Raw genomic sequence first — 72089 nt, 5'->3', positions numbered from 1 at the left:
CAGTATATTATCACAACGAATTGTCCATTTTTTCCATAAATGAAATAATTTTTTTTTATAATTTTACTTTTTTTTTAATAATATTAATTAAAGAACAAATATGCAGTATATTTTCATTATTCTTGAAATTAAGTAATAATGTTCATCGAATTGAAATGCAATTTCGATCAAACATCAAAATGTTTACCTATCGAGTAATTATATTAGACGTAGTTAGTTAGCTATACTAGTATACTCTTTAATTAAAAAAAAAATAATAATAACAAATTTATCAAGAACTCCGTGTTTTGTAGTTTTCATAAGTACCTACATTATGTAAAATATTTCGAAATTTAATAACGTAAAGTGGTAAAAATTCAAGTACCTATCTAAATTCAAATCTATGTATATTATTGTATTTAGAAATGTATTGTAAATCTATTGAAAACGTTTTTAATCCTCCTCCCCCCCCCCCAAAAAAAAAAAAGAATATATATATAATTTATAATTGTAATATAATATATAATCATCAATATCTCTATCTTGAATTTTAATTATTTTCTGAAACACAATTTGGCATAAATAAAGGAAACAACATAAATGTAAACATTTTCACTCGGTGAGTTTTTTTAATTCAAAAGTTTTGTTTGCATGCATAGTTGACAAGCATGTCGCTTTGTGCGATTGTTTCACGCGCATGTGTGTGTTCAACTCGATTCGAGTATTAAAAACAGAAAGATTTTCTTTTATCGAAGAAATAAAAATAAAAACATACCGTTCCTCCGTCGAACGCCACCCGTTCCTTTCCGCCACGCCATCGCTTTTATGTCAGTTTCGCAATAAACACAATTCCAAACTGTGTGCGTTTGTCACATTGCGAGGACATCGCCCTGATGTATTATTTCAGCTCGGAGGGGCCCAGGTTCAGTCACCGTGAAAATGTCGCTCGCCCTGTATAGTATACACACCATACATAGACGAACTCCGTTTTTAATGAATCTCTCCTCCTTCCATCATCACCGCCACCACCACTGACGACGAACCCCTAACGTTTCTTCGCACCCCCTTCTGTTAATGCTCTTGCTATTACTGTTCGTATTTTCTTGGCGTCTGTCGTACAAATTATACACTGTTTGAAGACGAAATATACAATATGCAATTAAATAAATATCTATAGTATAATACACAATGACTGCTGATAACTGAGTACCGACTACTAACAGGCTACTTCGCCGAAGCGGTTATTTAACTCTAACATTTTGTACTCAATGTCTCTATATTACATGATTGTTAGCATATGATGATAAAAAATGTTTGAAGCGCTTGAATTTAGAAGTGTGTGAATTGTATTTTATGCAACTGCAAGTTAATATATAATTTACATTGTATATAAATCATATTTTTAATTATGACTAATATGTAAACATTTAAAAAATAAATAAAAATCGAGTGTTTATTATTACCTAATAGTATACCCATATTATACATACGACATACTCGTTTGTATGGTAGGTATAGCATATTATAGTAGAAATGTTATCAAAGTAACTCAAATTAAACTATTCAACAAGAAATACACTACGCTATAAACTGAAAAAATAAATTTAAAAAATACAAATTGATCATTCTGCATTTGTTAGGAAATTAACATTATAGTATATTAATATAACATCCTTTTTGAACTAAAACGTAAGCAAGAATAAGTTTTTCGAAAAAAAATCAAATCAATGTTTCAGTACATTTTTCAGTAAATAAAATTTAATTTAAATAGTTTGAACAACTATGTATGGACCAATAATATTGGTAATATATTATTATACATTTCTTCCAGAGCGATTCAATGTTTAGTTAATTCAAAAACTCAATAATTAATAGTTTATCGACCTCGAGAACTTCGAATTCAATCACTCGAAGAATCAAACTGCCTATTTAACTGGGTACCGTACTCAATATTAACTGACCATGTATTAACGGGTATAAAGAGCTAAAATGGATCAGTTACGACTTATCTTGTTTTTAGAAAACTTTTAAAAAATATATTATGTACTACGCTTTTACATTAATTTATTTTATAATTAATGCAAAATGCATTACTTGATTAAAATACTGATGCTATCCTCTTTATTTTAATGTCCTAACTGAACACACACACACACACACACACACATACAAACACATGCCATACGTGGTTAAATATTGATACTTTAATAAAACCAGAATACATTTTGTATTTTTAAAAATATCAGTTTTCATCATAGTTGAGTTGCGACAGTCAACATCCATAAAGCTAGACATGAATGAGTTAAAAGTTAAAATTTAAGTAAGAAGTTTATTTTAACATAACTTTTTACTTAACTAATTGTTTTTAAGATATACTACCTAATTAATTTAATAAATTATTAATGTTTATCACAATGTAACATCAACTTTTAGTCACAAACATGCAACACTTTCTAAGAAAAGTTTAGTTGACTATAAATACATTTTTTTCTATCTCTTTTTTACATTTAACTAATTATTATTTAACCGAAGTCTTGCACTTTTTAAAAATTATTAAAATAGTTTAAATGAACAATATCAGTAGATAGATTTTATCTAGGTTATCATTAATTTATGCTAGCCCTATTTTAACCATATAGTAGGTAATTGGTTTTTTTACGATAAGGAAAAATTGAGATTTACTTAACACGAGTTATGTAATATACTAATTTAAGTATTTCAACAACCGTAAGACTGTAGCAGTGTAGCACAGTCGTAGAATTTATGTAAATTAGATTATTATACGTACACGAGTACATACTAATTAAATATTATACTAATCGTTTTTGAGATTTGAGACTTGTTTAATATAATATAATATGATGGTTGACTACTGTTCGGAAAATTTCAACCTGGTGCCACGTTTTATACAGAGGCCTTTATTTTGTAAAATGTAAATATTACTATAATATGCATATTATTATTGCGTGCGACGAACGGTATAACCTATAAACATGTTTACGCACATCGGACGGGGTGGGCGGACAAGTATGTCTACATATACGCATTATACGTGTGGGGGCATATTATACACACACAACACACGCCGCCGCGGTATAGGTGTATAGGTAATACACGTGTTGAATTTCACGAGAGATTTAAAATCGAAACGCGCAAGCCTAATAAAAATAATAATAATATATTATTGTACACAGCCGCGGAGAATATTATTATATTATTATATTGTATCGAGTCATCGAGACGGGTAGAAAAAAAAAAAAACAACGCCAAACCTTGTAGAGGCGGTGGCGGAGGGTTACGCGACGCATTAGTCGCCGAGACCAAAGGATGCCGCTCGGGGGCCGATACACGATATATATATATACATATATAATGTGTATACACACATTATACTCGCGCGCGGTGTATGCGTACCCGCGACGACGTTATAACACACATACACGTGTATATATATATATATATTATATTGTTGCGCCCCAGAGAAAAATAAAAGAGTAGCGATCGCACACAGAAGGATTACCGACAACGGTGTGCGACTATAAATACATGTATAATACGCGTCTGTGAATGGTAGGGATAGGGGGAGGGGGAGGGGGGAGGGAAAGGGCCGTATTAAAAATAAAAAATAATACACACAACGAATACATAATGTAACATAATATATATGTATATATTGTATATATAACATAATATACACAACACCCGCCCGCGACAAAAGGCTCTCTCTGGAAACGTATTATCGCCCCGCGCTCGCGTATGTGTGTCGGTTCGTATATTATTATAATCGTTGTCGGCGCATCTTCCACCGCCACCGCCGCCGACAAAAAGGTACCATTAAATACTCGTACCGCAATACCCATACACACGCCGCAACATAATAAAATATAATGTACGCGTCGTCGGCGTTTTCGATCTATATAATATTATGTGTATTATAATAGGTGTATATAGTGTATCGCTTACAAATAATAATAATAATAATGACGACAAAGAACAAGCCGCCCCGGAGTGTTGTGCGCAAAACGGACGACCGCGACGGTGCGGAAAATGATGCCCCCCCTCGCCGCCGCCGCCGCCGCCGAGAGGGCCGAAGCGTGGTCGCACATTCTTCGCGCGTTTTCGACGCCTCTCGAAACGGGGTGGTGCGATCGGCGCGTCGTCGGTCGAGCAGACAGGTGTGTATGGCTAGTGTGCGCATCCGAAACAAAAAGCGCACTTAGCCCCGAAAGTCTGTACATATTACTTAAATATAATATATTACAACACGTATTGTCGTGGCACGGCGCACTCCTCCGGAATGCAATAAACGGCCGACACCGCTTTTGTACTGCGTATTATAATACGGTATTAGGTACCATACGTATGATTTAATATAGGGCGAACTACTCGGTCCGACACGCAGCTACAACACTGGTCCCAACTCGACGGTTGATTGGGTCGCGTGATTTACAGTCGATAAGAGACTAGTTTTGTATCGCGGCAAATGCGCCAAAACAATGTAATATTGAACAAAAACGCATTTTGAACGATTATTATTTTGGATATAATATAATAATATGTACCGATTTTTGTATAAGAAAAAAATAGACGAAATGTGTTAAATTAAAAACGTAACAATACACTATACTACATAGTCACTTAAATCGTTTAAAAAATACCTTACGTATTGTTGTCATAGAAACACCGTTTATTATATTATAATATGTTTTTTGTTTGTAATATTTAATTCAAAAGTTATAAATTGAAATTAGTTTCTGATCGTATTACGGTAGTAACTTATTATTACCTTCCCTTGTAACGTATCAATTAAATTACTATAATAAAACATAGTCTATTTATGGAAGTGAGTAACGTAAGGAAGAATCACAAAATCGACATTTTTTTGTCAGCTGCCAACTGCAGATATAAAACTGCAGGTAAGTTGTAATATCTTTGTTCCACTAGAAGCATTCTACATGAAATTGAAGTTGGATAAGATTATATTTCCTGTAAAATTTGATAACATTACCAATAAAGTTGAATTCAGTGAATTAAGCAGAAAACTTCATTATTCTCATTATAGTCAAAGTAATATTCGTTTTTTTTTATAACAATAATCAATAGTCATGTATAATGTATATTATTTCTGGATATTTCAGAAAAACTAATCATTTGTAGCCGATTATCAGTACTTAACATATATTATTTGTCTAATAAATTATAGTATTTAATACATAATATTATACAAAATATTTAACTAAATCAACAATATGGATGTCAATGTCGGAATCCAACATTTTGATAAGTATGAAATAAAATCTAAAATTAAATTCTGGAACGACTACAGTCAAAATGGTAATTTAAAAAAAATGTGGTCTAATAATAAAACAAGAATTAAATCACTTTATTTTTAGCTTCAGTTATAAAAGAAAAACCAGAATATTTTCAGCAAGGAAAAGTTAAGCAAAAAGTTGCTATTATAGAAAAGTTAGGAAAACAATTAGCCACTACCTGTACAAAAACTCATAACACTCAAAAACATAAAATAAATATGTCAAATATCATAAATTATCTATTAGATATACAGACACATTTAAGATATGATTTAAATTATATCAATTGGCCTTCAGCGATTATAGGAAGAACGACCCAAACAAATATCACATATGCAAATGTGATTATTCAGTCGGATGAATGAGATTGAAACTTATTATCCTTTACATCTAGTTATAAGATTCTCATAACTATTTTTAAGACTAAACTATTGTTAGTATAACAATAAAATTCATTTTCTACTTTAAATAATACTTTTGTAAAAGTGATAAATATATTAAGGTATATCTATTATATTTATGTATTCATTATTTATACATACCTTTCTATTTTATTACTTTATTTAGAAATAAATTACCTATACGTTTTACATCACTCAATATTGAGTAATAAGCTATTAAAAAGTGAATTCCAGTATTAAAACTTGTAACTGTCAACGACTTATAGTTTAAAAACGTATATAATATGTCTAAATATTTCAAGTACAAAAAAAGGTGGACAAATGAGTACCATTTGTACCACTCTGTTTACTATTGTACAGTTATATGTCGAGTGAGTCACTTTAATAGTAAACATTTTTTACTTCAAACACTCATAAAAAATTAATTTAACATTTAGGTAGATATTACTTTAATATTGGTTGCAGAACTTATAAATAATATTGTAGGCATATCATTTTATATGAAATGCTCAAACATAAGGTAAGAATTTTTAACTATAAAATATTTGCTAATTTTTGTGATTTAGACGATGTTTGTTAAAATTTAAACTTCAAACCCTTATAAACAATTTTTGTTTATTTACACTCAATTTTTTTAAATTTATATTAATTAAAACTTATGATGCATTGTGTATTAAATTTTCAGTTTATGATCGAGCAAAGATTTTTTTGTTGAAAATCCAAAAAAAAAAAACTAAACAAATCCACAATTAAAACTGTTTTTAAATAGTTCTCGACAACAAACTACTCTCAGAGTTGAAAATCGAAGCATTTATCCTACCCAAATCGCGATGACAGACAAACAAAAAAAAACTCATCACCGTTGTAAAATCAACGCATTCGTCGCTCGGAATATTCAACAGCACTAATTGTTTAAACATGTTTAATTTATCTAATCAAATAATTTTATAACAATCTACAATGCTATAAATAACATCTGATAACATATTAATACTACAGTATCAGTTGCATGAATCCTACAACACATCAAACATCGACAATATTGGCGATCTAGTGTAAAAAAAAAACAACAACGAAAGTCTTACAAAAAATCGATCACGCATGTGTTAACAGTGAATTGCGTAGTAACATATATTTTATAGACGCTCGTCACGTCAGGTTCCGAGCACGGTTATTCATCATCGCGTGTAATTTAATAATTGAAACAAAAGCTTCACCCGGGAAGACGTCTTTATCGCACCGACGGGGTAGTCGTGTAAAGTGCGTTTTCACGCGTCATACTACGGTATTGTTAATATTATATGATATTATATCATACATTGCATCAAAGCGACGAAATCATTAGGCGACGATCAAACGGTTTTAGTGTCGGCTCTCCTATGTGTGTAATGTGTATACAAATAATAACATACGCACGATGAATGGCGTTCATTAGAAGCTCGTGCATGTATATTGTATGTATATATATATATATGTATTAAACTGCACGTGATATATTATAATATTATATAATATTATGTATACTCGGGCTCGGGACACTATTCGTCATAATTACTTTAAGCGCGGTACTGCGACGGGGTAGCGCTAATATGAGAACACTTAAAAAACCCCTCCCACGCTGACTTGATCGTGTGTCGTGTGATATACGTGATAGGGTGGCGGGGTTGGGTATATATATATATATATATATAGGTGGGTGTTGCAGGGAGGAGATGTAACGTTTTAAAGTTATAACCGAAGGTCCCCAGTATGTTCAGTGTATGCGTGTGTGTATCATGCTCGGCAGCTATTGTATAATATGTGATAATATTGCATCGTCCCCGTACAGAAATAATATCATATACATTATTATATTATATTAACGCACATAATATTGCAGAGTATATATGTATATAGTGTTGAACTCTCTCTCTCTTCCTCTCCCCAAAAACAAATCTACGGCGATCATACGACCCTCGGAGACAGACGTTCGGTCCGTTTTATCCGCACGCGTCCGCGCAGGGTCGTCGTTTTACACTCGTAATATATATATATATAATAATAAATATACGCGAATACGATTGAACAACAGTTTAAATGGAAGCGTGTGTCGCGATAATACTAATCATATTTCGCAACTATAACACTATTTATATACATTATATTGTGTGTGTATATATAAATACTTTTGACGACAACTGTGACGACTCGTTTGTTTGCTTTTATAATAATATTATTATTATTTTGTGTATAGACGCCGCGCGTGTTGACTTATGATTGTATACACGACGAGGTGCTTGCGTACACACATACGAGTAGTATTACATGAATTGCGTACTGCTGCAGCCTGCAGGCAATGCGCAACTTGCCACAGATCAAAATACACGACTAAATAGCTCTCTTTATAATTCTAAATGGATTGCTCGTCGTCAGCCAACGGACCACCCGGTAGAATATACGTCTAAACGATATAATGTGAAAAATCAATATAAAATATACACTCCACACACACACACGCGCGCGCGCGCGCATTGCAATTATATGGTATATTGTCAAATTTTGTGTGCACACACTGTGTGCTGCACATTGATATGTTCGATTATATTAGTTACTATATAGAATACTTTTGAACATGATAATATTTTATTACAAGTCTTTTAGATACATTAGTTCATTACAGATGGGATAAGGTAGGTGATTCGGCCTAATTACAGATACAGTGGCTAGGTAAATCTCCCAGTTTTTCTTTTTCTGTCTAAAAAAATTATTTTAAGGTATACTTATGATGCAAATGTGAATTGCCAGTCATTTTATTTAATACTTGAAATATTCATATAATGTGATTTTGCCTAAGGCCTAACCTATAGATATTTACATACACAAATAAGCATTTGATTTAAGGTCTAAGATTTTTGATTAAGCAAAATAAATTTCATCGTCATGTACAGAAAAAAAACGTTTTTAAATAAAACAAAAAGGGTTAGAGTATTTTTTTTTTTTACACAAAATGCTAATATAATTATTTGGTATAATATATTTTAAGTATTTACGATTATTTATTTTAAAATACATAAAAAACCCAATTATATCTATTATTGATTTTTGCAATAGCTTAAAAATGTCTGTTTTTTAATTCTTTTCTTGATTATTTTTAAAAATTCTGAAAATATGTTCTATTGTATATGAAAAACAATTCTGAGCGAAAACGGTTTGTCAATTAAGACAAGTATAATTCGTGATAGGTTTTTGTTATACCTAGCTATTAAAGTAATTTATTTTACGTAATTTCAATATTAAAGTAGGTTAATAAAATGTTTTTGAAAAATATTTCATTTATTACATTATTAGTATTTAATTATTATAATAATATTATATATTTATATTTTATATCATATTATATCAACTTCTATAACTCACAATTTAATAACATTTTTCTGTAAATACTAATTATCGTAAAGCAGTAAAAATAAATTCATAGTATAAATAAATCATAATATCATGAAAGAAATCAAAAATGTAATTTCGTGTAGTAAAATTCATTACACGTTTACAGTTGCCATTACTACTGTCATAGCAGTAATATTAAAATTTTACGTTAGGTATAATTTTTATATATTACTGCTATAAGTAGCAGTAGTACAAATACCATTCAAAAATTTTCATTACTGTTAAAGGCTTTAACAGTGGAATTTTCAATTATCTCTTATGAAGAAGAAGTTGTTTTGACCCCGTACGATCTCATCAAACAATTGGGCGTTTTATTTTCAATTTGTTTATACACGTATTAATAATTGTAGGTACACGCTTATTTTCTATTTTTATGGGTGATTTTATAGAAAAATAATAAAATAAAGTGTTCATCAAAGTTTTAAGTTCCCACAAATAATATTTTTAAATTATATAAAAAGAGTTAAAAACATTTTTAAAAATCAAAATATTTTTACTGTCCCAAAAAGTGTGTGTTCAAAATCTGATAATATCATTGCAAAACCAATACATTTCTCGTTCCATTTAAAATCTAAAATAAATATTGTAAAATGAATAAGTATTTTCTGTCTATTTATAGTCACGCTTTTTACATTTTTGTTTTCAATATTTCTAATTAAACATTTCCGTTACGTTGAATAATAAACAAAAAAACGGTATAGTACACAATCAGCATCAAACTTGTTTGTTTACGGATGATTAGGGTCATGAGAAACTAAAATATCCTTTAATACCTAGTGAACTGTGGCCTTTTCAAAATCTAAGTTATTCTCTTTATGCTGACGTTATTTGTTTAAAGTTTTGTTTGCTTACGGTCTTGTCCGTTTTTGTTAATCTATTCAACTACATACCTATAGCATGGTTTTAAGCCTAAGGATATAAATATTTAGTCTCATCCATTAATAAAAAGCTAAAAAATAAATAAACCAAGAGCCCCAATAAGATACATTATTCCTTGTTCTGTAACACGTTATACAACGACGGTTGAGTGTCGAAATAATTTCTAAATCAATATTATGAAGAACACAATACGTATCCGCACAATACATTTACCGACTACACTACGTATTTTAGTGTTTACAAACGATTTAATTTTTAATTTTAAGGTATTAATTTATTCTTCACTCATTAAAATTATTATTGTCTATTAACTATATAAGTAGAATGCACTATCTGTACTTTATAGTTTATACTATTGTAAATAAACATACTGCGCTTTACATATTCTTGTCCCTATTATTCAGATTAATTTATTAATAAATGTTTTATTTTCAACTATACATCGACTAAAGATCATCTATAAAATTATTATTTGAAAAAAAAAATCCCATCATAAATATCCAAAAGAAACCCCAGGAACCCAAGTATCTCGAAATTATTAATAATAAAAATGTAAATCAATCACTACAAATTGTTTTGCTTGTTTGCCCCTTCCGGGCAACTGCAGCAGCAGTTGTGTGGCCGATGGGGCGCCGTCACCGCCGTCCACATCATGGCCATTGGTGGGGGGGGGGATCATAGATGATGAGAGATGCGTCGACGGTTGTGGTGGCAGTGTGGGTGGTGGTGAGGGGAAGTAAACACTAATCAGTTTACGAAACAATTTGCTTGGCCGTTGATGCGTGCACATCCCGTTAGATAATATACAATTTCCTCGTAATTGAGTTGTTCGAGGCTACCGGTTTATGGAGAGCCCTTCAAACGCAGCCCCTGGAGCACTCTTGAAAATATGGAATTATTACTGAAGAGAGAGAATGAGTGGCCTAGAGAGGGAAAAGGAGAGAGAGAGAGACAGCGACAGAGACAGACAGAAGGACTTTCACCATTATTGGAAAATTTGATTTTCAAAAAAGAAATTAGAAATCAAGAGGACAAGAAGGGAATGTGGTTATCGGTATTCATGTTATATATATATAAATGTATATTTTTATACTGCAGCTATAGGAGATATATTATGTAAGGTTATATAAACAGAATTTCCGTAACATTCAAGATTGCTAATTTAATGTATAATATATTGTTCTGACAACGTAACGATTTCGCAGTAGTTTCACGTACAATATATTATACATATCTATACGAATATACAAAATGTTCTATGGTGGAAAACATAGCAACCATGTATACAATATATACATGATTGGAAAACCGACCTTACATGTGATGTAATATAATACTGGCATATACACTGATAAAATATATTAATACGTCAATATACCATAATGTGTTATACCTATACTACTATACTAGCTACATACCAATCATTTGCAATCACCGGAGTTACTACATTTTTCACACGTACACATTTTTTGTTTTGATGAACACTGGAAATTACAATCGATAACTCACGAAATAAAAACATGTCGGTCAAATTTATTATATACTAGAATTAAACACATTTTACGGTTAACGGTTAGAGATTGAGATTATAAAACAAAAAATTAGCAAAATGTTGAATCATGTATCGCATTTCTGTGTACCATTTCTTTTTATTTTCATCAGTAACTTAATAAAAATGTATAATACACAATAAAAATATTATAGGCTTTTTGATATTGTATGTAGAGTAATGCGGGGGAATACAGTGTTGTTCCTCCGCTGGATATAACAACAATAACATATATAAGACGTGTATTTTTCTCTCTTGAAAAGTCGTTTATTGCCACACCGGAAAACCGTACTTAGGAGGGACCGGTCATTGTATACCGTTTGGGCACACTTTATATATTATTAATCTATATGTATATATGTTTTTTCATATGTACGCATACAATGGTTGTTTATGTGTGCTGTGTACACATTCACACGCACGCACGCAATTCGTCCACGCCGGGCCGCCTGATAGAGTGTTGCCATAATATAACACACCCGCGAGAGAAAAGATTAATAGCCATGTGGTTTTGTCGGAAATTTATGGTCGATAAGTCTGCCGCAAAAGGTGGCACGCGACTGCCGAAAATGTGTGCAAACGACGTCATTAGAACGAAAACGACGACGGGGAGACACATGCACGCACACATACATATAAAGAGTAAAAACTACTGAAAATAAAAGAAATACGCGGAAAACACGCGAATGTGTTAAGTCACGGTCGATTTGCCGGGCAAAAACTACAATAATTATTGTTATACGTGGCTTGTCATGGACCATTGCAACGGAGTAGTATATTTTGCCATGGTATACACACACATTTTTATTATAAAGGGCGGTTGGCAGAATTTCCGGGATCGAACGATGACTGGTGTATATACGTTTATGTATTAAAAATTATATGGAAAAATAATTTCAGCAATTTTATAGAGGAATAATTCAGTCTTATATGTACGTGTGCAATTAACATACTAATCATTTATTTACGTTTCACATATTAAATATTGATTGGTATTTGACAAGATAATTCATATCGTTTTGGTATAAAAATGTTACCTGCATATAATATTGAATTGTTTTTTATTTAAAGTTTCAAATGTGAAAAAAAAAAAATTAAAATTCCAGTATAGTGAGATCTAAGGAGTTGACCTTGATAAAAATATACTCAAAATTAATAAGACAATAAATGTATACGAATGCGAAATAGATATATGATAATGATATTATGTGATTTTTGTTTTCTATGCATAGGTATTAGATAGTAAAACTTTAGAAGTTGTATGGATTTGTAATAGGGCCGAAAATTTCCACTAGTAATAATATAAGTTCCGTTTATAATAAACTTACTATAATCGTATTATGAATTTAAAAATTGTATTTGTATTTGTTGAATTTTAATTGAGTGTATGGAGCAATTAAATTACTTAATCGGCTTGGTGTTCGGCCATGCAGTTTTCAAAATGCAATAAATTCTTAATTTGAATTATAAAAAGTGATTATTTATCAAATTGTAATATTATATTAACAAAACTCATAAAATTAAAAAAGATGATTCAATAAAGATAATTTATTCGTTACTGCGTGTGTGACAATAAAATGCATATATTTATTATTATTATTATTTATTTTCATATTATTATAGACGTCATTTTACGAAATATTTGTAGACTAGTACTGTATTATTTATGATATTGACATATTGTATCATTTAAACCTATATCGTGCATTTCAAAAAATAAAACATTATAAAAAAATATTATTTTTTATTACTGCATCTAAAATCAATTTTTTATTTCTCTAATTCCAGGAAAAGTAAATAAATATTTCCCTCCATCTGCGTATCATGCTACAACTATGCTTTTCAACAGTATTCGTACAACGAACAAAACAAGAAACGACGTATTCGATGAAGGGATTCATTTATTTCAGTCGATTTCCTAAACAATATCTGAAAATAAATTAGAGATTCAAGAGCTATGATATAAAATTGAGTGCCTATATACCTATACAATAATTAAGGTATAAGTATATACATTTGCAAAACATTTGATAACGGTTAGTAACCGTGTATATTATATAAGTATAAATCAGCGTGATTTATCAGAGTGATAAAAAAAAATATAAATTTCATTCGAAAAACCCTTCGATGAGATCAATTTTATTACACGCAAAAATGTGATTGCGTATATAATAGGAATAGTAGTGGTGATCGTCGTCGCCGTACACCAACGTCCGGCGTCCAGCCACTGTTCAGCGGAATTCCGGTCGTCGGTCTTTGAACGACGGATGTTTCACGTCCAGCAGCCCCGGGATAGGGAAGAAATTATGGCAGGATTGGTACGCGGAATGGCGGAATGTGGTGCTATGTGAGAAGTGCGCTGGCGACTCACATATAACGGTCTCTCTGCCGTAACACATACACACACACACGTCACTACCAAATTCCGTTCCGTCCAGCTACCGATCGCTCAAATTTAACACTAACGTACATTCATCACTCATCAACTATCCGGAACACTGTTAGGTTCGTAATACGGTGATTTCGGACGGTTCGACGCTTTAGACTTCGCGTCAATGCACTATCGCTTTACCGCAACAGTTTACACGTTCTATATCCAGCCGATTGGCCAAAAGTGTACAGGTCTCTAAAATATAATAAATTATATAATACTCGAGAACGTTTTCAATACACTATTTTTCGATAAATATGATTATTTAAATAAATAATAGTTATAATGCATAGTTTTTATTTATTCGTTTAAATAGAGTATAGACACTATACAGACATCGCATGTGTACCTATACGATTCAATTATCGTTGATTGTTTCGTGATTATGTTATATCCTAATTATATTTAAGAAGTATTTTCTATCATTTTTCCTTAAAAATAGCTTCCCTTAAAAATAAATAATAAAAGTAAATACTATAATACTGTTAAACTTTACAATTTAAAATTTAATAATTCAACTATGGTTTAATTTAAATAATAAAATTACTACAATATTGGAATTAATTTCATATAAGGTGGATTTTTTTTCTAACCTGACTAATGGCTGAGTTATATACGACGAATACTATACCCTAAGCAGTATTATAGCATATACACTATACAATACATTTATACAGCATACACATTATACATCTACGAGTATTGTTGACATTGCGTTTTCTCGCGTGCAACGTGTTGGAAGTAAATTGTGGTCTTAATTTTTTTCCTATATCGGTTTAAAAGTAAACAAGCGACCATACGATCAAAAAACCCTAAACCGCCTTTATTAAAAAAAATTAAAAAACTCAGATTTTTTTTTATAACGGCGTAAACTTATATCATATATATATATTTTAGTACGTTTTTCGAGCGTTCCCGATTCGGGATTAACCACCTGTCAACGTGTTCACGCCGTGAGCTTGTAAAAGAAACCGCCGCTTCCACAACACCATTGCCGCCACGATAAGCCTCGGGCCTCAGCACAATGAAAGATTACTGACTAGAATTATTGTTATTATTTTTTGCTTTCTTTTTTATTACTATTATATTGTGTAAAAGATTTCTGTGTATACGTAAACGCCGACAAAAGTGTCTCTTGGCGCAGATATTTTTCACCCTCTCTATACACACACACACACACACACACATATAATGTAGGTACAGCATCCCCGATGTGCGGCTTTCACGCTTGGCGGAACGTTCGCATTTTACGAAACCGTTTGCGCTCCACATCTGGAAAACACGCTTCGAATGCATCGGTTACACTACATATTGTATTTATATATATATTTCCAAAGTACCGGTGGGACAAAAAAGAATAAAATAAAAACACACTACAATGGAATTTTACTTTCCCTCGTGGTCGTGGAATTTTTCGAATCCGCTAAGTAATATCTTTTCCCTTTCCATCACCTTTCCTCACCACTCTCGGAAAATCCCAATGAACTACCCGTCGAATTTATACTCCACACATTAAAAACAATATCGCTCTTTTGCCCGAATAAAGCTTGAAAGTGTAATCCGAATCCGCGTATAATATATAATATATTATAATACCTATATATTTTTTATACTTACAGCAGTTGGTATTCAAATTCTACAATTCGATGTCACTGTTTACCGATTGCAGCAATATATTTATAAGTGTGTTTTATTATTACCATTAATATAACAGTATGATACAATACATTTTAAATTAATATTTTATATAGGTACTAAAATTAGTATTTGTGCATTTTACCTATACTGTTTTCATCTATGTTATATTATATAAATTATAGTTTTAATTATTATTTTTATGTAATATATCCCTATATAAGAATAAATAATAATTTAATAAAATATAATTTCAAAACAATTATAAACAATCAATATTACCTATGCAATAAAACATTTGATAAAATAGATACGAAAATAATAAAATTGAGGACATATGGAAAATAATTTAAATTCAACAGCTTACGGTGAAAAAATGCAAATTTCACAAACGTAAAATATTTATAATTGTAGTAACCTACAATCTAACTATAATAATAATAATAATAATAATCTAAAATATAAAAGTTAAAAGAAATATTATTTGCGATACAATAATTATATTTTTAATGAACATAAATTGGTGTGCGGTTCGAATTGTTCGAAGTACCAACAACCAAATGTGTTAAAATAAAAATGGGTTATAGGCCATGGCTAATAATTAAATTTTAAAACTGTGTACTATATATAGTACTATGTGCGTGAATTATTTAGAATAAAAAAGATTTTAACTATACGTAAACTATGGGACTAAGTTGTATAATATCTTATTGATGGAATAAAATGTGCATAAACAGTTGTTGTGGTATACTTTGTTTTCTATACCTACTCGTTTGATAAAATGTACAAAATAAATATTTTTCTGTCATATCAACTTTAGTACTAAAATATTAAAAAGATTAAATTGATATTAAGACATGTTCTTTATTTCCCTATTATAGACATTTCCGTTTAGTGTAAAAAATAAATAACATGTATTATAATTTATAAACAGAATAATAAATGTGGTGGTTTAATAGAGACATGAAATCTATACACAACTACGCTCCTACAAGCGAATAAACAAGTACACACTGCCATTTTGGGAGGGTAAAATACTTAGATATATCAATATTTTTTTGCTGTAGAACTGAAAAATGTGCATGTACAGAGCCACTTAATCTCCAGATCTATTATCTAAGATTTACTTGAATATTTTAATATAATATTATAAGTTAATTTAAATTTATAGGTACCTATATGGCTATGTATAATTATATAAGTATTACGCTGAAACTTATACTGATAACAGTAATAGCATTGTAATGCCTATCTTGCTAAAGCGTTTTTATATTCCTGTTTATTTATACATAAATAAATAAAATAAAATAAAAATACTTTAATATTGACAGCCTGATAACTTTTTTATACTAATAACAATTTCTTTTTAATAACCCGGGCAGCCATATGTGTATAAAATATAAACATATACCTCGGAGTAATAAGTTAATAAATAAATTTTATTACACTGTATAGAAACATTTTTGTATCACGATGTAACTATGTAAGACATATTATTGTTGTTATATTTTCGGAACCAAAATCATGAAAATTATTTTTGCGTTTCTATTATGTACGCATTTCAATGACTTACTGTGTAAACCGTTGAAATCTAACGAACAATTTAGATCAAATAGCAAATTAGAAGACACAGAAAAAAGATATTTATGGACTATACATAAACTAAAACGATGTTATGTTTGGTCGAAAACGTTGCCTCCCGAAGAGCAGTTAGATTATTTAATTACTTTACTGCGCAAAGTATATATTTCTACTTTATTGGATGAGATAGCACCTAATATATATATATAAAAAAAAAAAAAAATGATTTCAGATTTCTGATGTAACTCAGCAGCGTAAAAAATTGTACGACAACTACCAGAAATCCACAGAAACAAAAACGTCGAATCATAGAACATTAAAATCACATATTAGTCTTAAAAAAGTTTTCTTGTTTGAAACACCAATTTTTACCGGTTTCATTGTTTTCATTGGTTCATTGACTATATGGAACTACCACTTCATATACATTATTACATAGTTACATTAAATTTTTTAATACATTACACAATTAGACTATGTAATTTTTTAATTAATTAGTAGTTCCTTGTAGTCAATGGTTCAACAAAAACAATAACATTGATAAAAATTGGTTTTTAAAATAAGAATTTTCTGAAAATAATTTTGTAGTTTTGCTATCTGTTGCGTTTTTTTTATTTTAATATTAGGAAAAAAATCAATTTTTAATAAATATTTGGTTAAATGTACAGTCATAGTTTTCGAAAATATTAATTAGAAAAACAATCGTCAGCGAAAATTATTTTATTTTTTTTTTAACCCAAAGCCTAGCTTATACATTATCTGCAGTTTTTTATGCTCAAAGACAATGTAGCTATGTAGGACAATGTACTCTAAATCCACCGCTGTCGAATTTAGTAAATCAACAAAATAGATTTGAAAATGGACAAGTAGGTAATCGCTTTTCTAATAGTAGGCGATGAGCTTGTCAATCTACCTCGTCAATGAATAAATCACTTTAATGAATGTGTGAATTCAATAATAATAAACCATTACGCACTAAAAACGATTCTGAGCGAAGATATCTATATTACTAAATAATAAGTATATTTTATATTACTATTCTACCTAATAATTTATTTTAGGTACTATTTGTAATACGGTAGATTGAATTCATTTTACTGAAAACTCTGCATTTATTCAGACTCGAACCCAAGGAGGGGGGGGGTTGGCTAAAGGACTTTAGCCCTCCCCCTTTTGGACATGTTATAAATTATTTATTGTATATTGCTATTCGAGCAACAACGACCATTCGATGTCGGCGGATACGACCGAAAACGGCAGATTCATAGATACTGATTACGAACGTCGTACTGTTATCATTTATCACCCAGTATTAACGTTTAAGTTTTGTATTACTACCACAGATATATAGTATAATTTATTATTATGTTATTATAAAATATTATGGTATTATTATTATAGTATATTATTATTTGTTATTGTATACATCTATGATTACTACACATTTTTGCAACAATTACAATAACATAAGCCTATGACATAACCAATTCCCTATGACGACTGAAAAATTACATGAGATCTTCTATGGCAGAAAATAGGCTATATCATGACAAATTATATCTAATTTGTCATGGGCTATATAAAAAAATTATTTTTTTCATACATGAAGCGCGAAAGTACGTGTCACGAGAACGCAATGGCCATCTGCACCTATCGCCACTGCTGAGATACTGGCTGTTTATCATTGCAGATAATAGAAATCCGTGTACTATTTGTAACACATAAAACTACGTTTATGTATACATTATACAGAAAGGTCCGATTGTTAAAGTAAAAAAGAAATATGGATGATATTATTACAAAACGCTATTTCGTGTAACACAAAAGTTGTGAAAATCGACGTGGAAAAGAATCGTCGACAATATTGTGAATCTCATAAATATGCGTACTATATAATAGTTACAACTTTTAAGTTTATAATATATAAAAAATTATATATTTTGTCGTATGATTGCGTTATTATATTGTATATCATCACGACGCCATCTGTTTCGCCTAAGTACGTTTTATGCATTTTGCGTTTATGTTTTATATTATCACTTATATATTTATATATATACACATGTAGCAGTCGACTTTTGGAACCGTTTTACGAGCCTTTGAAAAAGATATGTCGACCGCACACTGTGACAACTCGTGTAATAAAACTCGGCGGTCCGTGAATGCGAAAAAAGTGCGTTGACGGCGACGGGCGGTCGCGCTTTATGCGTATGAACTTAATATATATATACATACGATAACTATAAATTGTATACATATATATAATATAATACGTCTACGTTTACCAGTGGTTATACCACGGTAGTAGTATTCGTCGTCGTAATAACTATATTATGATACGGTCGTCGAACTATGTAATATGTGTAATGCGTTTAGCCGAGACCCGTGGTAGTCGCGACCGGCAAAACGACGCCGCGATATTAGATTATGGTCCGACCACAGCCCACAGTCGTGTATATACCCGCAACTCGTGTATACACACACATAGCATACCCCCGGGGACCGATATAATATTTGTGTGTGTGTACACGCTTTTTGATGTTGTCCCTTTTACCATCCAACCTGTACTTTCATGCGGTGAGTCTTGTATATGATATACACTGTGGTTTGTACGCGGCATAAGTCTCCGCGCGAGCGACCAGTAATAACATTAAGAACGGCGCGTCTCCCGCAGCGTGCTTATTGATAATAATAATAATAAAAAAAAGAACACCACTCGCATGATGAAGATGACTATACATTATAACGATCTTGTGTATCCCACGTTACGATCAGCGAATATATATCATACATATAATGTATTGATATATGTTGATGTTCGTATGACAACCGACACAAATCCACTTCGCCACAAATTATAGAGTTGGACCGAGAAGACAAGAGTTAAGCTAACACACGATTTTTGGGAATTTTTTTTTTTTTTTTGAAACATGTATTTTAACTAGTTAAGAACCACGGTGCAAAAATAAATTTGCGCAAACACTTAGTTTTTGAGTTATAACGGTTTGAAATTCGAAAATTTCCGAATTTGGAATTTTTTTGGGGAAGGGACTTATGTATATTGACTATTTCAAAACGATGGTGCAATTAAAATTTGTCAATTGGACTTAGTTTCAAAAATATAGCGTTTTGAAGATAACGATTTTTCGCCAACACTTTTTAGCCGCTCCATATAATACTCTAATGACAATCAGTAGTTGCGCCCTACCGGCTCCGGTTATATTTTTCAGATATACGTTCGATATTACCACGCATAATGCTAATGATTAGTTTTGAAATTATCAAACTTTTAAAATGCGTATAATTAAACTGTTTTTATTATTTATTTATTCATATTTAACAACATTTACAAAATTAGTTTTATTCATCATCTGTATCAAAACTATTCTCACCAGACTCGTCATTCCCTTCATAATTAGGTTGGTCATTCATCAACAGTGGGGGTCGTAAAGTTTACCGGCGTACTTAAAAAATTCTGTCAATACGTCCAACTTTTGATAACGACAACGCTTAATACATTTTGCCATGTAACCACCGTAATATTTGTTTTTTTGCGACAGTACTGTCGACTACTAGCCTTCGACATTGTTGGTGTGTTCGCCGGTATCTGGATTGAGAAATTGAATCGAGTGATTCATTATCAGGCGTCGGAAACTTTCTTTTCCTAAACAATCATAAGCCTATAAAATGTTGGCAATAAAAAAATGGAAAATGTATTTAGTTTTTAGTTTTTAATTTAAATTTGTTTATACAGGTTTAACTCAATTGTACCTTTTAAAAAATCACTAATTATACACGTGCCCGGCAAAATCATAATAATAACAAAATACACACACCCGTTATTTTGAAACAAATATACTTATCAATTCGCTCAGAATCTAAAACGTTTAATGACTTTCATCATTGGGAACTATATTATTATTATTCACTATAATAAACACTACTACGCTATACTGCAGTGTACAGTGTACACAAATGGCATATCTTATCTAGATATTACTACATATATATATACTTTCACCTAAATCATAACTTTCAGTCTATTCTTCTTATTTACGCGTGAGCATGATTAGCACCAAAAATTTTACGAGTTACTTTTAAATCGGTTATCTAGACTTATGCAAAATAATTTTAACAGACGTGTTATAATAGATAGATGATTATCGTATGATCCGCACACTGTATCATGATGGTATAATGCCGATAAAATCCAAAACCAGCGAATATTATTATTATTAAATACATAATGCTGCATATAGTTGTTGCCTATCATTGCGATATTAGTTTTTAATACTTAATTTAATACAGTCAACAAGCGACGGTGGTGACAAACTGACAATGACTCGGCCACCCGCCTTACGCCTATCAAATTTAAACGCGTTATACGATTGTTAAGTCGAACAAAAAATTACGAAAAGGGACGTGTCAAATCAAAACAAATATATACAATAATAAACGCGACTTCGGAGCCCGGCACGCGTTTGGCCTACAACCGATTTATATAATATGTTATATCATATAAAATATTATACATATATACGCAATATTTATGCACGATAATATATTGAGATGTCAAATCTCCTCGTGAACGGTCGCGCGCCGCGTCGTCCCTTCGGCCGAAAAAAATTAATCGTCCCCATTTGCAAACGATACTCGTGTACCGATCGCGCGCGGGCGAGCGTTAGAAAATAAAACACATAAAAGAACCGGACACGTGTAAAAGTTATTGTCGGGCGCGGACGCGTGCGCAATCGTTTCGGTGTGAAAACTTTTTTACACGTTCTATGCCCACACCCACGACACCCATCACTCCTCAACGAGACGACCCTCGGAAAAATAAAGCCCATACCAAGACCAAGGGCATGGTATAATTTATATATATACAGCCGGTTTCATTTCACATCAAATTAACTTGTCACTCGCTCTATACCCACCGCCGATCGGGCGCGCACGACACACGTGCTCGGACACGTGCCCCGTAGGCTCTGTATGTATTACGCTCCCTCCTCTCTTTTGCCGGAATGCTCAGTTTTTTGATATTGCAAATTCGCTAGTGCGTGAAACAAAAAGGAACACTATCTGTTCGCGTATACAGTGTGTTTGCGCCGTGTACGCATGCACGCCGTGAGTACGTCTGGTACTTTTTTCATATTATAAATATTTATAATACTGTACACTGCGCGTATATATAAATAATATATAGGTACACTTTAGGAAAATAAACCACCACCGCCGCCGGTTTTGTCACCAGAATCGTTGACGAATCTTTTGTTAACGCTATTTGATACGGCCATATCGTTTATAGACGTCATATTATATTATTATAAGCACACGGCTGTCCGCCTATTCCCATCATATCACTTATATGTAACACGTTTCTCACAAAGGCTATCCGATCCTCCCTTTATTCCGGCCTAGCTACCGTGCTTTTCGGCCTACATACTTAATGTAGGTGTATAATATGACAGTGATATAAATGCGAACATTATTTATATATTCTTACACCTTAATACATAAAATCATCGAACATATTATACGATTTTGAAATAATTCCTCTACGATGAATCGCATTCATATAGATACGGCGGGAAATTAACGATTGTAATATTGTACTTGCATTATAATACATATAATATTATAATGTGCTAAAAAAATTGTTTATGGTTTGATTATTACGGTATTAATATTATCTATCCTGGCACTATAATGTAATTAAGATTTTAAATGAACACTAAACCATAATTTTTTTAATTAAATTTACGATGTTTCTATTTTTCTATAAAAGTCAAACTTAAGTACAAGTAACGACTTAACTAGAAAAATACCTGTTATACAACAGTGTATACATGAAATATCGACGTAATGCTTGCAGATGAGGTCAATTTTTCATGGTCTTCTATTATTATTGTATACGTACCTATACTTATCTGCAGATATAAAATTATAAAAAGGACATCTTATTGTCATATTACATAAAATAGAAAAATATTTTTACTAATACATAATACGTTTACAAAAATTAATTCAATAATATATCATCACAAAATTAATTCTGAAAATAACCAAATAAATAATAAATACTAATAAATAAATAAATAAATAAATAAATAAAATAAAATCAAGTAATAAATGCAACTGACAAACCAAAAAAGATTGCATACATTTTTAACACTTTTTCATTGAGATAAACCAATAATTATTTGAAAAAAATAAACACGTATAATAGTCTCGATTTTTTAATAGTCGAGATATTATAATATTTTGTCAAAATCTCAATAATAATAAAAAAAAAAATAGTCGAGATATAATCAACGGCGTACCATCAAACAATTAGTATGATAATGTTTTTAATGCAATTCAAAAAGAGAAGACGTTTTACAGAATTTCAAATATCTGAAAAATGATACAGCTGCTGCCATCGATCAGGTAACTGTTAAATTATTAAAATCGTCCGCTACAAATATAATAATCGATCCATTACACTAATTATAAAATATTACCAATACTATTCAGAGTATTAAAAGTTTCATATTTGTTGTACAATTTTAATTAACAGTTGAGAGATATAGTTATTTAAAGAAGAAAATCAAATATGTGTAAATAACTATATTATAGGCTTTATCGAAATCGTAAACTATAGAAAAATTATCAAAGCCATCTAACAAAATGTTTAGTGAAAGGTAAACAATATCTACTTTTAATTAAACAACTTGGTTTTTATTATGTCTAAAAGCTGAATTCAATTTCACGAAAAGACGTCATTGAAACATTTCAAACAATATATAATATGTTTTTTTTTTTTAACAGGCAGTTTATCAGTATGGTATTAATACCTGGGGACGGGGAGGTACAACTGAATACACAAATATACCACATAATCCGTGAAAACGAACAAAATGAAATACTTAGAGTTTGTCTGGATAAATAATACTATAGAATGAAAAAACTCTTCCGATACTTCCTCCAGTATTCCTTTTAAGTCGCACTTTCGTCACTTCTGGTCTTAACCCACGATCTTAACTCAAAATCCTAACATAGAGTTTTTATTATTAAAATTCCTTTGTAACCTTAAATCCATAATCAAAAGTCAAAATCATTTTCTTTTACTCCAGTTATTATATAGCCAATAATAATCTAATCATTAATTCGATACATCAGATAATAAATATACCTGATACATCTAATCATTTTTGTTATTATTGCACGTCTTTCTATACTTCATGTTCAACGAACATTGTTCATTATAGTCAGTATTGACGTTATATATTTATGTTGATTTGATATCACTATTCTAATATCATATCTAAAATAATTACAATTCTGTTATATTATTATATAATATATAATAATTTATGTATAGACGAATAGACGATATTATATCAGCTACTTTTGTTATTATACTCGGTTAAACATTGCTATACCTTTATTATAAGTTATCATAGACTATAGAAACTATATATAAAAAAAAAAAAAAAAATACAGTTCTGTATCTACCTAGATATATAAAACGTTCATTATATTTTAATACTAAGTACATAATTTAAAACTACAAAAACTCCGTAAACCGACTAATACATAAATGGCACGGCGATTATCGAATAGAATGTAATTGAAAATTCATCCGATTTATTATACGAATGCAGTGTAAGAGCATTTGACCATGCTCGTCATCGTCTCGTTTCAATTTTAACATTGCGCGTAAAATAATAAAAACCAATTGGGCATACAGTAGTATGAAAGTATCTATGTATAAAATTATACAACTCCATATTGTTGCTTAATAACATAGCGTAAAAAATGAGTTACAATTATTTTTAAACGTATTAATAGTAATATTGTCAATTAAATGTCCGTTTTTTCGTTTTCGTATAAATACTGGTTTATAGGTACTATCAACTACTATCTGTTTACAATGTGTTTTTAATGGATGCGTCTTACCCGCCGGTTGTGATTTACCGGCAAGACCATCATTGTCTGTTTTTGTCTACACGTCTAAGTACCAGCGTGGTAATGCCGTTTAAAACGGACAATGTACCCATCGTCATTAAAAACAGGATGTTCCGAATGTTCCGATGTAGAAATCGTTGCAATATTCGGTATTTGTTTTCAACGCAGCGTGTTGTGGTTAAGTGCCAGTACGTGTAACGTATATTATAACCTATTCACCTATATTCGTATTAATGCGTTTTATTGTTATCAGCTAACGTTCGCATAGGTCACCGACGGACTGCGATGGTTATAGGCAATAACGAATATAATATTGATTAGCCCTAATTATGTATAATAATAACATACATTTTTTATTATAAACGCACTACGACGATTTTCATAAGTACATCTCATCTCAACACGCCATACGAACAGTATACCAAGCCAAACCAACTCGAACTTAACTCATTACACGTGTGTCAGTCATCAGGTAATTTATTATGTTTGCGCAAGTTGATAGGTGGACTTACCGATGCTCCCCCTTTCCTCTCTCAAATTAATTTTAGAGTTCCAGCTCGATCGTTCATCCTTTTGATCGCATATTCCCTTTCACAACACTATAACTATGGTATAAATAATCCAATCGATCGGATGATGCATTTTGCTAATAACCTCTTTCAATCATTAGAAAAAAATTTTAAAAATTGTACTTAATGTTTTATTTATTATAAATAGATACGTATAACAATTGTATAGTTTCACTTATTAAGTTGTTCAATGTCATATCCATATGCATTATGTTATTGGAATTTGTGCAGAGCAGAATAATACAAAGTTATTTGATTGGTATAAAACATATTTATTTATATTTTTCTAATATTAGTACAATTCTCTTTTTTGTTGTACTTACTAATCTTTTGTATACAATAACGGTAAAATCACTTTAAAACTCGACTACCAGACACAAGTGTCTAATATTGATATATTGATATTTTAACATTGTTTGTAATTTGCATTGTAGACACTATAAAGTGTAAGCATTATCTGTCAGTACAATGTGCGTATGTATGTATTATTATACAGGTAGACATAAATTAAAATATTAAAATATGCTAAAATAAAATAACAACTGCGGTTTGTAACAGTTACGCGGGGATTAAAAACTTGATACAACGACTCATTATAATACGTCTACCTCGTAATCTCGCGCACTCGAAAAAAAAATCTATTAAAAAATCCTCTGCCGTTTTATTCGTCCTATAGTATAATATTAACCACATTTGTGCGAATTATAAAGAATTATTTGGGGTAAACAGTCACAGTGGTTATATTCCGTGGCAAGCGTGAAGGCTGCGCATAATACATATCATAAATGTATTATATATATATATATATATAAAAAATAATTTTAAAAAAAACTGCAAGCATCATTCGACGACACATGCAGTGTGTCTCGTGTGGAAAAACGTAATAATAATATGATATTATATATAAATATATTCGTATGATAAAATAAACGGTTCACCGAGTCGGTTCGCTGACAGAGGCTGCCGTGTATATGTAAATATGTAATACGTCTGTATACTGTATTACTGTATGTGTGTCTGTGTGGTGTGCATCGTCAGTAATTCAATTTCGTATCGCACGGAGTGGTGGAGACGTTTTTTTTTTTTTTTTTAATTTAATTTAATTTAATTTAAATTAAATTGAAAAAGTAAACGTCGTTTTATGCTGCTAAGCCCCTCCGTCCATATCCGCCCCACTCGCCGACCATCGTGTACGCGAAAGGGTGCAAAGTCGTGAGACGCGCAAAGTTTTGTAATTTATAAATTTTTTTAACGTTTTAATTTTTTTTTTCATAATATATCAATTAACACGCTAGTGAAAAAACATATCATGGCCATCTCTCTCGTATACATAACATCAGCTAAATAACGTGTATATATATATAAATAGCGTGGGCCCGGGGCGAAGAGAGAATCGCCGCCGTCAGATGAGGGGAAGGGTATACTGCGGGGAGAAATCAAAATGGCGTCAGTTTTGAAATTTCCCAGCTGTTACCCTCCCCTAGTTGTCTACACGCACACACACACACACACACACACACACACACACATATACACACACACACATTGCGCGCGCGCACACACCGCACACAGACAGTCCGGGCGAGGGAGTAAGCGTATATATCTACGCGTGTGTGTGTGTGCGTGCACGTGTGTATATTATATAAATATAGGATATTGAAATACATAGACGTATATACGAATGTATGTATATGTATATACGGGCATATACATAATATATAAACACCCTCGCAACAGGGTGCGGTGCGTCGCGCACCCTCCTCCGACGATATAGTCCGTCCCTGTCCGCGGTCCGTACCTATACGCGTATATACATATTTTGTGCACATATAGATAGACGTATATACACATCGGTTTTGAAGATTGTATCTTTCACGGTCCAATGAAAACATCGCTCAATACCGGCTTAACGATTTTGTATATGTACACACGCATAATGTACGTGTGCGTGTGCATACACACACCCCCGCCCACGCATTTTCGGCTGTACACGCACGCGTGTGTACACATTATTATGATATATGCATCACGCAATGATGGGTCCGCGCCGCGGGAGCGTCAACAGAATAACCAATGTGAATAACACCTGTACAGCGCTTAAAATACTTACACGCACCTATTAATATACGTACGGGTGTATAGATATATCGATCATGTGCGTACGTATGCGTAGGTGCTTTGCAACGTATATTTTACACGTATACAATACACGAGTACGACCTTGCATGCGTCGCTATCGGCGACACCCCCAACGCGTCAATATAATGCAATACATGAGATATCGCGGGGCGGCTTGCGTGTGACATCAAACGTGAAAACGCGATATAGCTGATATAACATGCGCAGTGAGTACTTTAAAAAAATGATATGTCAAATTTTAAACAATGTTTATGAAACGTTATTAGGTAGTAGTAGGTATAATAATTGAGATAACGCGCACACCTTCGCCTGCACTGTAAAATGTACTCTATAATATGCATACGATATTAATCCCTTTAAATATTCCAAACACCAAAGTGTTCGTATACGTGGAAACCATTACTCAGAGTAAAATGTCTACGGTGGCAACGGATAGTTACTTTACAATACTGAATTGCATTCAAACAAATTATATATTATATATATTATATATAAAATTATTATGGTTTAAGGTTAAAGCACAACAAAAAATAAATAGGCGTAATAACTGATAACGTTATAAGCTTATGCAGCCATTGACAAGGTAATATAAAATATTCTTAAACAACGGCTATAACTAACGTTAAAAAATCATCATTATTAATGTTTAAGATGTGTAATCACTAATCAATACCTGTACTAATCATTTATAACAGAATACGTATGAAAAAAACATATTCCTCATAATTGTGTTAAAGTATTTTAAAATGAGTACCTATATAATATTTTCAAATTTTAAATATTTTAAATCTATAACACAGCGTAAAATTAAAAATCACAGTTTGCACCATATGACTTGTAATTTTGTTGGTGTACGCTTTTTTTTAATTTAAAATTTTTTTATCTCACAATTTTTCGCGTAAAAAATAATAAGTGAATTTGCTGACAGGGGAAAAAGAATGATATCTAAAGTATCATCGCGTAAAAAAAAATTTGACATGAACATAATAGCAATTTAAATATTTTTAAGTTATTGTTTAACATGTGACAATTAGTATAGACTAGTAGTAGTGTTAAAAAAATATATACCGATTGCTCAATGCCAATATAGCTTCAGATTTCAGTGATTAGACTATAACATCAAAATAATTGCTATAGATCTACCAGTCATCAGCCCAAGGTAATAAATAAGTACTACGATTTTTTTACTTCAGTAAAAATTGTTAAGGTAGTGATAGATTGAAAATTTCGTGAATTCTTTAAAAATATTATTTTATCAGTTTTTTGAAATACTCTAATGAACTATTAAGAAATATGAAAAAAATATTTTGATTAAATCATCACTGCCTGAATGTGCTCGTATATTTATTTGATATTTACAATCGATGTAGCTAAAGGAGACTTGAGAGAGGGAAATATATGAAACTTTTGAAACAGTTTTTTATACTATACGATATGGTCCCGTAGGTACATAAACACATTTCATTTATAGCAAAAGCGTATATAAATTGATCGTAGAAAACCAATAAATATTTTGCTGACACTCTATTACTTCGTTCTACCAAATTTCAAACTACAGGAGTGAAAATAAATGGTATGCATTTGACATTTTATCGTGAGAATACATAATAATATAATATATGCAGGTATCTACATAATACAGTGTCTTGACCGCCTACAACACTTATATACATTATATAACAAATTGTAAGATTCAAATTTTATTTTAAACCCTACACTACAGGATAATGAACAATGACAATAAACGTATGTTATTCGGCATCGGAAATATACGCACGCAAAGACAAATACTTGTTATGTTTATTTACTGTCGATTTTAGCGCGTGTCCTGCACTCCTGCAGCATAAACCTATCTCATCAACACGGTGTATAATATATTGTTTAACCAAAACACAAAAATTGAAAAAAAAAATACGCTGTACAAAACTCAAACATTGCCAATAATATATATTGTAGAAGTAAAAATTCACTTCTTGAATTCATAAACATTACCCCGAATTCGATTCATCGTCGGACCGTTAACGAGTTGTGAGCATCCGAGTTGCCTCTATATCTTACATTATACACATCATATACATATTATACAGTATTCGTCAGAAATTATTTATTTACGAAACCCGGTGGACCGTTTCAAATGACTATAAGAAACGTGCGCTGGTTAGTTTTCCGAGTTGACTATCGTCGAAGAATCAAGTCCGTCTATATGTAAATTTTCAATGCAATAGAAATATATATATATATATATTGTATGGGGACGTAGATGGAATAAAAAGCAAATGCATACGATTTCGTGTAAATATTATTATAGTACTTTTACTGGTAAATGTATATCGCTTGGAATAATACGTTATTTTAATAGATACAACTTTTATGACTCAAACCTCTATAAAAATTGAATACTTCTATGATTTAAATAATTATTTACCCACTCCTATAATTCCCATTAAACCGTATTTACACTCGATTGAATACTATGTTTTATTGATATTATTATTAATATTATAATTTGAAAATGAGTTATGGCTTATGAGCATTTTAAAGTTATAATATTTTACATAGCTTCAATTTGCTTTAAAAAGCCTATAAGATTTTCTAAATAATATTCTTACCTTTAAGTCTGATAACAGGTAAATAGACACTTACATTAAAGCTAACAACCTAATCCACACCTAAAACACAATTATTGTAACCAAACACATATTTTACTATTTAAAACGTTACCAGAAATAATTACCATTGCCCATAATATTTAGGACGCATTAATGCATTATGCGTTACCGACTAATCCTAAGGGCAAAAATACGATTCCCATGAGGCAAGAATACTTACCATTCCAAACATGGCGCCCTATATATTGATTTCCCTAACATCACTTAACTTTAGTGTTTCTACACATTAAAAAAGAATTCGTATAGAGGATACATATAACTTTATAAGTATATGATAAAGTTTATACTTTATACTTATATACTATTATAGATTGTGCCCCATAAATCGTATAATAATAAGAATAATTAATAACCACAAAAATATGTGTACCAACTACCAATATTTACTATTTATCCCTTCTAAAATAGTTACTAAAATCAAAATTAAATTGATATTTGATAGAGACTTTAGTCAAAGATTCTGTAATATAATATATAACGCGCCCACTTGATGAAATTGTGCATTATATACCTATATGAAAAGTTTTCTAATTCATGTAGTGAAATAAATATAATCGAAAACTTAATTTTAAATAGATATCTTATCATTCTTATCACGAAATGGATACTACAATTTGATATCGTGTATTTTTTTCATAAAATGGACAATGGTCATCCGTTTGGTGAAACAAAATATTTTAGTCTTTATTATTGATATTATTTTGAAAACATTTAGAGAATGTTATTATTTCAATAATTTTGTTATCATGAATTATTTTGAAATAACAAAACCTAAGATATATTAGATTAGGTAGGTAATAGGAATTTTATTTTTTTTATCATTTAATAATTTATTACTCCAAATAACTTCTTGAATTGTGACAACGGCTGTAATATTTTAGTAGGTGATTGCATTGTCACAATGCCATTTATTATTTTCATTTTACATTATGAATGTAAAATCAGCTCTCTATTAATTAAATATAATAATACAGAAAAAAAGTAGTAAATACATTGTATATGCCTGCTAATGTTCACAGTCTACGGCATCTCAAAAAAAAAAAAAAAACAACGTTCATACACATTACACACACTGACACAATGACTTTGAGCTTAAAAATAGATCAATTTATACGATAATTAGAAATGACAACAAAATTAGTTCTATTGTACGCAAATTGATATGTTAAGTATATTATGTTTGTAATGCGAAGAAAATCACACACACGTAGATTGTAGCCACGTAGAAGTGCGATTTTGAAGGTGCGTCCTGTGCGTTCCGCTACTATACATAGCTACTATAAGGGTCGACTCCCTGATAATAAAAAAATATAATAATTATGAGTACCGTGTATTTATATGGCTTAAAACTAAACTTTTTAAAACTTACGAGAAAATCATATTACATTTTCAAACCTACGTGTAAAAGTTAAAAAAAAAATTATTATTTTTTAATTCCGTTATTATTATATTATATAATTTTTTGTGATTTTAATGGATTTTGTGAAATTTTGAATTTTAAACGCTTATAATTTTATAATGTTAAATTATAATTTGAGTATGAACAACGTATATAATAACCTTGTATTTAATTTTCAATTACTTTTACTCGTAAAAATTATCTATCAAACATATTAATCGAAAAAACATCAAATAATTCAAATTGAATAATAGCACAACAAAAAACTGAATTATTTTGAAAATGTTATTGTATCTATAGAAAATGCTTAGGTATGTTAATATTTTGGGAACAAATCAAGTCTATTCGAATGACAAAACCAATTTTTTCGAAGACTGTTTTTGCGTAAAAATTCCCATTTTCTCCAAATTGTTATTATTTTTTTATTTTTTTGTTTCTCCAATTATTTTGAAAAGTATGACGTTCAATTATATCCAAATCGCTACCTGGAATCTCCTCCAGCGTTGAAAATTGAATTGTTTTTATTGTTTCAAATAATATCGGACGAAAAAAAAAATATTATTATAAAACCATTGCTCTATTACTCAGAATCTAAAATAATCTATTACCATGTTTTATATAAATAACGATTACAATAGTTCAACAATAAAAAAAAATCGTTTTATTCAATCTTTACATTAGGTATTTGACATTGCATATTGCATATTTCGTTGAACCAAAATTTGTAACACAAACGATTGGGGCATTGGGTCTACTATACTTTTAATTGATGCTGTTTATATCCCTTTTCATTCAGGCGTATACGTCTATAACAATCATGCCGATATAGTTAACAGTTTTTTATATGCCAATAAAGTAATGGCAATACCTGTCATACCATTAAGGATTAGGTGATTACATTTTGCATGAAATTCAACGGTCTTTATTCAGAAATGTAACTGTTTCCCGCTACAGGAAATTCGAAATAAATAGGTACTGTTTTTTACGTTTTATTTTATTCCTGTTTTTTTTTTTTTTTAAATTTGCCTTATTGCCTACTACATGTGCGTGCCTATATGTTTATAATTGTATTGGATATTAGCCCGTGTTTATTATTTTTATTATTTTATTAATATATTATTATGTATCCTCCTAATCTCCTCTTGATAAAATGCACGAGTGCATGACCATTGCACATTGCAACGACAGGCCTCGCAACAATAAGGGTGTGCATTATGATTTATAAAATGTAATAATATAATAATAGATATGTATTATTGTATTATGTTACAAGTGCTTTGCGGTCGAGTTGAATGCGTAACACAGAAACGTGTCCAGGTCCATTTTACCATCTAAAATTTCCCGGCGCATCTGTCCGCAGATTATAAAATCGCGAGTAGCAGTCCCAACTCCCAAGCGACTGGTGGAGGCATTCAGATCTCCCGGGTTTATACCTCACGCTCACCCCACGCACCGATCTACGCCAGGGTAAAATGTGCAGAGTTTTATAAAATCTCGTACTTTATCTAGAAAAAAAAAAACAATACTTTATAGGTTATAGGTAGATACATTGATTATAAATACTATTTGTAATTAATAGCAGCCGGTAGGTATTAGATAGCAGACACTAAAAGTAAATACATGGGTAGTTAAATACCATATAAATATAATGTTATTGTTGAAAGTTTTTTAATTATTAATGCGTTTGATGAGGTTTTAATTTTGTATGGACATTCATCATTCATGTAGGTTGTACTTGCATAATTTTAATCAGTGATCACTAGTGATGTCCATAAATAATGCATTCAACATTTTTTACAGCTTACGTTTTAGTATACCATAATGTAGTTAGGTAAGTATAATATTATTACTTATTACAATGCATATAACATTACGATACAATACTTAAGTCGATTTTTCGGCAAACTATTATTCCTTTTTCCTTTTTTCTATAAAATCATTAATTTGTTCCAAACAAATTATATTCTAAATGAGGGTTCTTTCTATTTATAGTGAAAAAATTAAACCCTTTATGTTGGAAGTTACTTTAAGAAAAAAACGATTCGTTATGTAACTTCAATTTCTTAACTCATTAATGCCCAGCCTTGCATAACAGCATAGATATAATATATTGTTATAGTATGATACCTACCACCCACTACTGAGTGCCCGGGTTTATTGTTGGTATTAAAATGTAGCATTATACCGAGGAACGTAACCAGGGAGGTGGGGGTCAGGTAAAAAAATTATAATAATAATTCATTTCACCCATTCTCATTAATCACGGTAGATTGTAATCTACTATAGTCTATTATAATCTATCGTTTTATTGATTAAGCAAAAATAAAATTCGTAATGATGTACAGAATACTATATTATGTACATGTCGTAAAAAAACCACCCATGGCTACTTCACAGACTATACCTATAAATTATAACTAATATCTTGTTCATTCTATATAATAATGATAATAACAATAATAATTTATTTCAATCAATTAATAGACATTACTAAAATTTATTATTTAATTACTAATCATTTTATATAACAAAGAAATAATTTTGGCACTGTTCACTGCTTGATACCGGAGCAACTTTAAAAGAACGCCGTAAATTGTATACATTATGTTGGAAGTATGTTAAATAGGTATACATTTATTTATTTTTTTTTTTTTTTAATGAGTTAAAATGTATGATTATCATGTTTTACTTAATTATTTATGACTATTTAACTGTGAATGTTTTTTAAATTTATTTGCTTATACATTTTTAATTTATAATACATTAATTAATTAATAAGTAATTTCTACACATGTAACATAGGTACTAACATGGCAGTGTGTAAACGTTTTTGTACACAAAATGTTAAATTTGTTTATAACACATAATAAATAATTGTGAAATACAATATTTATACTTCAGATAAACAGGTTATATTCTTTGTTAAATGTGATGTACTGCTGTCTGCTAAATTAAAAAAATTCTTATTATTTACTTAATTTTCTTGAGTTATTGACAAACACTGATTGATATAGATTTGTACACGACTTATATTTTAGATCTTAAAATAGTTCCGACAGCCTTGTATCTTTACAGCTGTATGAAATACAAGTAACAAACATATTTTTAACTATGCATAAAATGGTTCGAAATGTTTTTGTTCTATATTTTGTGTTATGTATTTTTTTTTTTAATGATTTTTAATATTTATTAAATTTGAATTATTTGATCAAACTATTTTTCTTCACCTTAAGACAGAAAAACCAAGAAATTGTATACTTTATATAGTTTGTTTTAAAAAATTATGAGTTGGCATAAATTAAATTTTAGTCGGCTAATACATGATCTCAACCCCTCCTGTCAAAATTGTATAATGCTAGCTCTGCACAAAACTAATATTATTTTATTTGTTATTTTGCGTCTCGAGGCAACTGTCTCTGTTGCCCCTGCAGTAACTACACCACTGATATTCATATACAATTTATGTTTTAAACATTTGATTAATATAATATATTTAAAAATAATTAAGGAACCATACTATAGATACTCATCGTCACTTTCATCATCTTGGTATACATATTTTATTTTTATTGATCTAAGGTCATATTTAGGAAAACCGTTTATACCAATTAATTAATTTTGATATTAATCGAAACTATAAAAATATTATACTTTTTTCTTCTATTATAATAGACAATAGTGTATATTTTAAAAATGTCTAAAAAACACATATCGAAATATGCACTAAAAGATGAAATAGGCAATTAAAATTATAAAATAAGCCCTTAAAATGGAAAAATGTCGAAATATGCACTAAAAAATATCATTTCTTAAACCGTTATGTCATAAAACAAATGTTGTGCTCACTTAGCATATCATACAATCAACCAGAATAAATATGCAAATACATACAAATCCTGCACTCTAGATATAAGTATGCTAATGTTGCTATGTGCTTAAATTTTGGTAGAAATGTTTTTGCATTGTTTTGGTTGACTTAGTAATTGTACTTAGTTGTAAGTTGTTATATAAGAAAAGAGAATCTGTTATTAGCTTCAACGCGATTTATTAAAATGCTTGAATTGGCATGATGTTTGATAGTTTGGCAGAATCCCAGATTGCAATTCCATAAGATCGAACTGATCTTAAGATTGACTTACATATAAGTAGTTTGTGTTAAAGTGGTATTTTAGAGTTAAGGAAAAAAGACCAAGACCAAGTCTATCGTTAGTTGATTTTCTTTTAAATGGGGACCCCATGTTAATATTTAGTCAAGTATTATGCCTGAGTATAAATTTTAAATTAATTTTAATACATTAAACATTTCAACTTATAGATATAAATATATTTAGTTAATCACTTATAATAAATAATTTACATACCCATCAAATGTAATAAAATATTGTAGTGGACACACAATTTTTAGATGTTATTCCATTATCACCATATCCACTACATTTTTCATGCATTTGGTAAAGGTGATGTAATTATTATTCTTAACATTTATCAGACACAAAAAAAAAAAAATAATAATATAATTTCTTATCGAATAAAAATTAAGTCAGTACAGACAAATTTATGTACTAAGCCCCGCACTAGATCTACCCTTGGCTAATAGCTTTATTATAAAATGTTTGATATTGGTCATGATTGTTTAACATAGTATATTGGTATATACTGTAATCATCTTTGATCTCATAATGATATATCATACTATAGACTACAACCTCATTAAATACATAAGAAGAAAAAAAGGGTTGTTTAAGTTAATGGTAAATAATCGATACAAAATATTTTAATAAAAATGTTTTAAATATAATATTATACTATAATTTCTGAACCAAAAATAGGTCATTAACAATTATCACGAATACAAATTAAATGGTGTAACAGAATAAAAAACATTTTATACATTTTTTTTTAAATTAAATTGTTTTCAACACTACATATAATTTTAAAAGTAATAATAATAACTGAATTAAAAGTATAAATCATCACATTTAATAACATTTTGATCCCAATAACGTAAAAATAAGACACTGATAGTGTATTTAATTGATTTTATTCAACATCTCTGTAAGAATTTTCTCAAGTTTACGGGAATCAGCTGCAAAATTCCTTATTCCTTCGGACAACTTATCATTGGCCATTTTATCTTCATTCATCTCCCAACGGAATTTAGCTTCATCAATTTCAATTTTATTTAAATCTGAAGCTTTACCTAAAATCAAATATATTATTTCACAACTGACCAACTTAAGTAAAATTCAATATTTAAATGAATATTTACCATTCTTCACTGTTAAATACTCTGTGAGTGGCTCATTAGATAATTCTAATTCTTCAAGCAGCTTTGGACTAATTGTTAACAAATCACATCCAGCCAATGCTTTGATTTCACCTAATTCAAACAATGTACAATTAATATAAATCAATTTAACCAAAATAAAGTATCAATATTACCAATGTTACGGAATGATGCACCCATCACAACGGTTTTATAGTTGAATTTTTTGAAATAATTGTAAATATTAGTAACTGATTGTACACCTGGATCTTTTAAAGGCTCAAAACTTTTCTTGTCAGTGTTTGCAACATGCCTAATAATACACATATATTAAATAATTATTTCAATATTTCTCAAAATTATTTATAATTACGTGAGAAGCAATAAGTTTAGAAGTTTTTGAATACAAAGTAAAAGATAAACAATGAATCTTACTCTTACACATTGTATTCATGATTTAGATTGGAATTAATGTTACCCACATTAAAAAAAAATATTTTTTCATACAAATAAAACCCAACAACATATTTCATAGTTTATTTTTAAATTTAGAAGTAAGCAAGCACCTAGGTATAACAAGTACCTACATTCACACTGCACTCAATATTGCTGAAAGAAAAACAAAATGTAATAACCATTTATATTGACCTGTCATTGGTATTGTGGTGAGCGACACCACCTTTTTAGTATATCGAGAGCCACTCATTTATTTACTTGATTCATCTAATACTATTTACACCTTCAATTGACTTTTATCTAAATATACTTTTGTAAATATAATAATTTTATAAATATTTTTTGATTAGATATTGACATGCAATGTTAGCATAGTAGTATTATCCATAATATGCGTGTTGCGCTCACTCAGTAATATTGACAAAATAATTATTTTTGAATAATGAAAAATGAATACTAATGATAATATTATTATATTATGTATAATATAATAAAAACAAAAAAAAAAATAAAAATATTTTTGAAATACCTATAGTCCATTCCAAATGAGATCAGCCTTCGGCGGCTAAGTTGTGCGCATGGGCGTGGCTTTCGCCGCTGGTAGAGCTGCAGTCGAACAACTACTAGGTGGAGGAGCCTGACCGCTTACAGACGAAAATTGGTCGCCGTGCAAGGCTGATCTTATTTGGAATAGACTATATTAGGTTTATGTAAAAAGTCTTAAAATATTGTAGTTTTTAATTTTTTTTTATAATTAAGAAAAATCACAAGAACATTTTTTTGTAATCAACTAAAATATGAAGAATTTAATGTTAGATTCAAATTTCAATATTCTATGTTTGTATAATAATTATGAAAAAATAAGGTGAGTGCTCACTCAATACCAATGGCGGAACGTCACATAGTGATACCAATGTTGGGTTAAGTTAAGTAATAGGAGACAAAAATGTCAACATTGACAACTTAATAAACAACTGTGGTTTGATTAATAAAAAAAATATATTCGTGGCTTGGTGTGGTGCGATCGTACACTCAACTGCGGAAACAGTCTGAGTGTACGTATCGGCCGGTGTTACTAGCTCCAGGATGGGTGACCACCCAGGATTTTAGTGACAAATCCTTGCCACACATACAAACTAACGTGTTTCAACCTACCGTTCCTCCCCCTACAAATGAATAAAAACCATCCACTGGCCTTTGTTGCCGCGGATTAATAAATAAAAAAAAAAAAATATTCATAAATATTTATAGATGGAAAATAGCCAAAACAATTTGAAATGGTAAAAAAACTAATACAAATGAATATATTATTATACCCCGAATAAAATCCCAGGAACATAGTTATCATTGATTGTAATTTGTCATTGTATTAAGTAAACTAGAATAATATTGCAGTGAGTAGGAAAATAAAAAAAAACTATTCCATTTTTAAATTAATTAATAAAATTTACCAATCCAAAATACGGCCAACAAAAGGAGATATTAAAGTGACATCAGATTCAGCACAAGCAATGGCTTGATAAAGAGAAAACAATAAAGTTAAATTGCAATGTATTCCATGTTCTTGTTCCAAAACTCTGAAACACATTTGAAATAAATATTTATACATACATTTACATTGATAAATTTGTGAAATAGTTTAATACTGACTTAGCTGCTTGAATACCTTCCCACGTAGAAGCTAATTTAATTAATACGCGTTCTTTGGCAATTCCAGCCTTTTCATACATTTTAATGTATTTGATAGCTTTAGCAATACTTGCTTCTTTGTCAAAAGACAATCTTAAATAAACAATAATAGTTATAATTTAAATTATTATATATTTATAAAAAATGTATGGGACAAACCCTTTGTATACATTAATTTATACAACAACTTGAAGATAGGTCGTTATTAAAGTCATATAGTACTTTAAAACATACCTAGCATCAACTTCAGTGGATACTCGTCCTGGGATTAGAGATAAGATTTCAGTACCAAACAATACGACAAGATTATCCATAGCTTCTTCTGTTTGTTCTTCAATAGTCCTATAATCAGTACAATATATTTTAAAATACAATTTACTATTTACAAGAATCATAAATACATTAACTTATCAAATATTATGAATACTAAACATACTAAATTTGTAATCGCATAAATGATAATGTTATAATATATAAATATATATATATTATTACTTATTTAATAACTCTTAATATGAGATAATATCTTTAAACAAAAATTAATTGTATCTTTTACATCAATAAATATAAATCAGAAATAACAACACTAAACAAAAGATATACAAATGTACTTTTAAAAACGCACTAAAATCAACTAAAGAATTTTATAAACACTTAATAAATGGATAGAAAGTGGTGATTTTTTTTATCATAATTTAACACAAACATAATATAAGAATTTTTTTAAATATTTGAATTAGTTGTTAAGCTTACTTACTATCGACTTTTCTACATTTTTCATTTTTAAAAAGTTATACTTAAGTATTTTTTAAATATAAATCCAAAAATTGTATTCTTTTAATTTGCGAATGAGTTAAAATCAAAAAGTTGAACTTGAGTATACTTTACAATAAATTTAAATTGATTTTCAGAGTTTTTAATACTAGATCAATTATAATTACAAAGTTCTAATTAATCTAAATTATAAAGTTACCTGTTAATCAAAAACAGAAAATCACCACTTCCAATTCCCCTAACATTTTAACTGTATTGTTTGTTTTTAATTTAACTTATAGTTGTTTGCATATAAGGTATTTCACATTATTACACTTTAAGTTGCTTAACTTTTTGTTTTCAAGTTTTTAACCAATAAAAATGTTAGTAAGTTTAAATTTTTTTTTTTAATATTTATAAAAAAAAATACTGATTAATGTAGAGTTTATACTAACTTTCCATTAGCAATTGCTAATTTCAGAGCTTTTGATATCAAATCTTTGTACTGAGGCATTTTGGCTGCAGCTAGAATAAGACTTGGGTTTGTAGTAGCATCAGTAGGTTTATACTTTTTCATGGCTGCAAAAAGTTTGAATAAATTATTTAAAATTAATAAATATCTTTCAACAATTTTATTTATTATAGAAAATACCTAATTAATAGATATATAATATTATTTATATTATTTTGACATTTGTAAAATTAAATATTAAATACAAGAACCTATAATATTTTTTTCAGGTACGTACAAGGTAGTTATATAATTAAATTTATAAATTATAAAGACAATGAAATGTTAGTTTCTTCATTAGAATAAGTTTTTGATAATCACAGACAAGACATTGACATTATTTAAATAACATTGCGATCGCGGATCAATGATACTAAAAAATATAAATTGTTAGAACAACCATGGATTTCAAATAATAATTACGAGTTTCCCATTTCACAAAACAAACATTTAAAATCTCAATCTGATTGGTTTAGGTGTTTATGTGGTCAATTTATTTTAAAAATGTAGAAGGTATATTATAAAAATGGGCATATTGTATTTGAATGATTTTGCTGGTAAAGATTCATATCAACAATTAGAAACTTTAATTATTTAAAGTATTTTTTACAAAATAAAAACATAATCAAGTGTTTTAACCAAGATTTTAACTAACATTCAAAAAATTAACATTCTTCACTTTGTTTTTTTAATTTTTAGAAATTATATAATTATAAAATATGATAAATATAATGTTTATTACGAATATTCAAAAATATTTAAGTTGTTAATGAGAAATAAATAAACATAAACCTACAATTAAAATTATATAGGTAAACTTCTTATTATATAAGTATGAAAGTGTACAACCTTAACCCCTTCCCCTTGTCAAATAAAAATAAAACAACATTTTTTTGTGTGTGCCTGTTTTTAAAATTCTAATAATTGAAGATTTTGGATATCAGCTTATTTACCTAATTTATGTCATATAATTATGCGTGCTAATTTATATTCAAAAAATATATTATTTTTATTTAATCAATTAAGCAATTTATCAATATTCAAACCTAACAATTTGTATTAGGTTTATCAATCTTGTTTTACCTACAACATATAATATTCAATAAGCAGTACAAAGTTCAAGGGCATTTAATCTCAGTATAAGATAAAGAAATATAACTTCTATAGGTTATATTTTAATGATATTTTAAAATGTAAAACATCGCAAACGACTACAATATTCTAGATACCAGTGATTTTTTAAATTACAACTACTATGGTGAGTAGTAAATTTTGATTTATACACTCAACTATGAATTACAAAATGTATTTTACAACAGATACAGGAGCACCCCCACCTACATAGGCTTACTTTTACTTTTTCTAAATATTGCACAAACTATTATTAGAGCGTTGTTATAGATAGACTATGTACATAATAAAACCAGGAATCTTGAAACTTGAAAGTGAAAGGCACAACACGAAATTAGATGAATACTGCAGATGAAATAATTAAGTTATTTTATGAACAATAAAGACTTTTTTAAACAAAATACAAAATAGTAGTATTTCAAGCCGATAAAACATGCAATCAAATGGTTTTAAATTAAAATATATAGTTAGAAATATTAAACTATCAATATCTACCAATTTTACAAAGTACATTACGTACCTTAATAATAATAATAATAAGAGAGTTGAAGGTTATTTATAATAATGACAGATTAGGCATAAAACTATTGTTAATAATTGTAGATATTCTATTGTATTTTACTAATGAGCTAATGAGGTACTTAGATACGTACTTTCAAAATCTCCCGTGTCAGCCACGACAACGGTAAAGTTCTTGAGCTGAGCCAATGATGACATTTTTGATTTCTTGGGCGACGGTTCAGTCATTTTAATAAAGTACGAGTAATGACGTTAAATTGGAGACAATTCAAAATCCGATCAAACGTGAACGACGGTTTATCATTGACTAACCAGTAACACTAGTAACAGTAAGTTTTGAATTGGACTAGCGGACTGGTGTGTGTGGTGGAGTGGCTCAAGGATGAAGGAACTACCTATAGGAATCAAACAGTCGATCTGATAGTGTGATTAGGGGAACGTAAAGAACATAACCTCCGCTTGAACTCTACCGCAGCACTACTGCCAATCGACCGGCCAAGTGCCGACAGAGAGCCGACAGGTTGGCCATATGTAGATCGTGAGCAACAAGGTGATTGGCGCTTGTATTGACGGCGAAGGTGAAACGAGTTCGTTTAATTTTTAATTGTTAATTGTTATTTCAGTTATTTTATTGTTTATTGACGACTCGACTGCTTATCGTCTACTTGCCCGCCGGGCAAACTAAAAATACCAGGCAGTTAAAAAAACAAAAACGGTTTTTATCAATAATCATCAGTGTCCCGGTAACAAAATATTTAAATATCATATTGTCATTAACCCGCCCAACTTAATAATAATTATTATATTTTATTTAAACTTATTTTTTATTGAAAATATTAAAACACGAATATGTTAATCGTTGATAGATATTGATTTAACCAATAACTATTGTGGAAAATACATGATTAAACGAACTATTGTTCAATACTAAATTAAGCATGTTCATTTAATTGTTTAATACACAATATTTAAACTAAAGCTGGGAATATCGTATCCAAGCATATATTATATTCTCTTCTATGTATACCTATTTATTCCTTTGAAAAAGATCGTTTTCATACTTTATCTTAATGAAGCATTGGGTGTTATTAATAATAATAAAATATTAAGACATGATGCATATTATAACAATGATGTTAAGATTATTAAACTCGCATTAAATGAATACATTACACTGTCATGTTTAACTAATCTTGATTAGTTAAGAATAATTAAATGCATCAATTGTTTAAAATAATAAGACTAAAAGTAATAACATTAAAATTATTAGGTATATAAATTCATTAACATGACATGTATACTTCCGATTTCTATAGTATATTGTAATAGGTTTATATTCAAATAACAAATAAGACGTAGTGTTAAACAGACATATCAGATTACTTATTAATTTATTATTCATTATTCTCCTAGGCTCTACAGGTCAACTTATCGAATTTAAATAATTTACAATTACACATTATTTAAATGAACAAAGCCAATAAATCAAGTTATATCTTGAAATCCAAAACAAATTACTATTATTATTAGGTATATCAATATAGTGCATAGGTATTTAATTTACTCATACAAAGCTAACCATATTATTATATTCTAACAAATGTATTCTGTTATTCTGTATCATTATATTTCTTTTGGGACAAAGATAAATACAATAAAATTACAAATTGTTTTTAAAAACAAATGAGTTTTTTTATTACAACAAAGTATTGTGCTTTATCAATAGCATAATTTCATTGTGAACTATGATATTATAAGTGTCTTGGATATATATATATCCACCTTGTGTCTTGCATTCAAGATTCAACAACTATTTACATATTTTTTTAACCTAATAAGTAATAAATAATAATATTAAACTATTAAATTATTTATATACATATATACTAATATGTATATATGTAGATTTATAATATGTTTAATTAGCAAGTAAGCAAATACTATTATTTATTTATTAGAATATTATAAACAGTTCACCACTAATACCTACACTATGACTATAATATTACTATGGGTTAATTAAATAATAATTATCTGCACAGACCATAGGTTACTAGAGGTCTAATATATATACCTAGTTGTACACTAACTATAATCAATATCTCAAAATATAAGCGATTTATTTTAATTTGTGATTGATAATAATGTGTATAGATTATTATGTGCAGGTGTTAAACTATGTCATTTATATATTACTGGTTTGATTTTAGAAAAGGTAATAAGAGTATGCAAAATTTTCAGAAAAATTAAGTCAAATACAAAATTGTATTTAATTATATCCCGTTAGAATTTACCCATTGTGATATCTCCTGAAATAATTGAGTTATTATAATTCTGGTTTTTTAATAAGATTCACAGGGACAAAAACTAAAAATATTTCATGTTTTAATGTTTTGGAAAAAAGTTAAAAAAATATATTTTTTTATTTAATTATTTTCAAAAAAATTGAAGATAACCATTTTATAAAGTTAATTTTTTTTTTGAAAATATTGACATTTCAGCATTTTAATTTCATTAATCTCCTAATTTTTAATAAATTTTTCTATTTTCGAGTAAAATTATGAATTACACTAAAAGCAGTGAGTGTTCGTCGGCTATACGAGCACGCGAGCCACATGTTTGATACAATGATCGAATGATATCACTATCGGCACTATCGTATTAAATATTAAATAATTTGTAGTTTTTATAATCAATGGTATTATTCACGGTGGTATTATTGAATTGTATAGAAATCAGAATACTATTTTTCACCGATAAGATTTTGGATAATCTACTAATAATTTAGTATAGTAGTATGATTAGTTGCATTTTAATACATTTTGGGCGTTTTGTAAATAAGATACAAGATTTTATTTTTAGCGTCGATGGCTGGGTACTAAAGAATATAAATTTGGATGGTTTAGTCGGTGGTGAAATTAAAAAGGATCAAAGGGTACAGGCACACCCAGGGCGTTCGCTTAGGAGGCCTAAAGTAATACAATGATTTTATTTTAATCATTTTTAATAAACTATTAAGCTCTCAACCCTTCAGAACTCCCTATAAAAAGCTTAAATGAGGGACGAGGGTAACCGTTGAATATTTTGCTCCTCCTCATAAATTTTTAAGTTATACCACTAGGTTGAGCCTTGTAAGTTTTATATAGTTTGTACCGTAATAGGTATTACGAGTATATGAATTATTAATAATATCAAATTGGTAGGTGAATAATTTTATGTGAAAAGTATTTTTATATTTAGAGTTATACAGTAACAACTATATTATAAACAATAAATATTTGCAATATAAATAACCTAAATAGCAATAGTAGTTCATAGAAATTGCAACAAATATTGAAATATAAAATAAATGCATTGGCATATCTAATATTAATTAATGTAGCATTATAACATATTAACATCCAATTTAATAAATAAGAATTATTTCTAAAGAAGACGCAACATCAACTTCTTAAGAGGACGTAGAATCCGCATGTGTTGTCTCCGTCTTACACACGTGCGACATAGCAAATTTTCGTTCACCATTTTCAATATTGTGCTGTTAGTTTTGATATTAGAGTGAACTGACCTATTATACAATAGGTAAGATAATTATCCAGGGACCCACGTAGCCTTTTATTGATATTATTATTTTTAAGTAAGTTATGACTATTTTAAAATTTACAGTTTCAAAAGGCTGGGTAAATTAACGATTTTTTTTAACTTGTTAAGTTAAAAATTAACTTTAAAAAAAATGTAACTTAACTTAGTTTTAAGTTAAAATTTTCTAATTTGCAAAAATAAAAAAATCGAGACATATTATATTGTTTATTAGATCATTTTTCTTTACGTTCAAGAAAATTACCAGAGGAATTTAAAATGATACATCAAAGTACCAACTAGCTATCGAAAAATCTGATTTTCTAAAATAAATCCTAAAATTTTGAATTATTCTTGCATTGTTCTTCAGAAAAAAATTAACTTAATTTAGATACTTTTGAATAAAATTAACTTGAAATTAACACGTTAATCTTAAAAAAAGTAACTTATTAGGTAAAAAGTTAATTTAAAAAAAAAAAGTAACGAGTTAATTAACTTAATTTTAACTTTTAATTCGTTAATGACCAGCATTGGTAAAAGGCTACGTGGGGTCCTGGATAATTATCTTACCTTTAAATTGTATAATAGGTCAGTTCACTAAATATCAAAACTAACAGCATAATATCGAAAATAGTGAACGAAAATTTGCTATGTCGCACGTGTGTAAGACGGAGACAACACGCGGATACTACGTCCTTTTAAGTGGTTTGATATGTATAATTAAAGTCAAATTTCAAGGAAATTAAATGTTGTTGTATTATATACGAAATTATAATTCTTTTAGCTTTTTTTTTTTAACAATGTTAATTGTTTTGTTTTGTTTTCATAAACATTACTCGTAGGAACTTAAAAGTAAATAAATTGATAACAATAACAATATAACATGCAATGGTTATGGTTTAGATTTAAGTTATTATAACCATTAAAATGAATAGTACATTTTTGAATAATAATAATTATAATAAAATAAATTACTTTGATAACAATATCGATATATTATCATGAAATATTAAAATATACAATAGTCTATATAATATACTTTGCAACACGCACGCCAATACAAGCTGATGACAGATCGTCAACGTTCAGATTCATTTTTCGTAAATATTGACAAATTAAATTAAATTTTACGAGTGTTAAGTAAAAAATGAAATTAAATTATAAATAATAATATAACTAATGTAAACTTCATTATAATATTATCCAGTCAACTGTAAGATAGTGTAATCGGGAAAATATATGATTAATTGGTATTTAATAAATACTTAATAGAAGATAATATAAGATAACAACTAGTGACTAGTGTTTTGTAATTTTCCTCACCCCCTTTATTGTTAAACGACATACAATTACATCGTTGTGTTGCTTATGACTTGTGAGGTATAAGTGTATTACACAAAGCGCGCTTTTTTTATTGCGGTTTCAGTAACCAGTAGGCCTAATCCACATCGTATGCAAAAAATGCATGAACGTCGATCGATTAAAATTATTAATTTGGATAGCCAGATAAGTAACTGAATTTTCTCGAGTAAATAATGCATCTTGTACACCAATATAAGTAAAACATAATTTTATATAGGTAATATAAACGATTAAGTATCGAATTATAGTAATTATAAATTATAAAAAGGTAATGATTGGATATAAATTTTAGTTTTGTCGAAGCACGGCATTCGCCCATTTCCAACTATAGTATTGAATTAAATGCGTGTATATTCCTAATTATTGAATAAACCTTATAAAAATACAATAAATTCAGTGGAGTATTGCACACATAATATGAATGCATTAAAATAATTTTCAAGAATTTTCGTGCGTTTAACCAAAAATATCAATGATTTTTGTCCATTTTTCTGTGATTTTGATGAATTTAAGGCCTTTTATCTAGGGTTATTGAGAATTTCTGTCCATTTCTACATGACTTTCATGGAAATTTTGCCAATTCTCCATAAACTTCATGTACATTTCTCTATGATTATCATGGACTTTCGGACATTTCTACATGCTTTTCATGGATTTTTGGCCAATTCTCCTTCATTTTAATTGATTATTGTCTATTTATTCGTGATAATTGAGGAATTTTTTCCATTAAGCCGTCATTTCCATGGACTTTTGTAGATTTTTCTGTGATGTACATGAATTTTTGGGCGAGATTATCCGTCATTTTAATGGATTTTTATCCATTTCTCTATGATTATCGTAAATTTTTGGCCAGTTATCATTCATTTCAATGGATTTTGAGACTTCTTGTGACTAACTGGGTTTTTGAATAATTCTCCATAGTTTCAACGAATTTTTGTCCATATATCGGTAATTATAGAGGATATTTGTCAATTTCTCTGTGGTTTACATGGATTTTTGTACATTCGTCTATGATTTTCATGGGTTTTTGGAAAATTCTCCTTCATTTTAATTGATTTTTGTCCATTTATCCGTGATTATTGACAATTATTATACATTTCTTCATGATTTTTATGGATTTATGGCCAATTCTCCTTCATTTTAATTAATGTTTGGACATTTTTCTGTGATATTCATGAATTTTCGCCAATTATTTATTATATCCATGGACATTTATACATTTCTCTATGATTTACATGAATATTTGTACATTTCTCTATGATTTTCATGGGTTTTGGCAAATTCTCTTTCATTTTAATTGATTTTTGTCCATTTATCCGTTATTATTGACGATTTTTGTACATTTCTCTGTGATTATCATGGATTTTTCAGACTTTTTTCTGTGACTATCTAGGGTTTTCGATCAATTCTCCAGGGTTTCAATGAATTTTTGTCAATATATCGGTAATTAATGAGAATTTTTGTCAATTTCTCTGTGATTTTCATGGACTTTTGTACATTTGTCTGTGTAATTCATGGTTGATTGTCCATTTTTTTGTGATAAACATGGATTTTTGGCCAATTCTCATTCATTTTAATGGATGCTTGGATATTTTTCTGTGATGATCATGACATTTGTACATTTCTCTATGATTATCATGGGTTTTTGGCCGACTATCCGTCGTTTCCATGGTCTATTGTACATTTCTCTATGATTTCAATGGATTTTTCAGACTTTTTTCTGTGACTATCTAGGGTTTTCGATCAATTCTCCAGGGTTTCAATGAATTTTTGTCAATATATCGGTAATTATTGAGGATTTTTGTCAATTTCTCTGTGATTTTCATGGACTTTCATGTACATTCGTATGTGATATTTATGAATTTTTGGCTAATTATTTCTCAATTTAATGGATACTTGGACAATTTTCTGTGATTATCGTGACATTTGCACATTTCTTTATGATTATCATGGGTTTTTGGCAAATTCTTCTTCATTTTAATTTATTTTTGTCCATTTTCCGCTGATATTTGAGGATTTTTGTACATTTCTCTGTGATTATCATGGATTTTTCGCCGACTTTTTGTCATTTTCGTGGAATTTTGTTTATTTTTCTGAGATTGTCATGAATTTTTGGCCAATTATTTGTCATTTCCATGGAATTTCGTACATTTATCCGTGATTATTGACAATTTTGGTCCATTTATCCGTGATTTTTGAGAATTTTGCTCCATTTTTCAGTAATTTTCATGGACTACATATCTCTATGTTTTTCTAAGATTTTTGTCCATATTTCTGTGATTAATTGTAGGTGATTTGACTGACACCGACAGGATCGCCTTTTCAGCCGCAGCAGGCGGCGATCTAATCTCGATGTCGAATGTAATATTATTTTCTATTATTATGTATTATACCTAATGTACGTTAACGCAGTATAAGGATAAATATATATTATATAATAAAATTTTTTATTCGACGTATTCTCTGTAATAATAACACTCTAGTAGTAACTAACGGTGCGACAGAAACGAATATTATGTATTTCAACACTATTTCTATATATATAGTTGTCAATAGCAGCAGTTAGTAATAGATGTTTATAGTTTTTGTATGTGAACTACATTTTAATCTCAAATAATCGTTAATATCAGAACCAGAATATTTCGTAATTTTACATCCGGAACCTCCCAATAAAAATCGCAATTTTCAAATCTAAAATTTGTAAAGTAGATAGATATTTGTTATTGTTTTACTATTAAGTACGACTTGCAGTATAACTACTAACCATTTCTATTAGGTTTTTAAATATAGTGCCTACTTAAACTGGTATCAATATGAAATTGTAATAGTATGTAATATCTACACATATATGATACATGTAAAAGTAGAGTACGCAATCGAAATACACTTTATAAAATACATGTATACAATGATATTTACATTTTATCTCGTCTATAAAACGGGTTTCACTTATTAACAATGGATTTTTGGATTGCAACTATGTTATAAATAAAATTATGTAGGGACTAACACGTATGTATATTGGAATTGTCTATTTATAACTTTTTTGATCAGGTCAGTGCCGGCGCTAGCGGAGGTCAAATGGGACACATGTCCAGGGCCCCGCGATTTTTAATTATCATCTTAATACCATGAGACACATTATTGACATTTTACATAATTACAATTTAAATTAATAAATTATAAGTATAAATTTATTATTCTATACTACACATCACACATGTATAATATTAGAATAGGGTACTCTGGGGTACCTAATGGCTAATACCTTGTCCAGGGCCTCGCTATACCTAGTGCCGGCACTGGATCTGCTAAACATACATAAATATCGAATAAATATAAGTAAAAAAAGAATATAAATGAGCATATTATCGATTAAACAAAAGCTATTGTTGGATTTAATAAATAATATAGTGGCTTAAAATAAAATTTAACAAGATGTCTCATTGAATGAAATATAACGATGACTTAACTTTACGTCTGTTAACTTTTGCGATAGCTAAATATAACTTACTGGAGCTTATATAAATACATAAATAATCCTAAATTGCTTACAATAAATGAATTTGTAAAGTTATTATATTACAATACAACTAATACAAGTACGATTACCAATGGGAGATAAAGTTTAGGTTTTGTCAACTATTGACAAAATTGTAACTCATGAGAACAATGTTCAGATAATGAATTCTGACATTGAGAAAGGAGATGATAATGCATTGAATCCACGATCCACGGTTATTATATAATATTATATATTTACGACTTTGATTAGATAATTTAATCGATTGGTCTAATCACAGTAGTATAAATCTATTGGCCATTGAAGTATTTAACTATAAAATAAATAGGTTTGTTTTGATTTTTTGGTTACTTAAATGGGTTATATTCATAAAGGCTGTACTGCAGTAGACTAATTTAAGTTTAATTTTTACCAGAAAATCGGTGTGCTAATATATCTACTCTTATCTCTAACATAATTTGATAAAGTAAAAGGAGTAATCAAAAACAATTAAACCATTTTTCGTCCCAGGATATTGATTAAAGTAATTAATGTTAATTAATACATCATGTAGGTACCTACCTAAATTTAATCAAAAGAATTATTTTGAAAATTGATTTTCACTTTGTACATAACTTATTATAATCCAATTACAGTAATACAGCTTACTCATATAATTGTACAGAAGCAATTTTAGAGTGATAACTAACTTGTAAGTTCTAACTTCTGTAACAGTAATTTTAATATTTGTACAGTTATAGCTACATAAGGTAATATCTACCTTATAGTTTGTACTTATATTATACCCATTTTGATAGGCACTAACTAATATCTTTCACTATTTAACTTCAAAGTTTAAACACCTTTTTAAATTTAATAGTTTGAGCGTGTATTATAAATATTTTAGTTTAATTAATTAATTCGGCTCTATAATATTTAAAAATTCACCATTATTGTAATAGTTGTATACTTTTATATATAGATTTAAACAAAAATTATGGTTTTGAATATATTTTGTTCATAAATCAACACTTCATAGTTTATAGGTACAGTAAAAAGTAAGAACTAAGGATGTGATAATATTAATAAATATAAGATACCTTCAAATTACGTTCAATTTTAACTGTTTTAAAAAGTTTAAACTACATTTTTTATTAAATAAAATATTTATAATACAATAAGTAATACTTGATTGCTTGTAGTGAAATAATCTAATTTCACAAAAATTAAAACTTTATAATGGCAGTTTTCACGCTTTTAATAGTTATGGTTTGTGACTTATTGCCAGATGTACTTATTATAATTTTAAAATTATTTAGACAAAAATGTTGTCTGCATTGTAAACATTTCTTTATTTTTACTTATGTTTCTACAACTAATTAATATATTGGTAGTTTAAACTAATGTATAATATCAATTTACGTGTAGGTATTTACATAATATGATATGATAAGTATTATAAATAGCATAATATAAGTAATTTTTAGTGATACACGTATTATAAATATTACATGATATAAATTATTAATTTACCAGTAATTTATTTTATTTTTTTTTATGAATACAATAATAACATTTAACAACTATAGTCAGATATATTATAACATTAAGATCTTGTGTACACTACAATATACACCATATTATTTGAGACTAGGATTTTATTGCATTTCGTTATATCTTAATATTTAAATTTATTAGTATGCAAGATATCGTATAATTAATAACATTATTAAAATGTACAGTGCATACCTATCATAGTATACGAGTTTACGTAAAAACAATGATACATTTATTTTAAATTAATTTTTTGAAAGATTAGATAATACGAGTATGCACTATTTCAACACTACTTCTTTCATTGGCTTACATTTTCCTTTTAATTAGTAAACTGTATTAATTTGAAAGTAAATTAACTAACTTTATACAATGCGACAATCCATAATTAAATTCTTTTCTTTAATAAAAAAAAAAAAATTTTAAATAATATAATATAGTTAATAATTTCGATTCTAAATACATAACAATTATACTAATATATAATACTTATTCTACGCTTATTTAATTTTTAATTGCACATATTTAAAAGGATTAAAAAGGTAAATAATAAACTCACAATTTTTTTTTATAAACATATAAGCTTATTACGATTTTGTTACTATTTAAAATATATAACCTTGTTATTTTCATAATGTGTTGGTACTGCAATACATTTATTTTATATTTGAAGTGTAATCGAATCTAAGTTATAATTAAATAATATTACCAGTTAAAAGTCGTCTTTAGCGAGTACACAGTACTTTAGTAGTCAGTAGAGAGAGAGAGAGAGAGAGAGAGAGAGAGAGAGTAGTTATGTTAAAATTACTGACTGATCAAATATTACCGCGCTAAATAAACTTATATAGATTACGTTTTATTAAGTTTCTCTGACAAATATTTTAATGAAACACATATCTCGGTTTTAGTGTATCTTAGTTCATGGGAAAATTGGCATCAGTATCTGTGTATACTTCACCTTGTGAATTAATACGATAGAGATGGGTAATCTGCTTGTGGCAAATTGGATATAGTAAAATAGTATATTTTCCAATGATGGTCCAAACTACTTTCGAAACTTCTCTGATATCAGCGATATGTCTAAAAAACTAATCTCTGAAACTTTCTTCAGAATTGAACGTGTAATTTTTGAGTAATAAGCTAATATACATAGTTAAATGAATAAACTACAAACATACGCTTTTTGTCGTATATTTGAATGACAAATAGATATTTAATATTATTTTCCCTTATTTAAAAAAAAAAATCTTATGTTAACGTATATTGGCTAATTATATTGGACTATACCAATTTTTTTTTTTAATATTATTACAGTAACCAATGGTTATTTTATATATAGCAAAAAAATGTACTCGATTTTCATGAACCAAGCTCGTAAAGTGCACTTTTCTAACTTATCAGTAGGTATATTTTAATATAATCATTTCTCCCCCTCTGGAATTATTACATACCGCGCTGACTGTAAAATTTATTCATACAGAGGTGAATGGCAGTTAATGGTATAGTATAAATGAAGTATATAAGAAAATAATTAAATAATAATATTAAACGAGATCACGAGATATAATGTTGGTGGAAAAAAAAGTAACGTCCTAAAGATTCTAACATCGTCGAATGTATAGTTAGATTCGTGTAATTTTAAGGGTTAGGGCATAGTACAGGATTATTCAAAACGATTCATCCGATTAAAAATATTTAAATATTTTTAGTTTTTCGGTTCAGAGTAACATAATGTCATTATATAGGTATGCGAAACATTAAAAATAGAATAATAGTAACGTTCCGAATATTTATTTAATAGTACACCTATATGAGCATTCTTTTGCTCGCGTGACCGAGTATCACAAATGTGCAGTCGGAAACTAAAATGCATTCATTCCACGCATATCCGTCACGCGGTAATCGACTGCTAATTTTTTAGCTCTTCCACAGCGGTCGACGATAAAGACGACGGTACGCGTACCCGCACGGACTGAGATAAGAATATTATATTATATTAAGAGAACGTCGCACCCGCATGTGTTATCTCCGTCTTACACACGCACTACATGGATAAAACGCGTTTACGCAATTCTAATAGAACTCGCTCAATTTTGGTTTTAGAGTAAATATACCTATTATAAAACTAAAAGACGACAATATTTCGGAGCGCAAGACGTTGAGGTTATTTAAAAATTTTGAAATTTTCACGTACTCTATACGATTACGATGAACGCAATATCGGGAATATTGGAAAAAACTCGGCGTCTTGCCCTCCGAAATATTGTCATCTTTTAATTTTATAACGGGTATATTTATGCCGTTAAACCAAAATTTAGCTAGTTCTGCTAAACGCGTTTCGTCCATGTCGTACGCGTGTAAGACGGTGACAACGTCCAAGTGCCGAAGTGTCCGCATTCGACGTATTTACATATATGCCCAGATGGACAGCAGTCACACGGCCAGTGATCGAGTGAAGTGGGGACAAGTGCATCGTCGGATAATTCGTTTCCAATAATCCTGCGCATCTGTGTTGCGATTGCAGGGAAGAAGCCGCGGCGGCGGTTGACGTCTAAGACGACGTCAGGTCGTCCGCCGAGTCGTCGTCGCTCGTGCAGCAACTTCGGCTGTTGGTCGAGTCCGACGACAGGTTGTGCCGGTTGAGCGGCCGGTAGTGATGGTGGTGATGGTGGTGGCGGTGGTGGGGTTTTTGCTGTCCCTGGTGCTGGTGCGCGGACGACGAGGTGCGCCGCCGGCGTCTGGGCGGCGGCGGCCGTTGGTTGTGCCGGCCCGCGACGTCCGCGCTGCCGCCACTGCCGCCGCTGCTCAGCGTTGGCGTAGCGGCCGGCTGATGACCGACGCCGCTGATGGACGTGGTCGACGGGCCGGCCGCGACGCTCACCTGATGATAGCCCGACTGCATGTCGTCCTCGTCGCCGCCAGCACCGCCGCTCTGCACCGACATGGACCGCGTCCGGCGCCGACCGCACCGCAACTGATCGCGGTCGCCGGTCCCAGTGATGGAGTCCAGCCGCACGCTGTTCGGGTCGGCCTGTGTTCAAACACGCGCGATAAGCAAACACCGTGTAAATCAATTGTCTGTATCGTCGTTGACACTGAAAACCTTTCGAATGCTAATTCTCGTTATTCTAGTGCTCACAAAAAACGTTAAAAAAAGATTATTTTTAAAACTTTAAAACTCTACGTACTTTACACTTTTACGTATTTTGAAAAATAAATTAGCTAACATTTTATCTTTGTAGAAATATAATATAAACGTTCGATCTAATATTGCCACATTGGATGAGGTTTTACTATTTTATAAGACTTTTTGTTAAGCTTACATAAGAGCGGATTTGAACAACTATAACTATATATAATACTGTTTTTGTCAATAGTATTATACATTTTTAATCGCACAGAAATCATAGAATACGTATTTCATAAACGGATATTATGGTATGAGTAATACAAAGGTGGGTTTTATTTATTATTTTTCATTAATTCTACGATGAAGGTACACAATAGCACATTGGAAATAATATCAAATTGTAGCTTTTTTTCTCGTAAATCCGGAATACTAAAATTTCAAAACCGTGATTTTGGCACGTAGTAGTAGGACGTTTTTTCGTGTCAACGACGTTATATTATTATTATTATTATTTTGTTTAATTAGCACTGTACCTACACAAGAATAAATCTATACAGTAGGTACATTTCATTATTTATTATAATTTTTTGATCTTTACTTTTTTTTAACGATAATTGCTAATAAGTAATAATAAATATAGTGAGATTATGAAACCCGATTTTTGAGAACGAACTGAACCTAAAAAAAATTCTTTAAACTTTTGTATAAAATCAATATTAATTATTATGTAAATATATAGATTACAATTATGACGAAGAATACGAAGGAAAATAATAATAACTCCATTTTATTATTTTCATTAAATGCAGTATAAATTTTGATTTCTTTGGTATAATTTTAAACAAGTTTTTAGTTCAGTTTGAAAATCGAACAGTTCGCGTAATAAAGTCATAATAATATAGTGATGGTACATTTTAATATCATATTCCAAAAAGTAATATACATTTTATAATGTATATGTATTTATACTTTATAGTGTCGTGGGTTAATCAATATTTACTTTAAACCAATATTATTTTAAAATAATATTGGTTAATAATATAATTTAACTTTTATTTATATAACTATATATATAAGCTTAAACGAGTGGATTTAGTAGTATAAATATTCACAATTCCCATTTCGGCGGTTTCCGCCGCCGCTATAATTCACTCCTCTCACAGTGTAAACTTTATACACATGTTTATGAATAATACAAAATCTATTACCTATTGCTTCAATAATATTTGATATTTACTCGTTGATATTTTCATAACAAAACAAAAGCGCTTTGAATTACCTATTTGACTTCACAAGCTTTAAATGTTTTTATTTCAATGTTTTTCGAAATCACATATAAAATATTGATTATTGAAAATACCTGATAAGCAAGCGCCGACAGTAAGTCTCGATCAGGAACCACCCCTAACGGCATGATTTCTTCTAAAATTACACTCGCCGCGATCTTATGATATTGGATGATCGGCGCAAAGTGTTCCCTAAACAGAGAACGCCAATCTGCATCTTCGGAATCAGCATTGTTGTTGTCAGCAGCGTCGGCGGCATATTTCTTCGCCCACATCAGCGCAGCCTGCAGCACCCCCGAGAACGTATTTAGTACACGTAAAATTAGACGCGGTGGTGTAGAAAATCGCCATTTAGACTTATCACTTATTACATATTATTATATTATATTGTTGATAAATATTATTATCAGTGATAACATTTGTACCTAAAACACTGAACATATATTATATTATATTTAGTTTTACGTTATCGGTGTTCACATATATTATATTGGATACCTATTGGCTATATTTGCTTGTGTATTATAATGGCGTGAAACTTGGCAGTTGGATCGTTTGACACATTAGTATTCAACGTCAATCAAAAGGAACGAAATATTGACATTGGTCGACTTATGATCGCGACAATAATATACATTATATTAGATTGTAAATTGTTGTCATTACCAAATGCCAATTGTGATGTCAACTTATTGACTTTAAATAAAACCATACAAGTACATTAATATTCACCTGGAATTTTGTCAGTTCATCAGCTCGTAACTCGTCCCGTGACAGTATAAGTCGGACCACGTGTTGCGGCAATAATGTGAACGATCCAAGTGTGAGCACGCGTCCGCCATTCACATCTACGAACTCGAGCACCTTTAGGATTTTTAGTCAATCTCATAATTTCGTTCAAATTTATTTTATTTTAATTATTTCACAAATACGCAGCTTGCAAGGTTAATGTGTTTAATTAATGATTAATATTATTTATTTACAGCATTGCAGTATAAAATAAAAACGTCCAAAATATTTTTGCAAATCAACACCAAAACAACGTACACAAATCCATCAACACAATATAATATTAGCTTTTATTTAAAATAAAAAGTGTTTATTTTCGTAAAAACGATACTCGTTACACTCCATATTTATATAAATTAATGACCAAATATACAGTTATACATCAATTCACTATACTAAAAAATTATTTATGCTGTTTAGCGTTGAAGTTACTTTATTTCATACCATATTGATATTTGTTAAACCTAATACAAAATTTATGTTTTCGAGGTTAAAAAGTATGAATATTTGTTATTACTCATCTATATAAATAATTGAATACTGGACAAACCAATACTAGTTTCATAAATATATTATAATGAAAAGAACTAGAAGAAGAACTCAGATTTTATTTTAATTTATGAATACGTGATTTTTATGGACTTATATAATATGTATAATGTTGATAAAATTAGCAATTCGATTTTCATGATATTTTTGTCCGAGTACCGAGTGTAAAGAAAAAGTAAACAAAAAATAATGAAACAATTACAGTTTTTTCATTTTTGAATTGGGTTATTGTGTACTCATTGTTATTTTGTAATTAAATATTTATCAATTTATGTTAATGACTAAATAAATAAGTAATAATATATTAAGATGCCATACTTCTAAAAATGTGAACAAAGGAGATAATTTTCTAGCACCAGGTTTTAGTAGCCAATTTGCTCTTTAAATATTCCATAAAAAATATTAATTTATGATTTCAATGATATAAATATTTGTTTTTTAAGTGTTAGTTAAAATTTTTATTTTATTAATTTATGTAAATTCAATTTATAAATGTGTTTATGCGTCTGATTTATTATACATATATATATATATTAAGATAATATAAAATCTGAGTTCTGTCAATGCCAGCGTTTTCATTTTTAAAATTTAAAACCACTACGCAAATAGTATGTATAATTTTACTGGGCTGATAATGATTTCTACTCTTAGAGTCAGATTTAATTTTGCATTAGTTTGCAATAATAAACTTTTATATTATGAAAATATAATTTTAATATTATAGTTTTAGTAGTCGGCATGTTCAGTTTAATTTAATTTTAACTTGGGTGTGTACTATATAATATAAGTAATAGTTTATGACACCCAAGTGAAACTCTCCAAGGTCGCAAGTTTTACCGTTAAATTATATTATCTTTTTTACGTCCCTTTAAAGTGTTGATAAAGTAATAAAGTTTTCTTTTGTTAGAGACTACTGCCTAAAAACTGAGAATATATTATACTATCCTTCCTTACAGGTTATTACTAAACAATTTATGTATGAATAACAAGACGTTTTTAAAGTGATAATAAATTTATGTAAACACTTTTGTATATTATATTTAAATTTAAAAAGAATTATTTTTATTATTTCGGAAATATTTTATGCAGAAAAATATTTATGAAGTATAATATTTTATTTTTTATATGTTTATAGTTATAACTTTTAAATTATACAGGAATTGTGTGTACATCATATATTTAAATAATTTTTTTAAAACCTACAGCAATTATGTATTCAAATGTTTTTATATACATGCATAACTTATAAGTTTAAATGTATGATGATAATAAATATAAATAAAACGATGCGTTTTATCGTGTAAATCACTGTGCATTGTACAAACACTGTATAAACACTTATATATATTATACGTATATATATATATATTTTAATTTATAAATCGGTGTTTCGTTGAATTTATCAGTATATTATTCTCTGTAGGTACTTCGAAATCAATTGAAATATTGCTAACCCCTAGTATTCACCACTAAAGAGTGAATGTAAACAAACAAAAAATAAATAAACCAACAAAACATAAAACAATGTCGTCGAGAAAATGACTAGTCAGATTTTCATATACTCGTTCACACAAATCACACAACTATACAATATTCAAGTGTTATTATTTTTGAAGGTAACATAATATATTATATTATATTGTATACTGCCGTGTATTTATAACGATTATTATTATTATTATTATATTTATGTGTGCGATGATCTATGACGCGTACCACTTAAAAATTATTAGTTAAGCTACCTGCCTGGGAGTGAAAATAACCAATCCGACAACTAAAATGGGTTACAATACATACACAAAATAAAACAAAATATTAATTATAAAACAACTAAAAAAACATCACACGCATCGCGGCAATGCTCGCACTTAAACGCACACAGATACACGTACAGCACACGCAAGAACACAACTAAAGGGAGGCACAAAAAAACGGAAAACAACGCAATGTACGTAACGTCAAAAAAATAAAACCAGCGCGCCCGCTCGCACACATATACGCGAGCGCGCCCTCGATTAAACCAACAATTTAATATTGTAATGTACATGGGTAACAAAAGTAGATGATGATGATTATGAATGATGATGATGATGGTGATGATAATAATTACGTTTCACAATATCAAACGAACGTTTTACACGCGCACACAGGGTGTTTAGGCACCAACCGTACCGGTACGTATATATATACTACATGAATAACAGGTAGGTTGGGCGGGTGGAGGTAATGTGTATTGTCGTCGTATTATAAAATACATAATATTATATTATATTATGTCATATAAGCGTATTAATGTATGTAAAACACATCCGGAGAGTAAATCACCATCGGCAATAAACGTGCATATTTTCGGTTATTAATGTAAAAGGTATTTTTATTATCTGCTATATTGGCGAATCGTTTATTGTGCCGATATTGTATAAAGATTGAACTATGGTTGAGAGACATTCAACCACTGCATAAAAACTGGAATAATCGTTTTTTTTTTAAATCTACGCTCAATATCATATCTACAGGTGATACACCAAGCACGAAACCTGCTTTTTTGTCAATAATACATAGGTATTATAGTTGTTTTAAATCTGATTTTTGAAATTCTTAAATATACTTAAAATCTAAATATTATGAGTTTGGAAGATATACGGCAACTATGGTGATTTGAAAATTGTATTAATTCGTTAATAGATCCAATATTACATCTATTACCTTTTTATAAAATCATTTTTAACGACTATTTTGTTCATTTTATACAATTGATGTACTTACATCAGTATTTAAAAAAAATTATTCATTAAATAATTTATAATAAAAAAAAGGTTTCATTTGAAAAAATGATAATCTCTACAGGACTACTTAAGTAGGTAATACAAAAACTCTCAATTATTTGCAAAAGGTTAATTAAAAATTTCAAAAATCGTAATTTGAATAAATTCATTACCTATTTAACAAAAAAAAAAAAAAATGATTGTGAGCATAATGTTTTGTGAATCATCTCGTATATGTATTTTTTATTCTGCTTTGAAATAAAAAAATAATGAAGATTAATCTATTGGTTTTAATTTAATAATTTGTAATTAATTATTATTTATTATTAGGAACATAATATGTTAAAATTAACTCCTCGTTAAAACAATAATATCCAGTTAGAGGTATAATTTAGGTATATAAAACTCTAAGTACTCTTGTCAAAGAAAAATATTTATGATATGTATGAGAGTCGGAAAAAATGCGCATATAGAAGCCTTGATATATTTTTAGTCACACGATTTAAATTTTAAAATCTTTCAACCTTATAATAATATTGGGTTATCATTGAACACCAGGTACCGTTGACAGGTACAAAGGGATTTGTAAGAAATATGTCAACTCTTTTCGGAAATATAATTACAACAACAATAACAAATCTTTAATAATAATTATTGTGGAATTATACACGAAATCGCCAACAGTGGTTTAGCCTCTTGCCCCCCACCCGTTCCCCACGTACTTTTTGCACCAGCGATTTGGTGCACTTGTAGTGGATGTAACGTTCGGCAGACGCCAATAGCGCACAAGCTGTGTCCACAGTGATGCCGCCGCCCGTGTCGGCGAAACCCGTACAGGCGGCCCGCAGCTCGTCCAGTCCGTAACAGTCGGCCGCATTCAACACGCCTGATAAAACAACACTATTGCAGTGGATACGACGATACATTGAATAATTAGGGTGTACCGACTTAAACGACACACATTTAACACGAAATTAATTTACTACCTACTATCAAAAAAAAAAAAAAAAAGCGGATATACAACTATCCCTTCGAAAATAATACAGTAAATTAATTATTGTTATGCAATCGTTTCAAAATGTTCTCAAATAATATTCGTGTGCGTATAATAATATAGGTACATTTTGTTATAGAATTGGAACTATATCGTGGCAGCCGACGACTGCGGTATATCGGTAGTTCGGTACATCTATACCGTTCCCGAATTTATTTTAATATTTCTACGTCAAAGTGTAATGACATTAACTATTAAGAACAAACGCTTTATTAGTATCATATAGTTTAAATTATATCATTAGTTTAGGTCCACATAAAGCGTCAATGCAATATTGTGTTAGTAAGTTATGACATTGATTTTATAAAATCAATGATGACGCGTACACGTGGATATAACGAACTCTTGTACTTTCCTCTCGGCCCTCGGTACACTGTGCGCGTTTCAACTTGACACTATTAATAATTAATTATACTACGATTTGATTAATATTAACTTTAAATTGGGGCTTAAAAGTTTCAGAAAAGTATTTATTGTTATTGCTCTTTAATAAAAAAAGAAGTATACAAGCCAATAATATAATTGTATAGTGGATACGTTATTCGTTATAATAGGGCAATAATACTATACAAATACATTTTTAAATGATATTAAAACTTTCAACATGGTTCATTAGTTCTATAGGCGAGTTGAATAAAAAAATAAAGTTATTTAGAATGATTTTATCCCACAAAATATTCCAAATTATATTGACGAGTCTTAGAAATGTATAATTCAGGAACCCGAACAGTTGTTAACACATTTTTGCATATTAATGATATTTTTTTTCGACTAAAGCGTTACATAACGTATAAAATATAAATAAATATATTATATTCATACTAAGATGTCTAATATTATCTATTACTTATATTGACCTACCCAGTAACGTCCGTGGTTGTAATGTAACACAACCAGTGTGTACATATTCTACCAACTGCCGGAACACGTCGGCATCGAATTCTTCGATTACTATCACTGTTGGCGACGTTACATTCCCGACATTGCTTAACGCTGCCGCTGCAGTTCCGACGGCACTTCCTCTTTTATACTTCGACCAAGATGTCGAGGCGTTGGATCCGGCAGCCGCCATTTTGCTATTGTTCTTAATGCTGTTCCTATTCGGTGGTGATTTTTGCTGTTGCTATAGTTTGACATACGAATCAATAATATATACCATAAATGTCTATACAACTGTCAGCTATACATTCGACCGTCATTATGATGTCAACATTTAGCGGTGGTAACTCGTTTAAAATGTTATAATAACAATATGTACTAAACAAAATATTGCTTATATTTAATATTTCACAGTGCTGGGTGTATACATTATTATTACTAGAATGGTCATTTGTTTCGAATACTGTATTATAGTTGGAAAATCAAGAACTATGTGACAGTGGTAGAGTGGTCCCTATTGTATGTATGTTATTTCCATTATTTAGGATAAAATTAATAATGTGTACATACATCAAACCATTATTAAATATTTACTTACGTATTCTAAGCAATTCTACGAGAAGACCTCAATTTGTTATATTACGTAGTTTAATACTTTATTGAATATCTCAAAAAAGTGTGTATATAAAAAATAATGATCGTTTAGAAGTAACGTTTGTTAAATAATGTACTAACGACTATATTATTTTATTACTATTACCATTACACGTTAAATAATAAATTAACGGATAAACATAAAAAATATAAACCTTAACAACTGTAATTAATCGTTTCTTTAAAGTTTAAACCCCTATCATCTACATTTATGTTAATCTTAATGTTCTTTATTCAGTGAATCAAGTAATAAGTTTTAATAACTGAACATTTGCCATGGACGTATTTATAGTATATGTAAACATCTATTCCATATTATCGAACATTCTTTAGCTCCCCAAAGTTGAAACTATAAATCAATTCATACTGTCACCAACAATAATAACCGGAGGTTAACATCAATGACATCTGTGTGTCTAAATATTAATTAAACATAACGAAAATATATCATGAAAAATAGTAGAACACACTTACCCGTGATTGATACTGTTGTTGATGGTTGTGTTGAATCAATGGTTCTGAACTACGTTTTAACAACATTCTCAACCTATTTTGTTGTTGAGAGTTTTGACTTCCACTTGCGGCACCAGATAATTGCTTTATTAAGCCACCACTGCGTTTCGATGAACTACCTCCAATTGAGTGTTGTTGGTGTTGTAGTTGTTTACCATTCGTGTCATATAACATTTTATAAAACACTCTATAAACATAAAAAAAAATACTATTAAAACCGTTAAAACTAATGTATAAAATAATAAAATAATTTATATCAAACAGTATAGTATTTTTTATTAGTCCTCAATTTTTAATTTGTTGATTGAGTGTGTATTGTATTTTTTTTTCGCATGCACATAGTAATAAAAAAATTTAAAAACCATGAATAATTATGGTTTTTTATGAATAAAATACACATAATATGTACATATTAAATGTGTAAATGTTACTACTTCAATCATGACAAGTAAAGTTAAAGTTATCTAATATTATAATAATTATTCTCAAAATAATTTGTCATTTACTTCAACATTTCAGAAAATTAATATAGTTATTTATGATACAACGTCAATAAACAAGTATACTTCAATAGAATGTCAAAATAACGTTTTTTTTTTATCTGACTCTTCTTAATCAATTGTTAAAAATATGTTGAGCGTTCTTTTACAGATACTTGATTACTTACTAACGCTATTAAATAACAAAAGGACTACCTTAAATTCGTATAATAATACCTGACAAATGAATATTTATTTTAATGAAAGTATTATTATTGTTATTATTTGATTTTAGTGATATTACCTTTATAGATAATGTTTAGCAAATTACAATTTGAAAAACTATTACTTTTAAATATGGTAAACTAAAAATGATTTAAAAATATTTATTACAACGTATAACATAGTTTAATCTACAGAAGATAAATAACAAAATACAAATTAGTTTTAATTTAATTTTGTTATTGTCAGCGTAAAAACTTTTTTAAAGGAAAATATGTTTTCAAAAGTTTCATATTATAGTGTTTCCATATAGATTGGAAATTCGATTTAGGTGATACTTTAAAAATATATTTTTTGAAATATTCCAAAAGTTTTTCAGGAAATTGCGAAACCTATCCATTCAAGATGATCCGGAAATGAATCCTGTATGTGTATAATCTTATAAGTCAATCACCGATAAATAAACTGAAGTAGCAAAGACTAAGTATCTCTGATCAGAAAGTATCATGTCTTAAAAAAATGATCACGTATTATTAATTTAAAAATATTAACGCTGAAAAGGTAAAAACCAACAAATGCCTTATGCTGTTTCACCAATATTGATATTAAACAAAACATGTAAGTTAAACATGTAAATTATTGATTTTAATTAATATTTGGATTGATATAATATAAGATGAAAATATACTCCTTTCAGTATTTTGGTGATAATAATTTGTCTTATTAATAAACGACAACACATTTAGTTACACAAAGTTAAACTTCAAAATATATATGAAACTAAGATGGTAGTTTATCAAAGTATAATAAGGTTCCTTGTAGCATTAGACAATTTTAGTTTGCTAGTCAAAGATTGTATCGGTTTATGAGCAAGTAGATTAAATGTTTGAAGTTTTATTGAATAGCCTGTCAAATTTGTTAGCATTTGAATATTTTGTTAAGGATAATTTAAAATCAAAACAAATATTTTATTATTTAACAAACGTTATGTTATTCTCGTTATTATATAAGATATGAGATTATTCTGCACAATAATGTACCTTTATTGCCTATACATTACGCCGGGTTACAAAAACGAAAAACGAACCAATAATATTAAAATTAGTAAAAATAGTTAATAAAAGACGAATTATATATATTTATATTATATCAGAAGAATTTATACAGAATTAAAACTACAGTGTAAATTCAAGTAAGTATAGTTGTTTTGTTATTTTTTTTATAATATTTTAAGTTATTAAAGTTATTTCGTATTTATTAAATATTATTATAATCCTAACACCGTAAACTAAGTTGTAACGATAGTGCCATGCTACTATGTAATAACATTTATATTATTGTGAGGTATTAAGGTATAACATTTACAATAGATAATAACGTAATCTTAATATGTAATTACATCAAATTCTGAGCTTCTCTATAATAATACGGTTTTAATTACATTGGTACCCAATATATTTTGTTTTATCTATTACTCCATATTTTATTAAAATTACTAATAGATTTCCACATTTATTTTAAAGTACATAAAACGATTTTGTTTTTGTAGACATTTTTATTTATTTTATTTTTATTGAATATTATTCTTTGCCGTTCTTTAAATCTTTGTGATTTTTTTGTGTCTTACGTAGGATGAGTGTAGCTTTTGGTTATTTACTGGGCGCTTGTTAACTTTTATAGAGAATTCCTGTTTTTGGCGTAATGAGCAAGGAAACCCATTAGTCATCCATTTTTTTTAGAGTTTACAATTTTAGTTGTTGTTGACATACTATTTATATAGCTTTGTGTACTTTATCAATAAGGTTACCGACACGGTAAATTATAAATATGTTTGAAATGTCAATTTAGTGCTTATATGTTGATATATTAAATATTATAAAAATATTGTGTAATTTTATTATTCTAGAGTTATCTCAATGGCTTGGTTTCTTAGGCTGTTCATCGTGGGATTATTAATATAACTTCAGACGAATTACTGCAAGAAAAATTATAAAAAAAAATAAAAAAAATAGATTTAATAATTTAATAAAATTATTGTTAATATTACGTTTATAAATACAGTTTGTTATAATTAAATAATGTTTGTTAAAAATTCAGCCACACCCTCAAAATAAATTGACCGCTACTATTACCGTGACATTTATTTCATTTATTTACATATCTCATTTTATTCACTTCAATCTAAATTTGTATTACTTATAATATCATTTAACTTGCATTACAATTATAAATATAAATCATATAGATTGTTCATTGAATCAATTTTATTCTAAATGTCTATAGCTACCATTATAGAAAAATAATCTATAAAATTAGTTGATAATACTCCTGCTTTGGTTTTACCAGTTACATAAGTATTATATTTAATAATTAATATTTAATAAAAATATGGTCTAAGCAAGTATGTGTATAACGTAATGGAGTTCTAGTACATTAATATAGCTGAACAGGATAATTTATACTGTTGTATATGAGTATAATTCTAAAATATAAGCAATTTCATAAATCATGAATTATTCAGCATTTATTAAAGTACATTTTATGAAATGGACATATTTTGGACCAATTCATGAATTAAGCATTATGTGTACATTTGATGCAATGGAAAATTCTACATTTCGAATGCAATACAGTGATTACACGGTCCTATACGAGAAAAATGTAATTTACGTTTATTGAATACATTTTCCAACAGTATAATATACCTACCTTCTCAACGAAATGTTGATAATGAAATTAATTCAATACCTAAGATAATATTTTATAAACGTATTATTAAAATTTTATAATTTAACTGTACATTTATCAAATAAACTATGTATTTATTCATGAATAATAATATAATAATCATTTTATGGTATACAATATACAATATTATAAACTAATTATATTTATTATTGTTATATTAAATTAATTAATTATTGATATACAATGAGTAAACTACTTACCGGCTTCTAGCCGCGAGTATTGCTTTAACTGCACACACCGGTTCCCGTGTTTCACCGACTAAAAACGTAACGTCGCACACTTCTGGGATTGCCGCGAGAAACTTCAAATCATCTGCTAATCCACCTTTATATTCGAACAGTGTTTCATCCATTGTTGTAGATGTTGTAGTGACGGGATATTGTTGCTCCATCATTAAACCTGTTATATTACTTATTCATAAATAGGTTTGCACAGTTTGTACGGTTTGATAGTATATAGATTATTTAGATACCGCGCTGTAGTAATTATATTCATAACTTTGTAATTTAATGATCATTGATCTCCAGTATCTCGATAAAAAATATATAAAACATTACTACATACTGCATTTCAAGTTCTGCAAAGTCGACTAATTTAACTAATAGGTAATAGATGATGGTCTATTGTTGTTTTAATTGTATATAATGGTGTAGATTACCGTGTTTTTTCATTTTCCATTATAGATAACACAGAAAAACATGACAACATTTCATATCAATAATTTTGTTAGGTATTAGGTAATATTTAAAAATTAATATTCAAAATCGGCCAGGTTATAAAGATCGAAGAATTGAATTATGTATACCACGAGAAGGCATTTTATAAATTGAATAGACTTTCAAAAAGTAAAATTTATATTCCATTCATTCTTAACAAAATCTATTTTGTTATAAAAATTAATTTAGTATAGCTAATTAATATTACGAATAATTAAGTTGGTAGTTTTAATTAAGTAAGTAGGTAATTAACATTTTGCGATTTATCCCTGTGAGTTGTCACTCTTCTCAAATCATCTTAGCTTTAAATTCTTAACATTTATTAGAAATTAATAATTCGTCTGAAATTGTATTTTTATATGTTGAATAATACTCAGACAACTATTTTGTTTCTTAATATGAAATAAAAAATAAAAATTGTCATTCAAAAAAAAAAAAAAACTTAATAAATAATGATGATAAGAATAGTATAAAATATTAAATTTTTAAGCTTTTTGTTTTGTAATGATTGAAAACATTATGTATGACAATATTTAAAAAAATACTAATACTTATTGAAATAACTCATGCTAACTAGTAAATTAGTCTTGTTTTTAAGAAAATGTATAAAGTATTTTTTTTTAGAAAATTAATTTTTTAAATTATTATTGTTGTAAGAATTTTAAATTTTAATACAAGTAAAACACTACATTAATTAAATATTCACTAATTCTAACTACGTATCTAAATCATCTTTAATATTAAATTTTTTTTTATAAAAATGTTAATAATGCAAAAATATTTTAAATTTCATAATAAATCAATATTTTTGTGATATTTAATTTTTAAGTAATAATTATTAATTATTTATTATAGTATTATACATTATTATTTTTTTGTAATATACTACAAATAGTTGATAACATTTTTAGATATATCATAAATATATTTAACCTATCATAGTAGCTTAAACAGCATCGTATCCTAGACGTATTAATATTGTTTATAGCTTCATAGGAAATAGTTTATGTGGATGTTTTTTTTAGCTTCGAATAATATATTTACACATATAATGTTTTTAGTCACATGTTATTTTTCTACCTTTTGTTGTATACATCGGCATAAATATCACAAACACAGGTATTTAGAAATTATTGAATCACATTGTATGATGTGGAATCCCTCGGTGTCAAAGTTGAGAAACAAAATAAGAGTATGCACATAATACTAATAAATTTAGTGTTCTGTTATATTTTATTCGTAATATAATTAATAACTCAATAGGTAGTTAATTATATTTAAAACTATTATGATATACGTACAAATATCAAGATATTTCTCTACAAAAATTTAATAATATATACTTTAATTAAATAATTAATTGATTAAAATTAAATTTAATTAAATAACATTATTTGATTCTTCAAAAGAAAAAAAAAGGCTGAAGATAAAAATTATTACAAAAGATAATTATTTTTCGGGCTAAATATTTACCCCGTACGTATAATGTGTATTTATAATATTAATCCGGGTTAAATAGCAATATTGGTATATAATATTTAAATAATGTTTTAAGTTACATAATATATAAAGTAATATGCTTTTAATGATATTTATGTATAAACTATATGAATAATACATTTTAATACCAATCGAAATATATTCTATTATATAGTATTACGATATAATATATTATTATGTTATCCTATTATATTTAGTTATTTATTAGTAATTATTATTAGTTTGACAAAAAGATTTAGGGGATTTAAATTTTTGAAATCCTCCTTTTACCTTTGTTATGACTATTAGTTGACTATAAACATGAGATATTTCATCGTATTATACTGATATTTTTTATACTTTATAGAATACAATATATGAGTAACGAATAAAAATATTTTATATAATATGGTATACGAAATGTAGTCCCTCAAATAAAAATGTCTAATTAAAAGCAACAGTAATTTTTTTTTTTTTTTTGGAAATTAGGTTAGAAAAATTAGAAAAATAAACTATCCCGAAGAAAGGATTATTATTATGTCGTGTCACAAAAAATGTTTGTAAAATAAATAAATTATTGTGCCTACTGCTCAACTGTGTTTTATATCGTACATAATTTAAAATGTCGATGAATATTATATCGTTATAATATAATATTTTACTTTTTATATATGTATACAATATAGTTTTACATTGACAGACAGAATAATAAATTAACCAAAAAGTAGGCATGAACAAGTTTAGGTAATATGATTAAAAAAAAAAAAAAAAAAGGAAACGTATAAAAATAACGTTTTGTATTTATTTGAATATACATATACCATACTACCCATTGAATAGATTCGTCGTCGTATTAAACATTTAAGCGGATTTAATTCAAACAAACAACGGTATTGTATTTTGAATATTCATCAAGACGAACAATAATACGTGCGACGAAAATCGTTTATAATTTATAATAAACGATTTGAAGTGATTCGTTGTCGGCGAAGCGAAGCAAAATTACGACACACGCGCATTAATTTTGAAAACCTATGGCAGTGTCGTTAAATACAACGTTTGTCGGCGAATTAAAGACTAACAATAAATAATAATGTTTTAAACGGCGAGACGGTGTGTGCTACGCATCCCTCAAAGTACCTATACAATAATAATAATATTATTATTATTATTATTGTAATTCGTACCTAAACAATAATATACAAACGGCGGTTAGGAGATTAATATTCAGACTCACTATATAGTATAGGATATCGTCGTCCCGACGGAATAGTGAAACGTCGCGTCCGCCGCGGCCGATGTGTGTACACTGATCGCGCGTGAAAATGTTTACCGTTAAAGTTTACTCTCTCTATGTACACATGTATAATAATTACGTGCAGCCGAGCGCGGCGGTGGCTGCGGCGCGAGCGCGGCGGTGGCTGCGGCGCGAGCGTTTACGACGTGGCGCGCGTCGGACCGATTAAAAGACGTCGTGCCCGCGCCTTTGCATACGGCGGTATGCTATTAATAACAGAGCACGAATAATAATAATAATAATAATAATAATAATAATAAATAACAATAATAATAGTAATAATAACCGGACGCGCACGCGCGATACCGCGTACGACTGCGGTCACGGAGAGAGAGAGTGGCGTCGACGCGACGACGGTGACGTCGGCAGTAATTCTGGGAGGACGGCGTGCACAGGGACCGCGCGAAAGAGAAAGCGGCGGCGTGTAGTCGCAAGTGGTATTGCGGCGCGGCGGTGCGCGTCGTCCGCGGTCGCGGTGGTGGTGGGGGGACGGGGTGCTGGCGAACGGCGCAAACGTCGGAAACGACGGGACGGGGAAGCCGCGAACGGCGGAGACGGGAGGCGAGCGCTTGTTATAACCGTCAATACGGGGTGATCCATTTAACGTAAGGCACTCGTCGTAATTACAGAAAACAATAACGTTTTATTTTTCATACATATTATACACGCTCACGGGGTAAATAATGATATGTTCGTGATGAATTTAATCTCGTGATATTTTTTTGTAGCGTTTATGCATTGTTCACAGTGAACACCCCTCCTATTCATTGGTAAACAACTAAATGGCGTCAAATCATATATAGATGATAACTACGGTATAATTTGACGCTAGTTAGATGTTCGCTGTAAACGCTAAAGGAAATATCGCGAAATTAAATACATCACGAACATGCCTCTTTCTTTACCCCGTTTATTTTACTAAACGTACTCTGTGTCGATACAACACAGCGCTGTCGGTAGAAATTACATTTTTACTATTTTCTATCACGAAACAGAATATTACTAAGAGTGTCTCGATCCATGCATACAAATCGAACTTTGGAATGTTCGCGTATTATAGTCATTAGTCATAAATATTTGAAGTTTAGATGAGCGTGTGTAACGACATTTTTTGCGGTACCTCTGTAGTACCTCTGTGCTCCTGTAATCCACTACGTTCATACATGTATAAGCATAATTTTAGTTAAAGGTATAATAACATCATAAATTACTCGTTTGAAATTAATTCGATATATTTTATATATTGAGATACTCCAAAAAACGTTCTGCTTTGAAATAAAAAATTAAAAAA

At 29.1% G+C, this 72089-nt stretch overlaps 2 protein-coding genes across 4 annotated transcripts; both read right to left on the bottom strand.

Moving 5' to 3' along the window:
* Nucleotides 1-36873: 36873 nt before the first annotated feature.
* On the bottom strand, nucleotides 36874-42661 carry LOC113549944 (probable transaldolase). Its single transcript, XM_026951484.1, has 8 exons — nucleotides 42376-42661; nucleotides 40536-40659; nucleotides 39562-39669; nucleotides 39289-39420; nucleotides 39090-39215; nucleotides 37359-37495; nucleotides 37186-37296; nucleotides 36874-37116 (listed from the first exon to the last, which is right to left on the bottom strand). Exons 1-8 carry the CDS (start codon nucleotides 42467-42469, stop codon nucleotides 36947-36949), a joined length of 1002 nt encoding a protein of 333 aa, XP_026807285.1. The 5' UTR covers nucleotides 42470-42661; the 3' UTR covers nucleotides 36874-36946.
* Nucleotides 42662-52845: 10184 nt separating this feature from the next.
* On the bottom strand, nucleotides 52846-70878 carry LOC113549401 (serine-enriched protein-like). Of its 3 annotated transcripts, none has more exons than XM_026950678.1 (8): nucleotides 70689-70878; nucleotides 67507-67705; nucleotides 63819-64044; nucleotides 62673-62934; nucleotides 61480-61643; nucleotides 57387-57518; nucleotides 56729-56938; nucleotides 52846-55269 (listed from the first exon to the last, which is right to left on the bottom strand). In XM_026950678.1, the coding sequence occupies exons 2-8, from the start codon at nucleotides 67698-67700 to the stop codon at nucleotides 54790-54792; spliced, it is 1668 nt and encodes a 555-aa protein (XP_026806479.1). In that variant the 5' UTR covers nucleotides 67701-67705; nucleotides 70689-70878; the 3' UTR covers nucleotides 52846-54789. The 3 variants fall into 3 exon arrangements, with proteins under 3 accessions (XP_026806479.1, XP_026806478.1, XP_026806477.1); XM_026950677.1 differs by having other exon boundaries at nucleotides 70739-70877; XM_026950676.1 differs by lacking the exon at nucleotides 70689-70878 and adding an exon at nucleotides 70331-70362.
* Between the last annotated feature and the right edge of the window lie 1211 nt (nucleotides 70879-72089).

The sequence above is a fragment of the Rhopalosiphum maidis genome, chromosome 1, assembly GCF_003676215.2.
Source record: "Rhopalosiphum maidis isolate BTI-1 chromosome 1, ASM367621v3, whole genome shotgun sequence".
Taxonomy (NCBI): Eukaryota; Metazoa; Arthropoda; class Insecta; order Hemiptera; family Aphididae; genus Rhopalosiphum; species Rhopalosiphum maidis.
This window is presented reverse-complemented; position numbering and strand designations above follow the sequence as displayed.

What these genes read in the sequence shown, in the direction of transcription:
- LOC113549944 (XM_026951484.1), bottom strand. Translation starts at nt 42,469, where the DNA reads ATGACTGAACCGTCGCCCAAGAAATCAAAAATGTCATCATTGGCTCAG. An exon ending in TGACACGGGAGATTTTGAAA is followed by an intron (nt 40,660 to 42,375) that starts GTACGTATCTAA and finishes AACTTTTTGCAG; the next exon opens with CCATGAAAAAGTATAAACCT. An exon ending in TCCACTGAAGTTGATGCTAG is followed by an intron (nt 39,421 to 39,561) that starts GTATGTTTTAAA and finishes TGTTTATTTAAG; the next exon opens with ATTGTCTTTTGACAAAGAAG.
- LOC113549401 (XM_026950676.1), bottom strand. An exon ending in CCAAATCGCTGGTGCAAAAA is followed by an intron (nt 57,519 to 61,479) that starts GTACGTGGGGAA and finishes AAAATCCTAAAG; the next exon opens with GTGCTCGAGTTCGTAGATGT. An exon ending in ATGAACTGACAAAATTCCAG is followed by an intron (nt 56,939 to 57,386) that starts GTGAATATTAAT and finishes GGGGTGCTGCAG; the next exon opens with GCTGCGCTGATGTGGGCGAA.